General features: G+C 55.5%; 3 protein-coding genes across 5 annotated transcripts in view; all 3 read left to right on the top strand.

Moving 5' to 3' along the window:
• The window catches only part of MTMR8 (myotubularin related protein 8), a 25,822-nt gene extending 7,656 nt beyond the window's left edge, over positions 1-18,166 (top strand). For 2 of the 3 annotated variants that reach the window (XM_054214427.1, XM_054214429.1), the window contains 9 exons: positions 134-268; positions 2,195-2,327; positions 3,644-3,753; positions 4,866-4,991; positions 6,673-6,722; positions 8,795-8,995; positions 9,415-9,543; positions 10,462-10,588; positions 12,436-18,165. In XM_054214427.1, the coding sequence (XP_054070402.1) occupies positions 134-268; positions 2,195-2,327; positions 3,644-3,753; positions 4,866-4,991; positions 6,673-6,722; positions 8,795-8,995; positions 9,415-9,543; positions 10,462-10,588; positions 12,436-12,720 (1,296 nt within the window). In that variant the 3' untranslated portion in view covers positions 12,721-18,165. Of the gene's footprint in view, positions 1-133; positions 269-2,194; positions 2,328-3,643; positions 3,754-4,865; positions 4,992-6,672; positions 6,723-8,794; positions 8,996-9,414; positions 9,544-10,461; positions 10,589-12,435 lie in introns of all 3 variants that reach the window. The other variant, XM_054214428.1, reaches the window with a different exon arrangement.
• A 5,878-nt stretch (positions 18,167-24,044) lies between these two features.
• ASB12 (ankyrin repeat and SOCS box containing 12) lies at positions 24,045-28,889 on the top strand. The gene is made up of 3 exons (XM_054214557.1): positions 24,045-24,219; positions 26,159-27,005; positions 27,966-28,889. Exons 2-3 carry the CDS (start codon positions 26,216-26,218, stop codon positions 28,097-28,099), a joined length of 924 nt encoding a protein of 307 aa, XP_054070532.1. The 5' UTR covers positions 24,045-24,219; positions 26,159-26,215; the 3' UTR covers positions 28,100-28,889.
• A 2,182-nt stretch (positions 28,890-31,071) lies between these two features.
• LOC128915244 (APC membrane recruitment protein 1-like) lies at positions 31,072-40,067 on the top strand. Its single transcript, XM_054215346.1, has 3 exons — positions 31,072-31,190; positions 32,882-36,295; positions 39,247-40,067. Exons 2-3 carry the CDS (start codon positions 32,955-32,957, stop codon positions 39,566-39,568), a joined length of 3,663 nt encoding a protein of 1,220 aa, XP_054071321.1. The 5' UTR covers positions 31,072-31,190; positions 32,882-32,954; the 3' UTR covers positions 39,569-40,067.
• Positions 40,068-68,626: the final 28,559 nt, after the last annotated feature.

Below are 68,626 nucleotides of genomic sequence, written 5' to 3'. Positions count from 1 at the left end.
TCCACTTAAGCAGCAGTTTTTCAGTGAAACAGAGAATAGGGCACTTAAAACCAACAGATCAGTGTTCTTTGAGGCAGTGCAATAGAAATGATCTGAAAGCAGAAAAATGTGAGTGAGGTGTTTTGTGTTGCAGGCTGCCATATGTCGTTGTAGCCAGCCCCTCTCCGGGTTCAGCGCGCGCTGTCTGGAGGATGAACAAATGCTGCAGGCGATCAGAGAAGCCAACCCTGGGAGCCCCTTCATGTATGTTGTAGACACAAGGCCAAAGGTACCTTCATGGGGTTTGTAGCTACTTTTAAAGCTTGCATCTGAATTAGTAGTGCTGTTTCCAGTTCATTCTTTCACAACTCTGCTAATGCTTTCTTATGCTGCGTTAGGTTAAACTGTGTCAGTCCTGAATCGGGGATTCAGTATCAGGCTCCTGCTTCGGTACCTTAATGTGACAAAGGCTTGTGCATAATAAAACTGCAGTGTTAAGTGCTGTTAAGAATGCTTGCACTCCTGGAGTATTCTGGGTTGAGGTTGGTGTTAAGGACGACCTGAAGCAACTGGCAGTCTTGAAGCTGGCTGAGACAGTGAGGCATTTTCCTGCAGAGAGCCAGGTCCTTAATATGTTGAGATGGAGAGAAGCCTTAGGATTCAGTTCCACGAGGCTGAAGTGCTTTTCTCAGCAGACCTGGGAAGAAGTGGGACTGTGTGGAGTCTGATAACAATTAAGAAAAGCAATCCCTCCATTTTTTTGCCTTTGTAAAAATAACACAAGTGATCTCATGATGTGCAGCTTGGAGTTCAATACAGTTCAGCTCTTCTAGTCCATAGCCACTGTTTGGGACTAGAGCTTTGCTGAGGTGTTAATGTAAGAGAAATATTGAAGAAACATTCGCAAAATGAGAACTCTAATGACTGTTGTCTAGAGGAACTGAATTTAGAAATCAAGTCAAATGATTGTCTTGTAAGCATATGGATTGGGAGTGTCAGTATAAGCAAATTAGAACACAGGAATCAGTTATTTAAACTAAGATTTAAAAGTGCTCTGATTATTTTAAAATTGAGCTTTCTGAGAACCTGCTTCACTGTTCACATATTGCAGTTATTTTATAGAAACTGCAGATTTGATTAAACTGTGGCAAGGACAAGAAGGGAAACAGTCTTCTTGAGAACAGGGAATGTTTCACCTGTTGTTCCAAGATGTATTTTGGCTTTTTCTAGTATGACATTTCCTAGAGATAACCTATTCTGTAATGATATGCATGTTTATAGCAATCACTGCATGTTCTTTTGGTGCAGACAGTTTCCAGTATCATAGATGTTCCACTGAAACCTGTCATTGATGGCAATTTTGTTCTGAAGTATTTGTTGAAAAAGGGAGAATTTATAATTGGTCACACTTCTCTTTCTAACACAACATGTCTTACTCTGAAAGACAGAACTGAAGCACTAGGCTTATTTAATTGTTCTAAAGATGTATATAGCATATTTGACTCTTCCTTCTCTCCTCTCCATGGAGGCAAATTGCTCCTCTTCCCAAATTATGATGTGGGGGGTTGATGTGCTCCTTTGTCACCGCTAAAGATTTCCTGGTAGCTCTTGATCTGTTTTGGGTAACTGTTAGAGCAACTGGCTTCTTTTCTACTTCTTTTCTGCAGTTCCGGATGGTTGCTGTATTCTTTCTGCTCAACTTTAATATTTCTATGTTTCCCTCAGGTGGCTTTATTTCATCTGTGCATGTATGTCTGTGAAAAGCTTTGGAATTCTCTTACTATTTCTATACCACCATGTATGTATGTTACTCGTAAAAATGGCTTTCCTAGTTTTACTTTCATATCCTTCTGCCTGAATCTTTTTATGTGGCCTCACAGCTAAGGCAGACTCAATGTGTCTTTACCTGTTTTGATGGCAGCAGTATTCTGAAATTGGGCACGGTTTTTATACTGCCTACCCTAAGAAATTCGTAATGAGTCTCTGCATATGACTAATGGACTGGAGACAATGGTATAATTATTAGTGAAACAGCTGGAAGTAATGTCTGGGAGGTGGGGAAGTACATCTGAGTAACAACTTTGTTCAGTATATTTTCTGGGAGATTTAAAAAAAAAAAAACAAGGACTTGCAAAACAGTAATTTATTTCTGCATATTGTTTGTTGTAATTTTCTCTCTTTTCCATTCTATTCCTATTCCCTTGAATTTTGACAGTTAAATGCCATGGCCAACCGAGCTGCTGGGAAGGGTTATGAGAATGAAGATAATTATGATAACATACGCTTTAAATTTATTGGCATAGAAAACATCCATGTGATGCGGAGCAGCTTGCAGAAACTCCTGGAAGGTAGGTATGGTCCGTGCAAGTGGCCAGCCTTCGTTACCATTGGCTACTTTAGGACAGAACCTGTTGCTGAATATATAAACCCTACGTGTACAAGTGCATGTGGACTTGGGTGTTACGGTGCAAGCAGATGAGCAAAGTCAAGATCTTACTTTGTTTGCTGTATTGAAGTGGCCGAAAGTATTAGTGTTGTTAAATTGCTTTCCTGCTAGACATTGTATTTATTACTGTGCTTAGTTTTGTAATGGTTCAAAAATAGCAACTAATATCTTAGGGGAAAAATGCGAAGCAATGCAGAAGAAATACTTACTGAGCCATTGGAGATCAAGAGGTGAATCAGGCACATATTTTCCTTAATGCACTTGTGGAGAATTTCTATTAAAGGTGAAGGCCTAGCTTGGATCAAACAGGATCCTCTGCTAGCTGGTTTCCAGCACTGTTGCCATTCTTGTGCTGACAAAGAATGCAGAACGGGGCAGAGTAGATGAGCTGCAAATCATCTTGCTTGGTCCCTGTGGTTAGTTTTCTACAATGTAATACAAGTGCTGTCATTCAAAATATGAGTTTAATATTTTAGTAGCCAGCCTAATGGTCATCTTTCTTCTAAATAGTTGAATAATTGATGCTACCAGTTGCTTGGCCAGAGAGCACTACAGGGCCTGTGCTGACCTTAGAGAAAAATGAGGCTATTCGCACAACCAAGAGATTGTCCTGATCACAAGTATAAGTCCTCAATTGCCTGTTCCTGGGCAGATTTATTTTGCGGTGGAAGAGGAGGCACAATAAATACTTGTTTACTCCCATATTTTTCTTCAACAGTGATAAAATCTCTCTTGCTGGTGCTTACAGACTATTAAACTATATTACTATCAGTATTTCTATGCTGGGTTTCAATATAGCATCTGAGTTGCCTGCAAGGTTAGACGTGTTATTTCTCTCTCTAAATTAGAACTCTCCTTTCTGCACATCTTCGTGATGGGTGACTGCATGTCAGTGGCTGTTAGATGTGTGCGATAGTGATTTATAGTTCAGTAACAGATAACTGAACACTGTCTTTGTTGGAAGAAACTCAACTGAACAAATGAGTTACTCTTTTAAAAAAAAAAAAAGGAGGTTTTCAGATCCTCAAGTTCTCTCATAACTAAAAATTTCTGGTTTGTGTCCTTTAGACAGGATATTGCTGCCGACACTTAAGAAGTGTGGCAATACTAGCTTTTAGGATCTACCATGCTCTCTTGTTGGGAAGAGGTGATGAGAAGGTGGGGAAAAAGAAATGTTGTTAATGGCATGTCAGCTAATTCCTTTGTTTGTGTTCTTAGTGTGTGAAATGAAGTCCCCCTCAATGAGCGATTTCCTCACGGGGCTGGAGAACTCAGGTTGGTTACGGCACATTAAGGCTGTGATGGATGCAGGTGTCTTTCTTGCCAAGGTAAAAATTGTACCCCAACCTGCAGATGAACTAAAAAAATACGTACTTGTCTGTTGGGGACTGCTCCGAGGCTGCGAAGTTGTCTCTGGAGAGAGGTGGGAAAACATTGCTATTCAGGTTGGCCTCAGCACTCAAAAACAAGTCTGCAGTTGGAGAACATGAAGTGGGTTACCCAGCTGGCTCTCTCCTAGACGCTTCCTGGGCCTAAATGAAATGCTGTAGGGGTTGAGACATTGTCCTGTTCGTTGTATTGTAACAAGCAGTTATCCCGGCTTTATTAGAACTCGTTTGAAACAAAATCACAGAATGTGAATAAATGACCTTTATAAATGCCTCTGTATAATGCGTATTTAGAAGTGCAAACAACTTGTAACCTTGCACTTATTAGTTATTGATCTGCTCTGCTTTAAATGTGGGATTGTTTAGGCCGGTTTATTTTCTACAGGTTCTATATGATGTGGGGACTGTTAATTTTGATTATTGAACATAGACTGTGTTTCTGCAGAGCTTGTGGCTTTGCAGGTGAGGCAAAACGCGAGAAATCACTAAGGCACATGGCTCTTCAGTAATGGTGAAGGGCATGCAGACAAGAGTAGTGGCCTTCTGTAAACGTTGGTTTTTCTCTCTTAAAATTTTCTCATGTAACAAGCAAGAAGCTACTTTGTGTTTCTCTTCTGCCACCAGTACAAAGGGAAGAAGGTGTCCATATGGGAGGAAGTTGGGATGAGCTCTCCTAGTTTTTCTTGAGAATTTCCTAGTCTCCGTGTGTCCAATTATTATTCTTTACTCATCCACCAAATTTTTCCTCAGAAGAAGGGACTGAGAATCTTTGGCCTTTCAGAAGACTGAGCGTTTTGAGATCAGGGGATCTTTGTCTCTTGGTAGCCTGCGTTGCTGACAAGGCACGCTACAGTAGTTTATTCTAGTTGGGGTTTCCTATGGGTTGATGGCTGTGTGCCCAGAAATGGTGCATTTGCATGGTCCTGATGAGAAATGACAAATTTTCCCCTTGGGTTTTAAGCCAGTCAGGTAAATGCAGATGAAGGGATAGCATTTAATTACAGTAACCAACCTAGAAAGCTGCTAAACCGTTCTGTCTGTCTCCTTTACAGGCTGTGAAAGATGAAAAAGCTAGCGTGTTAGTCCACTGCTCTGATGGGTGGGATCGCACAGCTCAGGTCTGCTCCCTGGCTAGCCTCCTCTTAGATCCATTTTATAGGACTTTTAAAGGCTTCATGGTAAGAACCCAAATGTTGAAATTTCAAAAATAAGTGCTTCCTGGATTTGAAATGTAAACAGGCCCTAATTAAATGTTTTAGGCCACTTCCTGGAACAAACAGTGGGTGACCTATATAAAAGCAGCTTTGATTCTATAAACAAGCTTTAATTGCTCTGAATGGCATGGGCACAAAACGGCAGGGGTTGATTTACAATTCCCAAATCTTTGTTTCCTCGAATGTCCACATAAGAGCTGCTAATGAGACATTTCAGCAAGCGATGAGTGAGCAAAGGATGCAACTCTGGCAGCAATCCACAAAAAAGTGGTGAAGAAGCTTGTCATTTAAGACTGTTATAGTGAATGGTCTCTTACCTGCTAGGATTTAAAACTGGATGAACTCGTTGTACACAGGACAGCATATAACCTGTATGTCACATAAAATCTGTGCATCATTTAAGGCCCTTTTAAAGCCATTATACATGAATTTGGCCGTTTGCTTCTACTGCAGGCTTTTTCTTATTTGAAGCCATCACTGCATAAATATAGTGCAATTTGTGATGTTATTTTTTCATTCCTCTCCTTTTCTTAAATACCTGGAAAACAGGCTGCTGCTCTTTCTCAGAAGAGTTCCTCAAGAAACCCTGAAATCAGAACAGCGCACACTTTTGTCTCCTCCAGTGTGTTGCACCGCAAAGGCTATTTTCTTGCATACTGTGCTATTTTTATTATTATTATTTTTGTTTCTGGATTATACTGCAATCTTTTAACAGTTAAAATTACATCAGAGTGTGAAACATCTGCTTGGGGTTTGGTTGTGCTCTGGACAATTCTACGTGAACTAAGGAATGTGATTCTGATTAGGAACGGGAGTGGTAACTAAAACAGACAAATCCTTGTCTGTCCTCTCAGCAAATGGTTTATATGCACAATTCCTATGACAGTGGTTATTCCTAAACGAATGCAACAGAATTGTAAAGAATGGACAAATTTGAAAAGCAATATAACTTAACTTTTGAAACACCACTGTTGTGAATTTCTGCCTTCTGTTGGTTCTTTTAAGTCTCTGGATGATGATATCAGGAATTGATCTTTAAATATGATCCAGCAAGGCAAGTAATGGATTCAGCATCAGTCATTTGGTTCCTTGTGAGACATGTTTTTAAGGAAAATACTTCCTCCTTGTTATTTTCTTATATATAGCGCAGGCATTCTATTTAAAAGAGAAAGAGCCATATAGTTCTTCTGATTTCATTCTGAGCTCCTCAATACACAGCTGTACTTTTATATTCCCATTTCTGTGTTAAACATACGTTGAATTCCAGTTGATGATTTATTTTGCTGAATATCACGTTACTCTCTTCCGAATTAAACACTACATAGTGTAATATTAAGCTGTTAATTCTTTTACCTCTGTGTGTTTATATTTTATGATTTTAACAACGTAGAAATTCCCTCAAAATAGTACTAGACTTGCTTGAAATAACTTCTGATTCCAACAGTGACGTTGGACTGATAACTGTGGATAACTGTAATCCATAAATCACTACTAGTATTTTCATTGACTTCTGTGGATATACTCATAACGGTAGTATCAGCAGGTAGCATTGGTTTTAAGCTTTTTAGAGTTTAACATCAAAGGCTTCATTTTGCTTTTTCTAAACAAAGTCATGCTCTCTTTTTAACCTGTTTTGAAACTGCAGGTTCTAATAGAAAAGGAGTGGATTGCAATGGGCCACAAGTTCTCACACAGGTAAGAGGAGCATGTTGCCTTGGGTGTAGTGACTGGGTGAAGGCTTGGCCGTGACACTAATATAGTGCTTTCAGGTTCATGTACTCCTATTAAAAATTTAAATGAATGTACAAGACAGAGGGTAGAAAATTTAGAAAATACTGGAGTTGGTGACATAAAGCCAGTATCTGTTTGGGTTGTTATTTCATCAGTGCTTTTTCTATATTACTCTACAAAGTCATACGGTCTTCAATGAATCTTCTGAATTCTGAGTGTTTTCCTACCTGTAGAATCACATTGATATATTATGAGGAGTGCTAATGTTCTTGGCAAGATTTGTTAACTCTTCTGCAGTCATCTCCTGGAAGAAAATCTAGCTAATGTTTTTCAGGACTTCTACCAAGTTCAAAGCATAAACTTTAGCCCAACAGAGTGCTAAAACCCAATTTGACCTTCATTCTCTAGGCAGATTAAAAATGCTGTAATTCCTGTAATCAATAGCCTGCATCTAGTAGGGATTTTACCTTGAATTACTACTTGCTATAGTTATGTTACAGAAATTAGAAACTGAGATGGTCCGAAAGAATACAAGGAGGGAAGGGACCAGTCCGTTCAGTGATACTAGCTTGTTAAAAATTGAGGCTTTGTTCTTGATGTGAAACTGATTCCTGTTTTTAATAATAAAACAAATCTGTTTCCTTAAAGCATGTATATTCCTTAAAGCTTTCCTTTTCAGTAAAGGAAAATAAGCATATGCACACCCTTAAACTGGTATATAAGAAGAAGCGGTCGAAGATAAACTGCAGTTTGGTCATTATTGGCTAAAGAAATGTTCTGGGGTCATTGTTTCCACTTCTTTCGGGACTCTTTTTACTTTTCTTGCTTTAAGACCAAAAGTAAATACTTCTGTTCTATTAAAGGATTGTTCCAAATATGAGAACTTGGCAATGGATACAAAAAGTACTTGAGACGGGAATTTCAGCATTGACCAACAATATGAACTTTTATTCCAGTAGACAAAATCATTCCTCTCATAGTGGTGGCAGATGCCTTACAGTTCTGAGGGAAGTCAGTCCTCCTCCATGATGCTGCGTAGGGTCTTGGGGTTAGAGTCGCGGAACCAGGAACTGGGATTTGATCAGCTAGATCTGTCATAAGAAATTTTACTTTATTTTTCCACTGAATTTTGGGGATGTCTTGTTCCTTTCTGGGAAATTCCAAGTTTTATCCCTTCCTAGAAAAGGAGGATTCTGCCCCTAGTTTTTTCTCATAAGAAAGAACAGTCATTACAGTACAATAGAGTGGCTGCTTTCCAAAAATGCTGTCATTCCTTTTCTGGTTGCTTTTTCTTTTGTGCTGAGTTGCAATGAACACTAATAGATCCCTGGCTAGATTATTGCAGAGCCAGTAGGGTTTTTCTGAACTTCATCTAAAGCTGTACAAATTTTTTTTTGATTGTTGTTTTGAGGTTTTGTTTGTTTGAGGTTTCTTCTTTACTAATTGTCTACTAGGATTTCATTCTTGGTGTCCATGTGGACAAGTTGTTCCTACTGTTGCTGCTGGTTGTGGCTATGCCTGCACCATAAAATACTCTCACATCCATGGAACATCAGAGGACACTTTCTCTTCCCCCTTACTGTTCCTGGCAGACAGACAGAATCCCACTAATGTCAACCTTTTTCCCCCAGTTAAGGGCTAGCATCGATTTCTTATATTTGAGCAGTAGGTGGGTTTTGGACACTGTTGCCTTTTTCCCCTTGTGCTAACATCATAGCATAGGCTCAAAGATTCCTATTTCACAAATGCTTGTTGTGATGCTTCCAAGTTTGTTATGTTGGCTCTTCCGTTGCCAATTTTACTTTAGAGAAAGGGACATCACACAATTCTCGTCACTCCTACCAGGTACCAGTGGAGAACAAGTAATGCTGAGGGTGGCACGCCTTAACATACAGTTGCTGTAAGATAAACTATGTGGGGGTTTTTTCTGACTCATTCTACTTGTGAAGAAAACTGCCCAGTTGTTTAATGGTGAGGGGATTCTTTTTCTGTTGGGTGACACAGGATTTAACCCTGTTTCGTTTGCATCTCTCTAGGTGTGGCCATTTGTGTGGTGACCCCAAAGAAGTATCCCCTGTCTTCACTCAGTTCGTTGAATGCGTCTGGCAGCTCATGCAGCAGTTCCCGTGCGCCTTTGAGTTTAATGAGCGTTTCCTTCTTGAAATCCATGACCATGTCTACTCCTGCCAGTTTGGGAACTTCCTTGGGACCTGTCATAAGGAGCGTGAGGATCTCAAGTGAGTTGGCCGTTTATAGAGCCAACAGTCTAGTAGTCACCTTAAATGTCAGAAAAAGGGGAAATTGTATTTGCTTGCGGTTTTAATGTAGTTGTAGATTGGTTAAGGGTAACATTGTCTTGATAGATGCTTAAGTTCTACAGTGTGAAAAAGAATTCTACACTAATTATATCCCCGAAGACAGATAATTTAATTTGGACCACAGTACTAACTTGCAGATACCCCCTTTTGGACTGGATAGTGTCCATTTTAAATGATTATATATTCCTCAGTGATGTATCTTGTGTTTATGAAATTAATCAGATAGCATGCAAAAATAATGCTTAGCTCCCTCAGTCTAATTCTACTGAGAAGAGCTAGTGTTATTAACCCACTTGATTCTTTTTTTTTAGTGATTAGATGTTATTTGTAATTAACAGAATCTTTGAGAAGACCCATTCTCTGTGGCCTTTCCTCTTACAGAAGAAGCAGGAATTGAGAAATCCTTTGTACAGGGGATTTACAGCTTACAAAGAGCTTCAACCAAACACACTACCTTTCAGTTTCCAGTAAGTTGTTTATTTAAGAAGGGGAAGACAGGGGAACACTTCTTTCATTGCAATGTAGGCTGGTAATTCAGGTTTAATAAATTTTCACTGATTAGTGTGGTTTGCTTTACCTTTCCCCTTCATCCATAAACTGAGAGTGGTAGTGCAAAGGTAATTGCTAAATTAGTGCAGGTGCTGTAATTAAAAATAATATTTTTTTTTTCTTTGGTGTTGAGAAAGAGGGTGGGGAAAGGCAAGGAAAAGAAGAACTCCAGATGTGTAGACAGACCCCACACACACCCTGCTTGCTCTGTCAAATTTATGTGATGTGGTGGGCAATTGTTAAAGAAGTTCCTCCTCTCCTCCTTTTTAATAGGGAAGTCTTTAAAACAGGAATTTCAGTGGCCAGTCACACCCAGAATTATGCAGTCAGGGTGGTTTTCACAAGAAGGGATTTCTTGTTGCCATGTCTATTCGCTTGCCCAGGGTGTTAGAGCTGAAGTGGTTAGTTCTGCTTTGTTTCTGGCTCGCTCCTGTTCCCTGCTGAGACAGGGAGGAATGCAAATGTATTTCTAAGAGCGGTGTGTGGTTACTGGCGGGCAAAGTGTTTTAATAAAAGTAGGGAGGTAGGGCAAACTGAGGACTTGAAGGTGAACTGACCAATCCTTCAGTGAATCCGCTACAGAAAAAAGTGTGTTTTCATTTTATGCTAATACCTACTGCCAGTGCATGTGGATCATAAGGCACAAGTAATTAAATTCTCAGAAGCTTTTCTGAGCTTTATGAGAATTTGCCCATTGATACTGAATTTTATAATCCAAGGCAGTGGCAGTTTTTAAAAATCCATTACTAATCTCAGTTTGAAAACTTTTTCTTAAGCAGCATCTAGTTTGTTGTACAATCGACCGCCTAATTCTCTCTTCTTGCCCTGTTCTTGAGGTTTTGGTGTGGGATGTATAATCGCTTTGACAAAGGAATGCATCCAAAACAGTGTGTTTTGGATCATCTGCTAAGCTGCGTGAGCCAAAAGATGAAACTGGAGGACAGCGCATCTGAACTGGAAAATGTGAGTCCTGAATCTTAATAATATTTAAAATCACATGATGGTTTTAGCACATATAACTGGGATTGAACATTGGCACTGAACAATTGCTTCAACATGTTGGGCAGAGCTGGGCAAAATGAAAGGTTAAATGACATTGCTGTAATAAATAGGTTTGATTACCCAAAATTCTCATCTGCGAGGTAAAAGCTGTGTTGAGTCAAGTTCTGTTGCAGGCTTGTGATTCTCTAAATGAAGCAGGTGTTAAGAGAACATCTGGGTCTCAACTCCACTTGCAGCAAACTTCAAAGGAGAGGGAGAGAAGAAAAGAACGGGGAACGGGTCTGGTCCATCCCCCCATCCCCCACCTCACCCCCCAAATAATATGAATATAAAAAAAATTCTTGTTTTCAACTTGTCCCCATGTTTTTCTTTTCCACCTTCTCATTCACAAGACACGTTGGAAAAACTGATGATCAACCAGGTATTAAAACAGTTTGGTTACTTAAGTTGGCTTTCATGTAATGGCCAAAATGTAACTGGATCGTGTAGTCTGAATTATCCTCTAAAAGCAGCTACTTTGGATTTGAAATGCTTTGCTAAAACAGGACGAGGAATCTTGCACGTTTACTATTTGTGTTCTGTGGTTTTGGAGGGCAGAGATCTTGTGTCCAGAATAACCAATTTCTCTTCTTCAACCCAGAATAATAAAGTAAACAGCCACGCTCTTCACGGTTTGGTCAGTTCTGATCAGATTCCCCGGAGAGCTCTATTTATATGAAGGTGTAGATATTTATCTCGGCAGTGCAAGATGCAGGGCTGGGGGGGAGATAGATAGTCATGTTGACTTTTGAAGTGCTGTAGTCTTGTGTTTCCATATGTACTGGGTCTGGCTGGGATGGAGGTGATTTTCCCTCAGCAGCCCTCATGGTGCTGCGTATGGGTAACCAGAAAGGTGTTGATCACACCCCGGTGCTTTGGCTGCTGCTGAGCAGTGCTCCGCAGCATCAGGGCTGTCTCTCCAGCATTCCCCCCCTCGCCCCCAAAGGCCAGTGGGCTGGGGGTGGGCAGGATCTTGGGAGGTGACACAGCCAGGGCAGCTGACCCAAACTGACCAAAGGAATATTCCGTATCATATGATGTCTGCTCAGCAATACATGCTAAGAGAAAGGAAGTGTGTGTGGGGATTTGTTATTACAACGTTTGTCTTCTGGAGCAACCACTACGTGTACTGAGGCCCCGCTAGCCGGGAAGTGGCTGGACATCTCCTGTTGATCAGAAGTAGAGAATAAATCTTTTATTTTTCCTTTGCTTCCATGCACAGCCTTTGCATGTGCTTTATTAAACTGTCTTTATCTTGGCCCACAAGGATTTCTTTCCATCTTATTTTCTCTCCTCTGTCCTGCTGAATAGGGGAGTGATAGAGTAGCTCAATGGGCATCTGGTGTCCAGCCAGGCTCATCCCACCACAATCCTGTGCAGCTGCCTGAAAGAAGCATAGCTTTATTTGTGCTCAAGGTTCTGCTTGCAATACCCTTTCTGTGTGTATTAAATAAAACCAAAACACAAACGTAAAAACCCCTAAAAATACAGTAGTGGGAGAGTCATCTAAAAATATACCAGTGAGAAGATCTGTTGGTGTCCTTTGCTAGGTTAATGTGAATGCTGAAAACTTTAGTTTTATTTATTAATAATGGTGTTTGTATCAAACCCGTAAAGATCTATACCCATGTACTTTAATGCTGGATTACAGAGCTGAAAAAGAGGCCCTGACACAGGACTATTATGTTGGTGGTTGGTTTTGTAAATCTCTGTCGTCTGGGAATAATAGCTTTCATTAATTTTTTTTTAATGTCTCTTTATTTGTGTAGAAACTTCCTTTCCTTGATGGTCCTTTGCCGAGTGAAACTTGCTCCTTATCTAAAGTAGGACATGCTGTTTCAAAAACACCGATGCTCAACACTCCTCAGGATTACGAAGGGGATCCACCTCCTGTGTTGAGCAACGGCGCCTCAGCAGGGGATATGGATGTTCTGTCAGATGTGGACCAAAGGAACAAAGAGAACCTGTTTCATCACCAGGACCTCTGTGATCACAGTGACACCATTGACATGTTAGACTCTGAAGCCAAGGATGGAAAGCCTCAGCACCACTGATCAGCCCGGAGAACTGTGTTCCGTGACCCCGGTGATGTGGTGGTGAGGCGTCAGGGAGCTGTGTCCCCGCGAGGGTGCAGACCCCGGAACCATTTCCAGCTAAGTGTGAGTACGTGTGTTTGCAGGGAGCTGTGCTCGCTGTACAGAAGGCAGTCTGCGTTTGGTTTGGTTCCATCGTTTTGCAGCTGCAGTGATGAAGATGTGTACAGAGCTGCCCAGAAGGCTACCCTGAGTCAGTGTAAACCTTATTTTTCAGTGGAAACACGATGTGTGGTCAAGGTTTATGACTGCCAGCCAGTACTGGTATTTCAAGCTGAAAGAAATCTTGGCCAATTAACGTGGGGCTTAGGACTTGTGCAGTGTTTATAACTGGAGTAGGACAGATGCAGTCCATTTATTCGCAGTGCTGGTGCAAGGTCATCTTAAAATGATTAAAAAAAATCTCAGTTCATCTTAAAATGACAAAAAAAAATAATCTTTTTTTAGCTGTGAATGAATCTCTGCATGAACCCTCACCTTGTGGCAGAACTGATTAATTTGTTTCTTATGCATATTTGTTAAAAAAAACCACCCCCCTGTGCCTTTTTATGGAGACCATTTTAATGTCTAGCCACGCAACTTACTATTTTTATTATTGTAGTGTATGTAAGGTGTAGTTCTTGGTCTTCTTTGTAGTCAGTATTTTTTAAAGAAGGTTTTTTATCTGCTGATGGCTTCTCCAGGTTCTTTGCCGATCCCCTGAGTTTAGTAGCTTCTTTCTAAGCCAACCTTTCAAAGAGTAAGCTTTTATGGACCACACTTACTGACTGTGAGAGTGCAGCAAGCCACAAAGATGGCCTGTAACACATGAATTTTTGACAGAGGGAGGATTAGAAATGAGAAAAGAAAATTGATATGGAGTTTTTCTCTCTTGTTTTATGATCTTGGTTAAATTGAAACAAGAGAGTAACTGTTCTAAGCTGGAATCGATGTGGTTTCCTCACATCCATCGATGAGGCAGTAATTAAAGATGACGTGTGTTCTATTATTGAAATGGGGCCTAAAACAATTGCTTCATGTCACGTGCTGAGTGATGATAGTCAATGCTATCTTGGATGTTAAAATTACATGAACCTTGGAGGCGTTTTGTCTGTACTGTCAAGACATGGGGAGATGAACGGTATTTGTTGTGGCAATGAACTTCGTAATTTTGTGAAGCTGGTGACAAAATGTACATTGGGATGTGACCCCTTATTGGAACAAGAAGGGGACATCTTGGCTCGTGGCTGTGGCTCCAACTTGGACTTGCTCCAGTGCTTGTTACCACTACTTAGTTTCTTTAAACTACAGTAATCTCAGCTGGAGATCCTAGTTTAAAGTTGCAGCTTTAAAATGGAGACACGTACTCATTTATACAGAAGCCTTGTGAAGAAACAAGTGCTTGTCTCCCCAGGGAAATGGATGGCCCAGGCAAGCTGTTCCACAGTCCTTGTTCTTCTGGACAAGCTTCTATAAATGTGCTTAATTGCACAGAGAGTCCCTTTGTGCCACTTAATTCAAGATGCTTTTCTGCTTTCTTTTGGATCCTATTGTTTAAGTTAGATGCTGCCATTAGGTCTTAAAATCAGTTTTTCTCTTTTATGAAATTTCAAAATAAACTGAAAATATTTCCTAAGTTAGCCCTCCCAATCTACAGTGAAAAGTAGAAACATTCCATTACAGCATTGTAAAATGCAGTAGCCGTTGTTCATATGCTTGTAACCTATGGTGAAATGACTAGGTTAGTTTCAGTGTTCAAGATCAAAGTAGAAAAGGGGGGGGAAAAACCCACCCAAATAAACTCCCTTGAGTGTCTCACTTTAGGTAATAAAATACACATTTTATTAAGCATATCAAAAGACCCAAGGAAAAAGGGCAATACCTGAGAACACAGAGTTTCTTCAACGCGAAGAGAAACTTTTTTAACATTGCAGGATTTTTAATCTTAAAGCAAGTAATATTTAAGTAGTTTAAAAAAAAAAAAGTTGTTTTCAAGGTAGGAGTGAGAGCACTACAGTGTGCAATTAAGAACTAAGTCCATAAAATACTGAACCAGATATGCTTAGGCAGAAGATGTTTGAAATTTGTTGTGTGGGTACCTATCAGAAGTAGTGCATCATGCAACAGCTGTGTAGTTTATTTTGAAGGACGCACGTTTCTGAATGCATCTCTTCTTAATCTCAAGATGAGTATCCGCTGTTGAGCCTCTCTGCTCCTAAAAAGAGATCTGCTAAGTTACTCGTATTAACTTAGATAATCTACCAGCTTTTTAAGTTTGCCATGTCCATGTATTCCTCAAGCAAAGAGATTGTACCCTACGTCTTAATCCAGCTGCTCTGGATAGCCAGGGTTTGGAATCTGCTGTAGCTTTCCCTGGAGGGTGCCGGGGAGAGGACTTCCCTTTGCCTCTCTGTAGTGTAGAAGCTCAATTTCACACGTGCACTTTGCAGTTTGGGGCCTGTTTCATGTGGACGGATAGATCAACCCCGGCTTTTCTTTCTAGGTGGTAGAAGAATCTAGTGGATAGTATGCACGGCTTCTTAAATAGAGAGATCTGACATGGTGAATGAGACCAAGACAGGCGCTTTCTACGACCAGTTATTCCAGATGTCATCAGTTCTTTTAATGTGTTCTCTAGTGAAAATTAGAGATACAGAATTGTAGAGAATTTTGACTGACTACTGAAGGATTTAGACATGCCATTGGTTATCACTGTATAAAAACATTTTGCAGAGGTTTCTATAAATGTTTACACATTGCCTTGTCTTTTGAATTACCATAGATTACCTTAAAAAAAAAAAGTACCATAATCTTTGCTTATCCCTAAAACGTGACCCTGACATCTCCGCAAATCCTTTTGACTACAATATTACTACAGGTGCATATAACCATGAAAAGATTACTTCATACACTGAAAGTATTAGTAGGCTTGTGGTAATCTTGCTGCTTGTGACTTCAGTAACAAAACAATGGATGAGTTTATACTCTGAAAGGCAAAACCTAGCAAAAAAATAAAATTAACGGTCTGTCTTTTTAAACCTCTTGGATTTAACGTATACAGAGTTGGTCAAAGTCTACAACATATTAAAAATCATTCATGCTGGTGCTGTAAATTTACAGAGCTGGAAAAGATTCCAGGGTTTCCTGGCTTTCCATGAGATTATTTGTGTGAAAAGCGAGTAGCCAGAAGCTTTTTCATTTTGATGGGAACTCTTGTGTGTGTTAAGACCAAAAATTAAAATCTGTTCAAAGCTCTGCAGCATGTGCTCAGGTCTCTGCTCGGGCCGGAGTGGCTTCCCAGCGCCTGGCAGAAAGCCAGGTTTCCCACGTTCCGGAGTGCCTCGCTGACAGCAGTGAGGGACTTAGTTTGTGTTCCCTAAAAGTGTTACAGGAAATCTAAAAGCTGTTACGTAGCTTTTTATGTAGGAAGTCTTCTAGCTAGGTGAAAAGTTGCTATGACTTGTTTATTCCTAGTGGAGCATCCATGCATTGTGATGTCACGAATACTGTTTTCTATTTGGAGCTGTTAAGAGAACAATGCAACTCGCTGCTTTCTGTTTGGATCCCTCTGACCGGGTGAACTGGGAGGGAGGAGGGATCCTGTGTTGCTGCGGGTGGGCTCTGTTTGTGTAAAACTCTTCCTTTCCTGGAGCATCTCTTGCTTTGCCAAGATGCTCCGAGGTGTCGTGGTTTCGTGGCTGCGCATAGCGTGTCTCTTGCTGCAAACAGGCGTAGCTCTGCAGTGGGCAAGTGCCTGTGTATTCAGTGTTAAAGCTATTCCCTTTCAAGTAAAGAGGGACTCGTGTAGCTTTATTTCTCACTTGAAATGTCTTAATGTGAACTTCACAATGCTGGATTCTTAAATTGTATTTTGTTTTGCAGTTTTCACCTGTGGTAGAGAAAATCCAATTGGTGCTGTTTGCTTTACAGAAAAAGAAATAATTGGTTTGTCCGTAGATGTTGTGGTCTCAGTTGGCCCCCTTTCATGGGAGAGAAAAAGCAGTTTATTAAAGCCTATAGGTATAATATACTTCTAGCTGCATATTCTGTTCCCGCTCTTAGCGAATGCCTTTCATTTAAGTGCTTGGAAGAAAAATCCACCTGCTATGTGGGTGCTGACATAAAGCCTCCCTGGCTAGGGTGGAGAAGACTGGCTGGTAAGCTGTTTGCTTCAGTGGTCTTCTCATGCCCTGGGGAGGGAGCCTTGCTGGGAGCTAAAGGGGTGCCGAGCTTCCCGGGATCAGACCTTGTCGGGTTACAGCTGGGAATCTCCATGTTGAAGTGCCCCGTGTCTGTTGTTTCCATTGGGTTTGGAGCTCAGAAAGCCCTTCCCTTGCATCTAGCAAAGCTGGAGCACCTGCAGGGGAAGCATTTAAAAGGGCTCTTGTGCCAGACAGTGCTGCAGTTCCCTTTCTGGGAAAACTGGTCTTTGGGTAGCATCGGTGCCTGACGGTTGCTCCCCCAAAGGGATCGCTTCTTGGCACTGTTTGGTAATGAATCTGACCAGGAGAATTCAACATGCGTCTGCTGTTTTGCTCTTCTCCCCTTCCCCACCACCCTGCCTTGAGTGCTGGGGTCGCTTGTTGTACGGACCTAACAGAGTTATTCCTTGTTTACACACCTTCCGTCCCTCTTGCACATAGAGGCACTTCCCGTGCCTCGGGGCAGCGTGGGGGGAACAATCTGTTCTGAATGTAGTAGTTTTTGTTTTAATTAGTACACAGCACCTCACTAATTAGATGAGGCACGTCCTGAACCTGGTGATGTTAAAGTCCATGTTTTCATAAGCACCGAGAGCAGCCAGGTTGGTGCCGACTGCAGTGGGTGTCATTTGTTGGGGAGAGTGTTTTGCTGCGCAGCGCTGCGTCCCTTTGGCGTCTCTGAACTACAAAAGCAATGCAGAACGAGGGTAGGTTAAACTGGTTGACCTATATCTCTTATCGTGTATCTCTGTATATGCGTCTGTATTTAATGTAGCAGCGTACTACTGGAATAACTTGTCGCACTGGATGTAGTCACACGTAACTGAGCACACACGTGTACGTCTGTCGTCCACAGACTGCTCTTTGTAGGAACGTACCTGGAATTGTGTGTAGTACTCAGCTGAAAATCGTAAATGTTTTTGCTGTTTCTGTAAGTCAGTCACTGTTTCTGTCAGTGTAACTGTTGAAGGACAGTTGTATAAAATTGTGGATGATGAAACCCCTTGTTCTTGAATGTGCTGTGATGGCTGTATTCGCGTAACTCATTGTAGGTAATGCACTGCTTAGAAAAAATTGTACCCTGTTTAGAGGAGCGCTGTGTCTTTTCTCTATGTGTATTTGTTCCAGGAAGTTTCACTTGTATTACAGTTTATTTTTATTCCCTACAAAAATAAATACCTTGCCTTTTTAAATTAAGTGACTGGTCTGGCTGTTGGTTAATGAAACTCAAAGCAGCACTTCACACTTTGAAATGTGAAACCAATTACAGACTCTTAAGCAGTGAGTTTGTCTTAAGCTGAGTGTGATTCCACTTCCCCTTCTCGTGGAACAGAAACCAGGTGACCTCACTGTGGGGGGGGGACTGCAGAGTGCAGCACTGCTTTGGCCTTTTTGTAAAAAAAAAAAAAAAAAAAAAAAAAAAAAAAAAACTAATGAAGCTGTGTTAAATCTTGGTATCTTCTGTACATTTGGTTACTCTGATTTTTTTTTTAACATTATATATTAAAACTAAATACCCTTTCATTATTTTCTTCCTCCTGGAAAGCTGTCTATACCTCGCCATGGATTTGAGGGATATTATTTAAAAATGCTCTTTTATCCAGCTCTTCTTAATCATAATTTCAGTAGCGAGTCAAGGTGGGGGGGTGCTTGAGCGCAGACACAAGGGAGGTGGGAGAAGGCTCAAGGGAGGGGGAGATTCCAGGTGCAAAACTCACCTTGTGTTTATAACCAAGATTGGAATTGGGGCTTTAATAACTTACAGCTGTGCAGGAACAGTCAAATCCTGCAATTAAATCTAGTTCTGCAAAGTAGAGAGAAATTAGGTGATAGGCATTAATTTGACACTTATGAAGCTTTACAAAGTGCTCCAGGGTGCTGTTTGGGTTGCTAAATTCATGTAAATGGTTTAAATCTCTGCCTGGCAAAGCAATGTAGGCGGTTTTAGTAATTAATTTTAAAATCAGCTTTGGGAGGTTTTTAATACTCCGTGTGGGAGGTGGGGGAACGGGGTGCCAGGGATGTGACTGTCAGGTCAGCAAGAGGGACCGAGGAAGTGTTTCTCTGGGGCCAGTTCAGCGTGGGACCATTCAGCCTTTAATCCTAAACACCAACAGCCCTGAACTGCCCATCGTCAGTCAGGGGGGGTGAGACCAAACGCAAGGAATAATAGACCAAAACCTCTTACCCAGCCCCTGGTGAATATTTTCCACTGCCTTGTGCATCCTTAAAATAGGTATTTCTTTTCCATGCGTTAAGGCAAAAAATATACCTGACGCTTGGGTATGCTCAGTCCCCAGATGTTTCAAAGCCTTTTTTTTTTCCTCCTTGCTAATTTTAAATGTTCTCAATATTGGCAGTGAAATCCTTCATTTACCTAAATTAGACTCGCCTTGCGTTTAATTGGATTATTAGCATGAACGCTGACTAGAATTGAAAAAGCTGGAATGTGCATTTGGGGACCACTTGCCGTCTGTTCGACGGCATCTTTGCTGAGGATGATTTAAAACTTCCCTGTTGCAGCTGCCTTTGGCTTCGAGGGGGCAGGTTCCATTTCAAGTCGCCGTAGGAGGATTGCTAAAGCCTTGGCTTTTTAACAGCTTCCGGGAAATACCTTATGCCGAGTAAAAGTAGCGATCGATAAACTTAATTGGAGGTACGTGCTGAAAAATGACTGTTTGAAGGTCAAGTCTGCTGTTCTACGTTCAGGTAGAAAAAGCAGTTAGTTGAGCTGCGTTATTCTTGAGGCTCAGTCGCGTGCGCTAAGAAGATCTTAAAATGTTGATTCATTTCCATTCCGCATCGCTGCATTCTTTGTTGCAGTAGAGCAATAATACTTAATTTTATTATTTTTTTGGTAGTAATATAACTTCGTACTCAAGTTTTATGTTCGGTTACGCAGCAGTTAAAGATGCCCCTGATGATTTGCTAGAGAGACCTTGGTGCTAAGGCTTCGTGTGTGTACGTAAAATGGGGAAACTCCCCCAATATTGCAGGCAGACTACAAATGCTTGGGTTGATGACTTCTTTTAAAAGAAAAAAAAAAAAACAACCCCCAAACCAAAAACCCAGCCCAGACCAGAAGCACAAAGAGCACTTTTTTAATCTGTTTACGCAGGCGAGGGCGTGGGATGCTCTCGTCGCGCTCACGGCGCAGGAGCAGGAGGGGGATGCCCTCGGTCCTTGGCTGGGGCTGCGCGGATGAGCCGGCGCGTGGGGCTCCTGCGGGTCCTCCGAAGTTCAAATCCCGAAATAAAGTGATGTTTTCCTCCTGAATAACGTTTCTTTAGCGATAGGCAGAATGTGCGTTAATTGTAATTTCCCTCGCGTGCGATCAGCTTCTGCAGTCAAGTGTTGTCCTGTAACTTGTATTTTTGTGCACTGGAGGGGAGCAGAGGGGCCGGGGCGGCGGGCGGGGGGGGGACACAGACGCCAGCAGCCTTAGGAGCAGTGTCCCTTCTGTAGGTGAGAGCAGAGCCCTGCTCCCCGTGGCCCTGCTGCATCCGTTTTGGGGAAAGAATACTACTTACGGAATGTGATCCCCCCCCGCCCTCCACAGAGAACAGATCGCGGAGCCTGCTGAAGCTGTGGGAGAGGAGCAAGAAACCAGTGCGAGTAGGAACCAATAAAATAAAAATATATACCTAAAACCCCCCAAAACCCCCACCTATGTGTGTGCGGAACGAGCAGGGGCTGCTCTTGGCCTGTCGCTTGGCAGGCGAACGCAGCGGGAGCCAGACGGACGCACCCGCCTCAGGCCGAGCCTGACTCAACGCTCCGAAACGTGAGTCTGCTGGAAGTGTCGGGGGTTTTGTACAGCAGCCACGGGCAGCCCCCGCCCCGGTGAGGCACCCAACGGCACCGAAGCAACACAGGCTTCTACGGATCCCACCTGACCAAGGGGAAACCGGGGAGAGGATAAAGATACGGGCGGTCCATTTGCCGCTTTAAGGAAATCTGGTCCCATTCTTGTGTCTTGCCCTATCCGTGTCCCTTCATACAGCAGTTCAGAACTTGATCCTTTTCCTTTTTTTTTTTTTTTTTTAATTGAGTTTCGTTGTGGATGACCAGTAATGTTTTGAAAGCGATGATTGTTGTTGCGCGGTGATCCAGTGTGTAAGTGTGGCTTCAGAAAGCATTTGGGGTAAACCTGGCAATTCACACGGAGCAGAAATTGTTTCCGAAGGCGGTTGTTGCAGCCTTCCCTGCTGTTGGAGAATCCTCTGCGAGCAGATCCTTCTCCCGTGCTGGCTCTTACTGCCTGTTGTTGGGAATAATAATAAAAAAACCTTCACTTACTGAATATATGGTTTGTGATCTCAGGGCGAAGATGCTTTTGGGGATGACGTGACTCGGAGCCGATTGTTGGAGTTTTACTTCCTCCTCAAAGCTTTGGAATGAAAACCAGCACGTTTTAGTATGGTAAAATAAAAGCAGAGAAGACCCCTTTGTTCTCCCAGGCGTAGCTCGTGTTGCCAGCCCTGGAGCACGTTTCGAAGAGCAAACGGGCAGATTTATGTGAGTGATCAGTGTCACACAGATAACTCGTGTAACGAAGAGCCGGCACGTGCTGACTTTGCTTCTGTATTTCAGGTCCTTAACGAAGACCTCGCAGCAGTTCACAGCTGCTGGCTCCAGCGCATCCTCCCAGCCAAAAGCAAAGGGAGGTGGTGGAAGCAGGGAGCCGACTTGCAACGCTGCCGAACTCCTGGGGCTCCGACGCTGCCGAAATTCCTCTAGAAATTGCAGCTCATGAAGAAGAAACAATTGCTGGATCCCTCATTCGGCTCTAACTACGTATTTTGTGTGTTAACGCACCCGTCGAACTGTGAGGTGCCCAAGAAGGGCCCTGGGAGCTGCTGCTGGGTGGGTGCGTGCGGTGAGGGCAAGGGATGGTCCGCAGGCGTCCGTGCGCTCTCATGGGGAATATCCGAATCCCGGCGCTGCCGGAGCCAGCTCGGCGCTGGGCGGTGAGGAGCGGCGGAAGAGGCCGGTGTCAGCGCCGGAGAGCTGCCAGCAGACGTTTTGATCGGCTCGGAGGGAAACTCCCAAGTTCAGAGGCTTTTTGCTGGGTTTTGGCAGTGATTTATAGTTCAGAGGCAGGACTCTAGAAGTAGCCCCACGCAATAACTGCGTCTCCGACCTTGAGGACTGTTAGTAAATCCGCAATCTCTTCAAAATGATTTATTTGGTACTGCTTAGCGCTAAACTTTTAAATCAGAATGCTTAGCGGTGTTAAATGAGAAGCTCATTACCTCCTTTCAGCTGCATTAATAACTGTAATCTCTTTAATGGAAGCAACTTTGTCGGACAGGATTTACCTTCCCCCAAAAACCTTCTTGATTGGCATTAAATGTACTTCTGCCCTTCAGTTCTTCCCAGGTTAATGGCGAGCTGATGAAGGAGTGGCTTTGCCGGCAGCGGGTGTCGGGTCGGCCGGCGGCTCGGGGACAGCCCGCTGGGGACAAGGTGAAGGCTGCCCCCGACTCCTCAGCCTTCCCCGGGGTTGGAAGCCTCGGGAAGTTTATCCAAAACGGGTCAGGCTTGTCGGCCTCCTCTCCCTGGGCTCCCGGCTGGGGTTTGTCTCCATCTGACAGTTCAGCGCCTCGGGCAGGACGCCGTGTACCTTGTCTCTCCGGCTCTTAAGGGAGCACAAGGAGCGTGCTGTTTGTCTTCTCCCAGCTGAGGGTGGGATTTATCAGCGAGTACCTTGTATTTTTTTCTTCGTTAGTATTCAGTTTGATCTCTGTTCCTTACCAAAGAGCTGCTCTTGTATCTAAGATTTCTTTTCTTGGTTAACAACTAAAGAGCAGCAGCAGCAACAACAAAAGAATATGCAGTTTATCATTAAATTTTCCATTCAAGGATTTTCCTTTCATCTCGAAGTTCCCTTACAGTTTCCTACGTCTCGTATTTCTAACATGTATTCATTTTGTTGTCTTTATCCCCTTTTTTTCACATTACAATACACTGGCTTTTTAATTGCTGCTTTTATTTCTGCGTGCCGTTGCAGGGGTTTCCAGCCAGCCTTGGCTTTTCCAACTGCAGCGTCCCCGTTGTGGTTGCAGCTTCTTGATGCTTAATAAACCCTGAACTCCCCGCTTTTGCTCCGATGTTTATCGCATTTCTCCTACTCGACAATTCCATTCCTAGGGTTGACTCTGGGGAAATGGACCTTTTTGAAGTGACAATCTGGTTTTGAGTGAATTTGGAGAGAGCGAGACTACGAGGAAGCCAAAAGTCTAAAACCTATCAATATTGAACATTTTCCTGCTCTCGGCTTTTCCCAGTGCGGCCACAAACCGAGTGCGGTGGTGACGGCGGGGACGTCGTACACGTTTTGCAGGCCCCCCTGATTTTACTTCTTGCGGCAGCGGAGATTTTTCTGCTGGATAATTTGGTTGCCCTCTCGTTATCTGGGGCCGCTGATAACGCTGCCTCGAACTCTCAGACCGTTCCTGCTCCACCGCCAGAAAGTTTGGAAAAGGTTTAAGGGGAACTGGATAAAATACGATTACACTTACCAGCTGACAGCTCTTGATAAGAGCCCAAACGCTGCTCCCCGCTTGGTTTGTTTGCCCCGGTAAAGTTTTCTGCCGTGCGATGTGCCGCTTAATCTTACGAAGCCGAAGAAGTGGTTTGTTCTGGGGGGGGAAGGAGCAGCTCGGGCGAGAAATCAGGACCCTCTTCAGTGCCTTTTGTCCTTCCTGTGTTCAATAAACAATCCCGGGTGCTGCGAAGGGTCGTTTGTGTTGCTCAGCAAGTGGGAAAGGCGGTGGGGAGAGGGGTCGAGAGGGAATCCATTCGGGTGACTGGCAGCAACCGGGATAACGTAGGGGTAGAGGCCGGTGCTGCGGCAGGGAACGCGCTGCCCTGGCAGGGGACACGAATCGCCTGGTGGCCTGCAAATTCTGCAAGGAAAGGGTAAAACAAACGCTTTTTGGCTGCTCGGATGGGTCAAGCAGCCTCCGGCACCTGTCCCAGCCGCCCCCCCGCCTCGCTGCCCCTCTCTATATTTACCCAGGGGGAACTCTCCAAGAATGGAAGTGGTAAGATAAAACCCCTCAGGGGCTAAAATTAGCCCCAGCGCCCCGGCCCTTCTCCCCGCGGTGGCATTTCAGCTGTGAGCTTGACAGCCTGCGTCGTTCCGGCCGCGCAGAGCGGACGGCCATCCCCGGCATGGCAAGACCCTCGCTCTTTCTCTCCTTTTTTTGGGTTTAAACCGAGGAAGAACTCGCCATGGGACCGCCCTGGCTGTGAGCATCCCCTGCCTCCCAAGGTAAGGCGGCAGCAGAATGGTGCCCAGGCAGCGCTGGGCCATTGGAGGTAACTGGGCAACCAGCGGTAGAAGCGTCAGTGTGTTCTGTCACCTCTAGCTCCCCTCACGACCTCTTTTTTGGGGGGTGTCTGCAGATGCAGATCTAGACGATCCTGTTGAAGATGTCCCTGCTCATTGCAGGGGGGTTGGAAGGAGATGACCTTTAAAGGCCCCCTCCGACCCGAACTATTCTGTGATTCTATAATTGTCTGGTTCTATGCACAGCTTCCTCCAGCTCCAGAGGTGACAGCGCTGGTTTGGGCTCTTCTGGCTGAGGAACATCAGTGAGCTCCCCGTGTGAGTGCTTACGCTGCCAAAGTAGCCTTTGGAGATGCTTATTTATGCGTTCAGAAATGTTACAGCTGGTCTTTCACTTTTCCAGACCATTTCCCTTGGGAATATAACCGGGGCCTTCTTTTTGAATCCAATCTGCGATAACCCCCCCGCCCCGTTAGCCACGGAGGTGTGGGGTTGCCAAAGCTCCAGAGCTCGTTACCAGTGTGTCTAATGAATAACAGCAACGGTAGAGTTTCACGTATTTCTATACAAATTCTCTGGGTCAGCGGAACAGGTGGAAGCGCGGCAGAGCTCAGCCCTCGCTCGCTGCCATCAGACTTGCCCTACTTAACCGAGACGCGGCGGTGGCCTCGCGCGGGGGGTTCCTCCGCGCTTGCACGAGACGGATGTGGGACGAGCCTCCCGTGGCTGCCCCGTTACTCTCGGGCTCGTTTGCAGAAAGAGGGTAATTGCTCCGTGCAGCTCCTTGCCTCCTCCAAGGGAGGATCGCAGGAACCGCTGGGGCAGACCCAGCTCTGCCGCTGCCGCCTTTCCCCGAGGAAATCCGAGATGCGACGGGGCGAGAAATTCCTCTGCCCTTCCCCGTCGGGCCATCGCATTCCTCGCCCCGCTGCCTTTTGGCCAAGGCGAGGCCAGATCCTGCACCGAGCACCCCCAAACCTGTCGGGGCTCAGTCCCGGCTCCGGTGTGACCAGCTCAGCATCTCCTCGCCTTCCTCCCACCACCCCGTGCCCCCCGCTAGAAAAACCCCAGCTCCTTCTTGCAGCCGCGCTCCTCGGGCTCGAGCGGGCAGGAGAGAGGAGAGGGTTTGCTGAATTCCAGCGCCGACGTTGTTTTGGGAAGGGCGATGCTCAAAGTCCTTCATCAAACCAGCCACCTTCCCATTCACTTCGTCTCCTGTTTTGAAACCCAATCCCTTTAAAAAGCGGCGGGGTGTAAAAGCCCCGCCATGCTGCCAGCTCCTAAATTAAAACTCCTCTGAGTTTTCCGTGGGCCCCAAAATACTTGGAAGAGCAGGTGCTGGTGAGGCTTCCCCCAGAAGCCTTGGCTGGTCCGAAGCAGAGTGGATTCCTGCTATTTCCTGATGTGCTCTTCACTCAGCAGCTCCTGCAACGAACAGCTGGATGGGGTGACTTCCGCGGGTTTTGGGAAAATGGGTGGCATCATCCAGCAGTGGGATGTGGAGTCCCTCTGAGAGCCCATGGCCACCCCGGACCCTTCCCAAGCTCAAGGGGTGGGTATCCCCTGAGTAGTCCCACCCTGGGTGAGCCATACAGCCTTAAAGAATTTAAAAATATAAAGTAAAAGCCTGTGAGCTCCCCCGTGCAGCGTTTGAACTCCAACACCATTTTCAATTATCTCAGCACGTTCTTGATCACCACACTTTAAGGGAAGATGGCCCATGGGCTGGTGGATTTCCTCACCCACGGCGTCAGGGTGATAGGCATGTCAGCAGCATCATAACCTAATATTTGCCTTTTTTTTTGAGAATCTTTTTTACATTGCATATATCTAAAAAAAAAATAATAATAATAAAAAGATGGTGTGGGTGTCATGGGGCTGGTTCTAACCCAGTGGTGGTGATGTTTTTGTTGTCCCGTAGATCTTTGACTTTGCCTTTTACGATGAAAAAGGTACACGGGAGAGAGACAAAAAAAAAATGAGCCTAATGGATATCACTAAAATGTTCTCCATGCTCCAGCCCAGAGAAGATGAAGAAGACAACGGAGAAAGCGAGGAGCTGAACCGAGCAATATCCGAGGACAATTACCAAACCCTCGATAACCTCTTGTCCCAAGACAGGTACAAGAGGTTCATCAACCGCAGGAGCGGCTGGGGGGTACCCAGCACCCCCCTGCGCCTGGCCGCCACCTGGGGCCGCGTCAGGAGCCTGAAGGTCCTCTTGGCCCACGGGGCGGAGGTGGACAGCCTGGACGTGAAGGCTCAAACCCCGCTCTTCATGGCGGTCAGCAACGGCCACCGGGAGTGCGTGAAGGTCCTTCTGGACGCGGGGGCCAGCCCCGTCGGCAGCATCTACAACAACTGCTCACCGCTGCTCATCGCCGCCAGGGATGGCAACATGGACATCCTGCGGCAGCTCCTGGACCACGGGGCAGAAACCAACGTTCAAGCCAGGCTGCCCGAGTGGGCTGCCAACTCGGTGGCTTGTTCCGGTCCCCTCTACCTTGCCGCCGTGTACGGGCATCTGGAGTGCTTCAAGACGCTGTTGCTTTACGGGGCCGACCCCAACTATAACTGCACGGAGGAGAGGATCATTGCCCAGATCAAGGAGCCCAAGACTCTGCTGGAAACCTGCCTGAGGCACGGCTGCCGGAGCGACTTCGTCAAGCTGCTCATTGACTTTGGAGCCAACGTCTACTTGCCCAACCTCACGGTGGGCGAGACGCAACCCCGCAGTGAGGGCCTGGAGCTGCTGCTGCAGGCGAGAGGTAATTTGTGTGTTTGGCCCCAGGGCTGGAAACGAGCACTAATTGTCCTCGTTTGGGTGCAAGTTGCTTCAGATTCCCCTTCCCTTTACCTCTGCTTCCCCACAGCCTTACCCAGGCTGTCCTACAGGCTTCGACTCCCTCCGCAGCGTCACTGCAGCGCGTGGGTCTCTCTAGTCTTAAACTCTCCGATGTTACCGCTATTTCACTCTGAACTCTGAATCCTCCCTCTCCCCCAATGATTGCTGTGTTCAGGGCAAAAAAAACAAGTCTCCAACACCAAACACATCAAGAGAAGGACATCACGAGGTTATGGAGAATAGGTCCACCACCAGTAATAAAATCTGATGGCTTGGATACACGTTACCACAGGAAACTCCTAAAACAAATTGCTGGGATTTGGGGGAGAGGTCACGGGAGGGCTTGTTTCTCATAAATATCCACCAAACATCCCCAGTTTCCAGCGCTGGCTGCAGCTGGAGGAAGGCCACCTTGGTTTGGGTCTGGGGTGTGACTCGACGCAGCCACCACGTGCATTTATGTGGGTGTCTCCCTTTTGGACTCACCAACAGCGTCTGCGTCTCATGGATATTTCCAGACGCTTGCTAAAGAAGCTGCTCTCAGTGAGGGCCCTCAGTGCTGGTCTGGAGCACACGGGGATTTCCGCAGCCCGGTTTTTCCACTTAATGTAAATCTGTTGGGTTAAAGGCTGCTTTTTGCCGTTCCTCTCCTTTCTGCTGCTCAACTTTGGCTCTCCCGTACTGCCTACATCCAGAAAAACTGCACTTGTTTCCGTATGACGGTGGAAGAGTTCATCTCCATACACCCAGCTCCCGTGAAACCCTAGTGAAGACATTGAGTTCTGGTCTATCGTTGTCCCTTCGCGTAGGATAACGCCCGGGTTGGAGGCGGTTGTGTGTCTTGAAGGTGACCATCTCATTTTTCCTCCCTCTCCTTCCACAGCTCATCCCAAATCCTTGATGTCTCAGTCCCGGCTGGTGATGAGACGCCTCCTGAAGCAGGCTGGTCGCCCGCACGCCCTCGGCGAGCTGGAGATCCCGACCGTCCTGGTGAACTACCTCCAACACCAACCGTGACCATCCGCCACCAGAGATACCTGCCCCGAGCACGTGCCCAGCGCCCAAATTAAAACAGCTCTGACACTTGCGCGCTGTGAAACCACCGTCGATTTGTGGTCACAAAGTCATTTTTGCTTACGAGGCGTCTCCAAAAAGCGGTGCCCATGCGGAAAGATGGGAAGGGAGAAAACAGAGGAGACCTCGGCTCCAGCTCTGCATCAGGGCGATAGTATAACAGGATCGGATGTAGCTGGGTTTGGCTTTAAGCCCTTCTAACTGAAGGATTTTACACTTTTAATTGATGCCGGTTGGAAAAGGGGCTGGGAAAAGGCGCGGAAGCCAAGGAGCAAGGGCTGCTTTTGCCTCCTCCCCTCTGGACGCGCAGGAAGGATGGAGGCACCACCTGGCTTCGTGCCCACGGGCTTCCCCACAGCGTGGCCTCGGCTGCCTCTAAACCCGCTTTCCTGGAGCCCTTTCCAAGTGCTTCCTCCCTTCGGCAGCCTGGCGAGGGCTCCGGAACACCTGGCCGTGCATGCCCAGCCTGTGGCCACCGAGTCACCATCCCCGGGCCACTCCTGGTCCCCGGGACAAGGGGGTGCAAAGCCCGGCAGGGGCTGGGATGTGTATCCAGAGGTCAGAGTCCCCAGACTCTCATTTCCTCGCCCCAGCTCTGCCTTTAACCATCATCTTCCTCACCTCAGAAGTGGTTCATGTTATGGCCGAGGGGCCTCTTGTGGTTGGGCAGGGTCTTTTTTTTTATTTAATTAAAAATGTTGCTACCATTCTTATTAAACTATTTTGACCCTTTTGGTGAAATACCCTTTTATCGGATGAGCCCGACGGTGCAGCTGGAACAGTTTTGAAGGGATGGACGGAAACGCTGCAGCCGGGGAGCTTCAGGCTGAGCCTGGAGCGGGCCATCCTGCCCTCAGCGGGTCCCTCCATCTCTCCTGACCAGTGACGGGGACAACTGGTGGCGGCTGGAGGAGCCTTGCTGGCTCTTCCCACAGCCAGGAGCCGAGGGACACTGGTGCACGGCTGCCGGCGATGCTCTGGACCACTTTTGGGACGCAGCAGAACGTGTCCCCTGCGGTTCAGTCCATCCCACCCCAATCACGTCTCAAACGCAAGCACTGTCAGGGCAGAGGCTTGTGGCCTTCAGGAGCTCCGAGGGTTGCTCTCTGCAAAACACGGGTGCCTTTCTTGCCTTGTTTATAGGCTTCTTTCAAATGTTGTGGCATCTATTAATCAGTATCTATTAATTAGGCTGTGGGGCATCTCCCGAGGGGAGCATTAGGGCTTCGAATCAGCCTGGACAATGTGCTGGGAATTGCTCTGTGGGGAATGCCGGTGCCATGGCTGAGAAATGGGGCTGGTGGATCGAATGGGTCTCGCTCCTCCCCAGCCCGCCCGGAGCAGCCTCTTCTCGGGGGGGGGAGGCGATTAACGCTGGGAGGAGCCAGGGCAGCAGGAGGGTGGGTGCCCTTGACCTCCACGGCAGCGATGCTGGAGCTGGGGCATGCTGGTTTAGGTGGGGCGTGCTGGTTTATGTGGGGCGTGCTGGTTTAGCTGTGTCAGGGCACTAAACCCCTGCTAGAAACCTGATGATTTCAATCTGAAATGCTCCAATGTGCCGGGAAGCTTGATTTTTGGGGGACTTGGTAAAGTGACAACAAATGCAGACCATATGTAGTCAGCCAGAGCAGCACAAGGTCTTCCTCCAAAGGGCCCAGGGTTGGCTCGTGCCTGGTTTCTGCCGGAATGTCCCCAAAATAACCTGTCCGACCTGGAGCCCCCCGGCTCGGTGGGGCTGGGGGCACCCTGCCTAGGGAGGATTGAAAAAATCTCATTTTGGGAGGAATGACCCTAAACAAGTGACTCTGCCCAGCTGCTCCTCCCTTCTTTCCCTTGTTTGTTAAGGCGTTTCCTTGAATTTCTGCCCCACGGGGGCTCCATTCGCATCGGGGGATGCTCCACCCACGAGGGGCATGGCAGGCTCTGCCAGTGGCAGGGACAGGAGCGATGCTCGGCTCCACGGACACACGTTTCCTTAAGCCCCTGAAAATCGCCGGCTCGGCTGGCCCAGTGGAGCGTGGACCCAACCCGTGACGCGGCCAGCGAGCCATGCTGGCACTCGTATTTCTAATTGGTGTGGCAGATTGTTAAAAACCCAGCATGCTGTGACCTGTTGGCCTCCATGTGTCCTCAGGTGCCACCAAACAGCACAACAAAGGCAGGACGTGCAGGACCCTGCATTAACACGCAGCGCTGAAGCCTGGGCTTGGTGCCCCTCATGAGGTTCAACAAGGAGAAGTGCTGAAGTTCTGGGGTCCCCCGAAGAAGGGAGACACAGACATGCCAGAGGGAGCCCATGGAGGTGATGAAGGGTGTGGAGCACCTCTCTGGGAGCCAAGGCTGAGGCAGCTGGGCTGGTGCGGCCCGGAGCCGAGAAGGCTGAGGATGATGTCATCAGTGACGATGGGGGCAGAGGATGGAGCCAAGCTCTGCCCCATGGTGCCCAGCGGCAACGGGTACAGCCTCCACCACGGGAGGTCACTCTGGTGGTGACCGAGCCCCGGCTGTCCCGGGAAGGGGTGGAACCTCCGTCCCTGGAGATACTCAACCAGCCTGGACACGGCTCTGGGCCACGGGCCCGAGGTGGCCCTGCTGGACCAGGGCTTGGACCAGGTGGCCTCCAGCGGCCCCTTCCCGCCGCAGCCCGGCGGTGGCCGAGGGGGGCTCCCCCGGGGGGGGCGCGTGTCGGCCCTGTCACACCCGCGTGTGCCCCGGGGGACTCCGGGGTCGCCAAAACTGGGCGGGGGGAGGGGGGGGGGTCGGGGGCACGCGCCCTGCCGCGCCTCCCCGGCGTCACGCAGCCGCCGGTCCCGCGTCACACCCCCGCCTGACGTCACACCCTCCGCGCCAACCGTCACCGCCGAGGCCCCGCCGAGGCCACGCCCCCTCCGCACCAGACCCCGCCCCCTCCGCCACGAGGCCCCGCCCCCCGGCGCCGGCCGGACCCGCTGCCCCGGCGGCCACTCGCCCCGGGCTGCGCTGGCCCGGGCGGGCCGGGCCGGGCCGCTCCCCCTGTCCCCGCCCCGCGCAGCCGGTGAGTGCGGGGGAGCGGGGCCGGGGGGCGGCGGGGGAGGCCGCCCCGGGCGCGGGCTGCGGCGGGGCCGCCCTCCGCCATGGCCGGCGCCGCGTCCCGCGGCTGGGGGAGCCCGGCGGGGGGGCGGCGGGAGGGACGGGCTGCGCTGGCCAACGCCGGCCCCGGCCGCGGCCCCGCGGGGGGCGGCCCCTTCGCGGGGGCTCCGCTCCCCCGGCACCGTCCCGCCCGGCCCGGCCCCGTCCCCGTCCCCGGCGGATCGGAACGTGCCCTCGGCGCCGGGGCCGGGCGGGGGAGCGGCGGCCCTGCCTCGTCGTGCCGCGTTTTCTTTGTAAAAACCCTCGTTCCTCATTCGCTGCCCTCGGTGGGTTTATTCTGGAGCGTCGCTGAGGACCGTGTGGTCGCAGCAGCGGCTGTTGGCGGCGGGCGGAGTCACGGGGGGGTTCGACCTTAGAGACCCCCCGGTCGCGGTGCGGCCCTGGGCAGGGACCCCCCGCCGGGCCCGGTCGGCCCGAGCCCCGTCCCACCTGGCCGGGCGCGGCGCCGGGGCCGGGGCGGAGCCGCAGCGAGATCGTTGTCCCGTGGGGTTCCTGCCGTCGCGTCTCTGTCCCAGCCCCGTGTCTCGGGGGTCCGTGGACGCCGGGGGCGGGACGGGCTGTCCCCGGCCGGTGTCGCCGGGTGTCTGCCCGGCGGCCCCCGAGGACCCGGCGGGCTCCCGAGGGCCGGGGGCGAGCGGGGCTGCGGGGGGTGTGGGGCGGCCGGGGCCGTGCGGGGGGTCCCCGTCGGGGATGGGGCAGCGCTGAGGCTGGGGGAGAAACGCAATCCCCGCCGGCGGGGCCGGGGCCGGCTGCGGGAGCCGGAGGCCATCGCTGGGTGGGTTTGTCATTGCGGGTCTCTGGGTGAAGGCTGCGGAAACCTTCCCCGGCCCCTCGGCAGCGAGAGCCAGGCCTCGGGCACCGCAGCTCGGCAGCGCCGTGCGGGGTTTATTGCAGTTACTTTCTCCAGCCTCTGCCAAAGGAACGTGATTATTCCAGTTCTCCTGTCCCCGACATCAGTCCAGGGTCACATGTCAAACCGCCGCCCGGCTTCTGGGATAATCTGATCAGGGCGGTTCACAGGGATGGCTTTAATGCCCAGGACAGATGATTTTGCAAACAACTGAAATCTCCTAAAAACAAATATAAAAACTCTAGTAAACGGCTTTCTCCCTGGACACGTGCTCAGTGCACGGGCTGCGTCCTGGCTTGGCTCCCCGTCCAAAGGCTCCCTGTATGTCGGCGCTGGGTCTGGGGGGCTGCAGTGGGGTTCGGGGGGTGCCGGTCCCTCTCCCCGCCGCAGCAGCCGGGGTTTCCCCGCCCGAAGGCGGCTGGTCACCGAACCCCATCGCCCCGGGGGCAAACGGCCGGGAAGCCAAAGGGGCTGGAGCGAGGTGTTTCGGGGCCGGACCTGCCTGTCCCCAGGATGCTGCCGAACAGAGACAGGAGCTTTTGCTGCGCTCGGGAACGGGTCGGTTGAAGCATCACGACGTTCTCATGCCCGGCTGTCAGGAGCGGAGGGAGCCGAGCGGCTGCCGGAGGCTTTTGCAGCTCCAGTTCCAGCTGGGGACAAAGCTCTTGGCTTCGTGACGCCTCCGCCTCGGGCTCTGCGCCCTCCGCTGCCGTCTCCTCACCTCTCTGCCCTTTTCTTTGCTTTAGATCACCTGCCAAGATGCTTCGGTCTCCGCGGCCAGAGGAGGACTGTGCTCCCAAAGGCGTTGTTTCCAGCTAGATGCAGCCGAACGGCCTGGCCGCCATGGAGAGGGGCTGCCCGGAGGAGCCCGCCCGCAGCGGGTGGCCGTCGGTGGCCTGCGGGCAGCGGGAGGGAAGCGAGCGTCGGCGGGAGGAGACCGGGGACCGGCTGCCCGAGCGGGGCGATGCCTCTGTGGGGGCTGCAGAGCCACCGCAGGCTCAGCCGCCTCCCGGCAAGCTGAAGAAAACGGCTTTCAAACTGTTTGGGGGGAAGAGGAGCATCTGCACGCTGCCCAGTTTGTTTGGCGGCAGGAGCAAAGGGCAGGGGAAAGCGGGCTCTAAGAAGGGCCTCAGTAAATGCCGGACCCACGAGGGGCTCAGCGGAGCTGCCGGCGAGAAGGGCGGCGAGGCGCCAGCGGAGAGCCCTTGGGAGGGGAGCGGGGACTCGCGTCCCGGCCCTTTGCCCAGCTCCCAAAGCGCTCCCTCGGCTGTCGACGCCGGCGCCAGGTTGGATGTCGGCCGTCGGGACAGCTGTGAAGCCGGGGGCGCGGAGGGCTGCGAGAAAAAGCCCAGCGGAGAGAAGTCGTCCTTGCCGCGAGCCAAAAAAGGGCTGAGAGGGTTTTTGAACAGCATCCGTCGCCACCGGAAGAGCAAGGCTGCCGAGTGTGAGCCGGCGGAGCTGCGCGAGTGGAGCGGGGATGCGGAGGAGGCCGGCAAAGCCGCTGGTGCGGGAGCGGAGAGCCGAGGGGCCGCAGAGGGAAGGGGACCGGGCCCTGTCCCTGCTGCCGCAGCCAGCCCGGGGGGCACGGGGGGGGACGGCTCGGCCGGCCCTGCTGCCGGCTGCGGGGAGGCTGCCCAGCCTGGCTGTCCCGCGGCCGGAGACGGCAGCTCTGAGGGTGACGCGGTGGTGATGCCGGGGAAGAGGGACGTTCTGGACACGAAATCGGAGGCGGAGGCTGATGCCGGCGCAGAGTTTGACCCTGGCAACCTGCTGCTGGGCTTTCACCCGGACTTGGTGGACACCGACCCTCCCTGCCTGCACTCTGGGGACCTGCTGAGCCTCATCCTGGGAGACGTCACCTCCCTGAAGAGCTTCGACTCGCTGACGGGGTGCGGAGACGACATCGCGGAGCCGGACATGGCCGAGAGCAGCATCTCTGTGGAGCGCAGCAGAGACGCCGCGAAGCGGAGCTCCTGCCTGGTGACCTACCAGGGCGGTGGGGAGGAGATGGCCGTGCCGGAGGAGGCGGAGGAGTTCCTGCACCAGATCTGGAGCAGCCACGCGTCTGGGGATGGGAGCTACGGAGCCCAGGTGTCGAGCAGCAGTTTGGAGACACAGGCGTCGCGCGAGGCGGATGCGCCCCCGTACCTGGGGGACGCGATGGATGGCGTTGACCTCCTGACGCCGCAGAGCGACCAGCAGGAGTCTGCCCCCAATAGCGACGAGGGTTATTACGACTCCACCACGCCGGGGCCGGAGGACGAAGGCGGAGACGGGCTCGGTGAGATGAAGAAGGAGCGTCTTCCCAGAGACAGTTACAGCGGCGATGCACTGTACGAGTTTGACGCGCTGACGAGTCCCTCGCACGGGGAGGAATCCCTGTTTGAGAGCAAAGTCTCTCGGCCGGGGATCTTCAGCTACTTCTTGGACTTCTGCCTGCCTGGGGAGAGGAGCCTGATCCAGATGCTGGATGAGAAAAGGGGGCTGATGGAGACGGAGGAAGAGCGGCTGGCGGCCATTCAGAAAGAGCTGCTGTACTGGGAGCTGCAGAGGGAGCCGGCCTGGAAAGGCCGTGATGTTCCCAGCACGGAGAAGTGTCCGCGGGACAAGCAGTGCGTGGAATGTCAAACCAGAGCAGGTGGCTCGATTGGCAAGAACCAGAGCGGCCTTGGTAGCGAGCCGGTGGCCTCGCTCGCCCCAAACAGGGGTGTGAGTAGTGGGGTGTCGGTGTCCAGAGTCGAAAACCCAGAGTGGAGGGATTTTCCCGGGACTCTGTGTCCAGAAAACTGCTCCAGCAGCCAAAAAGGCCACGGAAGTTGCCTTATTGAGGTCACGAAGAACAAGGCGGGGTTCGATTTGGAGCCGGACTGTGGGTTGTTTGGGGGCTCCGTCCCTGTGCAAGCGGGGCTGTTCCCCGGGTACCGGCTGCCGGAGGCAGAGCGTGGCGGCGGAGCAGAGACCGGCACCGGCGAGCCCCGGGTGGGCAGCGAGCGCGAGCCCGAGCATGCCGTGAGCTTCTCGCAGGCGCTGGTGGAGTTTGCCAGCAGCGGGACGCTCTTCTCCAGCCTCTCGGAAAGCCTGGGGAGCTCCGGCTCCGGCTCGTCCTTCCCCCAGACCCTGCCTGCCCTGCCCACCATGGTCACCTTCGACATCGTGGACGTGGAGCAGGAAGGGGAAGGGGAGTGCGAGCGGCACCCCGAGATGAATGCCGGCGAGGACATTGCCGAGGCCTTTGAGGACGGCTACGGGCGGAAAGAGTCGCTGGCGGAATGCGAGGAGGGAATGTCCCCGGGGCACCCGCCGGGCTCCTTCCCGAGCTGCGACTGGGGCGTTGCCAGCCTGCCCCGCCACCTGCGCCTCCACGGGCTGAGCCCCGCCATGCCGGCCCCGCTCTCCGTCGGCCGCAGGAGCCGCTCGCTGGACACGGAGAGCCTGGAGCTGGAGCTCGCCCACGCGCAGGCGGCCGAGAGCGGCCCCCGGCCGGGCCGGCCGCGGGCGCAGCGGGAGGGCGGCAGGAGGGACTCGGGCGGAGCGAGGAGAAGCCGGAGCCAGGAGGAGGAGGAGGAGGGCGAGCTGGCGGCGCCCGACGGCGGGTTGAGCTGGCCGGGCTGGCGGCACCTCCAGCACGACGCCGAGGCGGCTGCCGGGGCCCTGGAGCGCTGGGGACTGGCTCCGGCCGCCGCCGTGGAGAGGGCCTGGGAGCCGTCGGAGCAGCCGGGCGCCGCGTGTCCCGTCCCGTCCCTGTCCCGCAGCGTGGCCGGAGAGACTGCGGGCAGGCGGCCCCCGGAGCCGGAGCCGGGCCGGCGCCCGCTCAGGCCCTGCCATTTACCTCTGCAGAGCGAGGCCCGGCGGCCGCGGGAGGTGGCCGGTCCCTGCCGGCCCCGCGGAGAAGCCGCCGCCAAGAAGCTGCCGCCCTTGTTCCCCCCGGGAGGAGCCGAGCCCCAGGTGCCCCCCGGCTTTCGTTTCGCCTGCTCCCCGGAGAAGGGCGCCCCGTGCAAACCCGTTGGTGTCGCCCAGGGCATCCCGCAGCGTCCCGAGGGCAGCGCCCGCGCCGGAGAGAGCCCGGAGCGCTGCGGGGAGCCCCTGAAGGGCAGGGCCAGCCCCGGCCACGCGCTGCCCGCCGGCTGCGGCAGCACGGCCGGGAGCGTCACCGAGGGCCAGTAGGTGCTCCGGGGAGGGGGTGAGGAGGGCTGCGGGGTGCGGGGAGGGGACAATTAGCGCTAACGAGCAGTTTGTGAGGGACCTGAATGTAGAGCTGGGCTGAGGAGGCTCCTCTCCCGCAGCCCCGGGCCCTGCTCTCGCCGCTGCGGATGCTGGGGCGCGTTCGGAGCCGCCTCTGGGATTGGGGCGTTGACGCGAGGCACGTTCTGGTTTTCCAGCGGCAGCCGCCGGGCTCTGGAACGCCGAGCGCAGGAACAGCCCCCGACACCTCACGCTGCTGCGGGGGGAAACGCTGGGAACGGACCCATCGCCAGCGCGGCGGGTTTGGGGTTTCTGCAGGCTGGGAGCCGGGGGGTCCGGGGGACAGTGCTGGGGGAAATGGGGGTTTAATTCCTCCTCTCGGTGCAATGTTGCGGTTCAGACTCTCTTGAATGTCGCCCATCTCGGGCTCGGCTTGGGGAGGCTGGGAGGGAGGACGCCGGTTATTGGCAGAGCGAGGACGGGAGACGAGGCAGCTGAAGGGGGAACTTTGCCGTAACTTTTCTATTTATTCTTTTTTTCCCTTGCCCCAGAAGAAAAGCAGGAGCTTTTGTGTGCGTGCCGGTAACGTTTTCCAGGTCTCGTTTTAATTTGCTCAAAGGTACCGCGCTCGGAGAGATGTGCTGTCGGTGGTGTCCCTTTTGAGAGCAAAGTGTCGGTCCCGTCCGTGTCGTGGTCTGGCCTCCCGGTGCGTAATTCCCAGGTGGAACCTTTCCCGTGCTTTGTCCCACGCTCCAATCCTCTCCCGGGCCACGGGCACACGGACGAGGTCTTGGACAGAAGCTCAGTTCCCATCGTGCCCGTAGCTGCAAAGTTGCAGATGCCGTTACTTTCTTCACAAGGAAGTTTTGTGGGTTGTTTTTAGTTGTTTTTGTTTTTTTAAATTATTTTAGAGTAGTTTTCTTTGCATAAACTCATACGAGGAAAGTATTCTGTTAATTGGAATACAGGATGTAACGCAGCCTAAATTAGGCTTCACGACTTCTTCCTCCCGACTGGAGGGCACAAAAAGCTGGAGGTCGCTGCAGGTTGTGGGTTTGTTTTTCCTCTTTGAAGGCCGTGGAGGAGGGACAGGAGCGGAGGAGACGGGCTTTGTCTGAGGAGGTCGTACGAGCTCCTGGAAACATCGATCTCGGGCCGCTGGTCCCCGGGGCGTCTCCCCGTCCTCCGTGGTGTCAAACTCGCTGGTCTCGAAAGCAAACCTCCCTGTCCGGGACCGACAAAGCTTCATCCTCCTGCTGTCCGAGCTCCGTGTTCTGATTTTCATTCAGTTACCGGTGATGGTTTTGTTTCCCCTCGGCCCCGAGTTGCCCCTTTTCTGCTTTTCTTTGCAGCAGAGTTTGTAGCGTGAAACAGGAATCGTCCCGCGCTGGCAATGTCCATCTGTGACGGAGCCGGGAGAGGCAAAGCCAGGCTTCGATGCCCAAGGCTGGACTGATTGATGTGTTTTTCCCTTTCCTGACCAGAGTGCTGAGGCTCGAGTGGACCCGTCTGTGTGTCCGTGGGCTTAAACCTTAATTTTTCGGGATTTTCCCCCCAGTCCTGCTGCAGGGAGTTACCGCAGGGACCCGCCGGGCCACGTTTTTCCCTCCCGTCTTCTTCTGCCCCCGGAGAGGATTTTGTGGGACAAACCCGGCTCCTGATGCCACATCCGCATCCCGCCGAGATGGAGGGGAGAAGGCGGTCGGCCAGCGAAGGGTCCCCTCGGCCCCGAGGTTGTGAGCGCAGCCTCTCCTCGTCAGCATCTGCTAACGAATCCTGCCTAATTGGAGCAGTCCCCCCCTCGCCGGGCGTGAGGGGAGGGTCAGGTCTCGGCACCGCACGTCTCAGCGCCACTCACAAAACCAAACGCACGGCAAACGCTGCTGGCGGCGCTGGGGATGTTGTCCCGCAGCCGGGCGGTCGCTGCGTGGCCCGGGCAGCGGCCCCGCGCCAGCCTTTAGTCACTCTGTTCTTTTCGCCTGGCACCGAAGGCACGGGGCGGGTTGGGGGGGTTTGCGGAGCGTCGTGTTGGGACGTGGGGCCGCCTTTGCCAAAGTCTCGGGGAGGAGCGAAAGCGTCTGGGTGCTCACGTGAATGTTGCGTTGCAAAGGCGCGTCTCTAGGAATAATTCCTTTGGTTGTCGGTCCGTGAGGGAAAGGCTTAGTGAGAAGAGCTTCTGGCCTCAGGAGGGTGACAGCAATACAGCCAGGACTTGATAATCTGACTTTATACCAAAGGTTTCTCCTCTTAATTTGACGCGGCCGAAATGAAGCCCGTATCTCTTGATTCCAAATGAGCTTTCGAGAAGCAGTTTCGGAGCTGATTTGCTGGATTCTTGGCGTATCCTGCCCCATTAACCCAAAGAAATAAGGATTTGCGATGCGCGAGCCCAGCCTGTAGATTGTCCCTGCCCTCGAGAGGTGGGGGGTCGCCGCCTGACAGGCGGCTCTTCCTGAAATGCCCGTCCGCCCCGGGATGGACAGGGAGAGATCTGCTCCGGGTCTGGAGCAGCCCTTAGTGAAACCCTGCCGAACCCGAGGGGCTCCACTTTGAGAGTGGCGAGGGCGGCTGTCTCTGAGAAAGGGCTTCCGAACCAGAAATGAGTCCTAAAAGTCAGGAAGAGCAGCTTGTCTCGCCACGGTAGTAGGGAAAACCTCCCCTCGAGGAACTCGCCTGGAAACGTCCCTTCCAGGGAAGGTCTTGCCTCAAAGCGCTGAATTCTGGCTGTTAAATTGCGCTGAAAGCGCCGCCGACGGGGTCAGTCTAGCGAGTAATTCTGTGTTGCCTTCTGGGGACTGCGGGGTTTTTTGTTTGTTTTTTATACACCTAAGAAAATGGTCGATTTTCTCTATTTTTGTATGGTTTTGCCTTTTATATTCACGGGGAACTTTTGTGGACTGTTCTTTTACTCGTGTGTGTTGTCTTTTAGAGCGGTGCAGTTTTCCCTTCCGATGGAGAAAAGGCAACTCTTGAGCTGCTGCCGCTGCCCGGGCACCGCGAGGGACCCGCTGCGCTCCTCGCGCCCTCCTCTCACCACTGCCCCCCTTGTCCCCAGGACCCCCTCCTCGTCCCTAGGGCCACCCACTTGTCCCCGGGGCCACCCCCTCGTCGCCAGGGCCAGCTCCGGCCCCAGCAGCCGCCCGTCACCAGCCCCGGCTCTGGGCACTCACCGTGAGACGTCCTTGTTTCCGTGGCGCTGTGTCACCCGCGGCAGCTGTGATTCCTGTCTCGGAGCTTTGCTTTTCATCTGAATTTGTGGGCGTTGGTGATTTCTCCCTGAAAGGATTGCTGACCCTCTTCTAAACGAGAAAATCCGCAGATTCCGGTTGGGGCTTTCCCTTCTGCGTGCTTAACCGGTTTGATCCAAAACTGGGGCTTTTCCTAAATCCCAGCAGGAGCTGCTGTTGGATGGTGGGTAGGGGTGCCCTTGACACCGGTGACAAACTTTGTGTCCCCTCGGTGCTCCCTGTCGGAGCCGGGAGCTCGGCTCTCGCCCTTGGGCAGGCGGCATCACCCTCAGCGGGGCTGAGGATCGCTCTTGGCGTAATCCTGGGGTCCGCAGGGGATTTCCGAGGATTTCTGGGGCTTTCCGGCGCTTTCCACCTCCTCCGTCTCCTGCTCTGCTGCCGGCTGGACGGGAGCCGGGGGAGCCCCAGCCCTGCGCCCCCTCCCCTCGCCAGCACCAGGAGAGCATCATGCTGGGATAACACCGCCTTGAATGTTGGGATGGGGAAGGCAGGGCGAGGTTCTGGGCAGCCAGAACCCGGCGCTGGTTCCTGCGGCTCTTCTTGCTCTTGTTTCTCGTTCGGTTGCCTGAATGTGCTGCTTTGGTTGCCCGACTCCGGAGGCGTTTGCCCCTGCGGAGTTTGCCACCCTGCGCGGGCCGTAAGGGCTGAAATAACGTCTCCGCGGACGGATGGCCGCGGTGAGGGATTGAGCGGGCAAGAACAGTGTCAAACAGTGACGTGCAAAAAGGAAATTAAATGCTGAAAAGGTAAAAGATGACAGCCAAAAGCAGATCTTCTCCCCTTCCTTCCCCCCGCCAGTGCCGGCAGAGCTGGGAATTGCCGCTGAGGCGTCCGGCTCTGCATCCATTTCTGTGTCTTTTCGTTAAAGAGCTCTTCACCTAAGGGTGCTTTCTTAAATTTCCCTCAAGTGGGTTTGTCCCCGATGCCGGCACGGGTTCGGGCCGGGCCGGTCGCTGGGCGAACATTCCTGGGGCGCTGGGCCCCGCGCCGCCTTCCACATCCCCTCTGCCCCTGGGCTTTGCGGCTCCCTCCTCTCCAGCCGGGGCTGCCGGCGCTTCCCGCCCGCATGGAGCCGTCCTGGGAGCTACGCTTGGCTGAGGGGATACATTAAAATCTAGAAAAACCTCTCAGTTCTCCAGAAAGAGAATAATTAGCCCTTGTCCCAGGCGGCCCCGTGCTTCCCCTCTGCCGTCCCAGCTGACCAACTTGTCTGAATTTTGGTTTTTTTTTCTTTCTGTTTCTGCTCTCACTGCTCCTAGTCCTTCAACTTTTTGATGTATTGATTGTGTTTTCAAATGAATGTTCCTTTCACTGAATTGTACTGAATAAAGTTCAGATTTTTAGAGAACACGGCATTTCTCTTGGGGTTTGCTTTTTTCCTGCTTACGTTGTGCTTGATTTAATCTTTTCCCTCCCCTCCTTGTCTCTTGATTATTTGCAAGGGAAGTGGCTTTTCCAGCGGGAGGAGGCGGCAGAGGAGATGCTGGAGGAGCCCGGCAGCCGCTGCTCCGTAGCGCGCTCCTGGGCCAAACCCCGGCCGTGAATGAACCCCCCAACGGCCACCGTTTCGGGCCCCAGCCCCAGGGTCGACTCGTCCCTCTTGGTTCCTCGTCCTCTGCTGTCGCTGGCCCCGAGCGGTGGCCGGGGCTGGGGGGTGCGGGGAGCAGCGCTGTCCCGGCTCTGAGCTGAGGGAGCGTGGCCGGGGGGGTCCGTCCCCGCCAGGTGCCAGCGCCCGCAGGTGCCCGTCCCCCGGCAGCGCCGGGCTGGGGACCCCTCACCCCGTCCTCCCTCCCGCTGCTGCGCTGCAGGGCCGGGAGCGGGGCTGGGGGTGAGCAAGGTGATGCCCCCCCGTCCCTGTCACCGCCGTTCATGGCCCAAAAAAAAAAGGGGAAAAATACAAGAAAGAACGAGATGAAGGGTTTTTATTAATAAAATAGTAATAAATCAGGTTTTGAAGAACACGTGTTGGGGTCTGGCTGGCCGGGCGCTGGGTCGGCTCCGGGGGGGCCTCGGTGCCAGGGAGAGGGGGCCGTTGGCCCAGTCTGCCTTGTGCTGCGCCGGCTTTGGCTCCGTCGGCTTTGGCTCTTCCGGCTCGTGCGACGCTGGCCTGGGCTTCCCGAGCTGGTGCGGCGCTGGCCAGGGCTGGCCGGGGCTGGGCTCTGGGGGCGAGGGGCAGGGGTTGGCCCCGCTTCTGCCCCCGGGGCAGCTCCGCCAGCCCAGCACGGGGCAGGCAGAGGGGGACAGGGGGAGCGGGGGTTGGGGGAGCCGGGAGGGACCTGGGTGGGGAAAACCTGGGGACCGCGTGGTCGCCCTGCGCGCCCCGCTGTCCCCCTCGCTCCCACGGGATCCTGCCCCCAAGCCGGCCCCAGCCGTACCCTCCGTGCCCCTGAGCGCAGGCAGCGGCTCCTCCAGCCGGCCCCGGGAGATGCGGCGGTCCTTGGCCAGCAGATCCACCACGTTGCACTGGGAAGGAGAGAGCGGGGCTGGCTGAGCCACCAGCTCTGCATCCCCACGCAATGCCCCCGCAGCCAGCTCTCCCTGGGGAAACTGAGGCACGGACACCCCCCCAGCGACACTCAGCATCACCCTCCCAGCCTCAGTCCCCGCGCCGTACCCCACCTTGGTCATCCCTACCTTGCTGGGGAGCAGGAGGTGCTGGAGGTGCGGGGGGGGCCGGAGGCACTGGCGGCGCTGCAGCGGGGTGGTGACGGTGTGCCGGCCCCCGCAGCTCCGCGGCACGGTCGGGTACCTGGGCTCGGCCGGCGGCTCCCTGTGGGACAGGGCAGAGGGATGCTCAGTGCCTGGCACCGTGGCACCCTGTACTTCAGCCTGCTAGGCCAGGAGGGGGGCCAGCGGCTGCTCCCCAATGGGTACGTCCCCCACAAGTGCCATCCGATTGCCACGGCCGTGGCAGATCCCTGCACTCCGTGCAAAGGATATCAGGAGGCAGGAGCTGGGCTGTCTCCGCTGCGGTGCTTCATTTTTACAACTGGTCTCCCAGGAGCCCCCACCCCCTCCAGCCCAAGGTCAGGCTGAGAGCAGACACAACTCATCACACGCTGCTTCAGCGCCCTTGAGACAGAGACCTGGGCCAGACGGGGCAGTGAGGGGGGGGTCAGTAAAGCCCCAGAGAGGCAGGGCAAACACAGCTGACCCTCCGCGGCACATCTCTGCTCCCCTTCCATGCTCAGGCCCCCCAGGACCCTTCTGCCCCCACCCTGGGAATAGCTCTCTGTCGACGGGGCAGCGCCACCCTGCACCCCAGGGGCTGGGGATCTGTCCCCTTGTCCCCTACCTTTTGCCATCCTGCTGTTCCTGTTCTGATTTGAGGACGGTCAGGGGCTGTCCGGTGGGGCGGGGGGGCATCGGCGGGGAGGATGGGATGGTCACGATGCACCTGGGGAGGGCAGGAGCCGCGCATCGGTGGCGGGCTCAAAAGAGCTGCCCAGGTTTGGGACGGCGCCCCAAAACCCACGGGCTTGTACCACACGGCACCCCCCCGCCCGCTGCCCCCCAGGGAGGGCTCCCTGTGGCCCCGCTGCCGGGCAGGGCTGCGAGGGGGCTGGGCAGGGTCAGACCCCCCCAGGCAGACAGCCGGACCCCTGTGCCCGGCACAGCGGGGCACCGCCAGCACCCATCGCCCCCCCGTTCCCCCAGGGTGCCGGGCGCTACTCACGGGCCAGGCACCCGCACGTCGAGGGGCCGGTCGCAGGACAGGCAGTGGAAATGGGCCAGCAGCAGCCTGGAGGGGGGAGAAAAGGGCTGGGGCAGCTCCTGGGGGGGAGGCGGCTCTGCCCGCACGCAGGCAGGCAGCTGGCAGGCAGCAGCGAGGTGTCCCCGGAGCCGCCACTGTCCCCATCGCACTCACTTCCTAATCCCAGCCGCGTCGTCATCCTCCGCCTGCGCTGCCTTCTCCTGGAGCTGCTTCAGGATGCTCTCCCAGTGCCCCTCCAGCTGCTGCCGGAAAGGCCCCAGCTCCAGGCGGTCCAGCTGTGGATGGGGGACACCCTCAGCGCCCGGCCCGGCGAGGGACATGGTGTTCCCCGGGGGTCACGGCGGGAGGGGGGACCCTCGGAGGGATGCTGCCTTCGGCTGCCCAGCCCCAAAGGCGCCACTTGTGCGCGGCGGGGACGAGCCAGCCCTCACCTTGGCGGCCAGCTCTTCACTGAGCTGCTGCTGGAGCTGCTCCTGGCCCGTCACCCGGCTCAGCATCTCCTGGAACATCTCCTTCAGCCGCTCCATCCGCGCGTCAAACTCGGCGTGGTTGACTTTGCCGGCCAGGGCGCTTTTGTCTGCTTTCTAGCGGGAGGGAGAGGAGGAGAGCGGTGGGGAAAGGCTGGAGGTCCGATGGGCAGGGACAGCCCCTGGCGGGAGAAGTGGCTGCGGGGCCCCGCTCGCCCCACCACCCCCGTGGGCTCGGTCCCACCAGCCGAAGGGGCCCGTGGGGACACAGAGGGACGCGGCGAGGGACCCGCGGCCCGTCTGGAAATCCTCCCTCCCCCCAGCAGGTTCTGCCACCGAGCACCCAAGGGCCAAGGGGCGCTTGTCACCCTGCCCCGCACCCCCTTGGCTGGCGCTGGGTCCCCTCGAAGCCGTACCACGTCGATTCCCAACTCCAGGTCCTCCTTGTCTGCTTTCTGCTTCACCAGCCTCTCCAGGGACTGGAACAGAGCCTTTTCCAACAGAGAGAGCACCCCGTGATGCCACGGCAGGCTCCGCGCTGCCTCCCAGCCAGCCCAGCGCCCCCCGCCTCCCCCCGACCCTCACACCTCCAGGAAGGGCGTTTGGAGCCCCTGCAGGGCTGCCAGCCGGCGGGCAGGGGGACGGACCCCCGGTGGTCCCCAGCCGGGGCTCTGCTGGAGGCTCTGACCCCGCGGGGCTTTCTGCCACCTGCCTTGGTGTCCTTCTGCTTCTGGTGACTCTCGTCCCGCATGTTCCCCACGATGGAGCTGAGCTTTTCGTGGTCCCCTTGCACCTGCACCATGGTGGCCTGGAGGCGTTTCAGCAGCTCCTCGTCCTGCTGCAGGGGGGAGACGACACCGTGCTGCCGTGGGGGGGGCTGGCTGCCCCGTGGGGACAGAGCCAGGTTCCTCGGCCGGTGGCCACGGGCTATGGGTGCCAGCAGGACACTTGCACCGAGGTCCAATTCCCTTCCACTGGCTTGTACGAGCCAGTCTGGGGGGCAGCGAGGGGCTCCCCCACGTTACAGCGAAGCCCAACCAGCCGGGGGGGCGCAGCAGCCCCCTCCCAAGCCCCCCACGCCGGCATCTCCCTACCTGGCTCCTCCTCGGCAGGTGCCTGGCCACCTTGTACGCCGCCAGCCGGGACAGCAAGGCGTCCACCGCCTCCTGCAGCTTCTCGTAGCGCTGGAGGAGCTGCCCCACCTGCGCCCTGGTGTCCCCGCTGCAGGCAGGGCACGCGGCCGCCTCCTGCCCCACGCTCTCCAGCGCCCTCAGCTTCTCCTGCTGCAGGAAGGGGAGGAGGAGGAACGGCCTCTGAGCTGGGATGGAGGCGGCCAACGAGCCCTGGTGCCGTGGAGTCTCCATGGCCCCCGCCAGCCAGGGGAGGTGGCCGGGAAGCCCATCAGGACCCCCCCACCGAGCCGGCGGGTGCTGGGAGCGCTCCCCCCACACCTCACCTGTGCCTGCAGCTGCTTGTCCATCTCCGCCCCCAGCTTCTTCAGCGTGGCCTTGCTTATCTCCTGATGCTCTGCCAGTTCCTTCAGCTCCCTCTTCATCTGTTCCAGGCCCAGATCCTTCAGCTCCTGCTTCATCTGCTCCAGACCCAGAACCTTCAGCTCCTGCTTCATCTGCTCCAAACCCAGATCCTTCAGCTCCTGCCTCATCTGCTCCAAACCCAGATCCTTCAGCTCCCTCTTCATCTGCTCCAAACCCAGATCCTTCAGCTCCTGCTTCATCTGCTCCAGTCTCAGCTCCATCACCTCTGGGAGCTCCTTCTTGATCTCCTGCAGCGTGGACCTGCCCAGCGAGACGGGGACGCGGGCAGGCTTAGCCTCCACGGGGCTGCTCGGGGGGTGTCTCTGGCCCCCCAGACTGGGATGCTCCCAGCCCCCCTGGGTCCCTTGCGGCCCCACACAGTAGGAAACCCTCTCCCGTCCTTTTACCCTGGCTGCAGGGTGCTGCGCTCGCTGCCATCCACGTCCAAGTCATCTCCAGACACCCCAAGCTTCCCAAAGGCATCTTCCAGCTGCCTGACCTGGGAATGGTGGTTGTGGCAGAGTCAGGGCACGGGCCCCCGTGTCATCCCAGCACAGGGGCCCTTCGGTTGCCCCCTCCCTGCCCAACCCCCCCCGGCATCCCCGCAGCCCCCTCGCGTGCTGCCACCGACTCACCTTCCCCGTCTCGTCCTGCATGTCGCTGGCCTGGCCCTGCAGGGAGGAGACCCGGCCCCGGAGGGTGACGCTGCTCTCATCTAGAGGGATGCTGCTGGGGCCCCAGGACCCCCGGGACATGGACGGATCTCGCAAAGGGGACACGCCGGCGGGTCCTGGCTGTGCCCCTGGGGTCTGGGTCTTGATGCCAGCAGCTCCTGGCTGTGTTCCCGGGGCCGTGGTGCTGGCATCAGACCTCCTCCTCCTCTCATCGGCGGGAGCGTCTGTCCCCTTCTTGGTGGTCGCTGCTGATTCTTGGCTCCCCGCTCGCATCCCCAGAGAGCCAGGCTGTGTCCCCGGAGTCCCCTCGCTGCTCCTGGGCACAGCCTGTCCCCCGGCTCCCTCCGGCCCCAGTGCTGAGCTCGCCCTGCGCTGAACGTCCACGTGCGACAGGGTGGGCTTGGTGCGGGGAGAGTGGCCGCCACTGCTCTCCTGGGACGAGGAGGCAAAGGGGAGCAGGTTGAGGGGCAGCCACGCAGCGGTGAGGACAGACCCCAGGGCCCCCCGCCCTGTCCCCACACCTCCCAGGGATGCGGGGACGCAGCTGCCTCCTGCCCCCGTGCAGGATGCAGGGGAGCTCGCGGCCGTACCTCGTCCGTGTCCATCCACCTCTGGTTGCGGGGGCCCGGCAGCCGGCCGGCAGCTTCCTGGAGTTTGTCCTGGAGCTGGGCGAGGAGAGGGACACCCGTTGGGATGCGGGAGCGGGATTTCAAAGGAGCACGCGCAAACTGACTTGGGCACAAGACAGAGGGACGCCGGGCTGTGCCTGGGGCTGGGGCAGTATGGCCCGGGGCAGAGCTTTCTCTCCCCTCCTTCCCAGCTCCCACGTCCCGGTATGGATGGCTGGTGGCTTCCAAAGTGCCCCAGCATCCCTTTGGTTGATGCCGCAGTTCCCTCTACCCCCAGCCTGACCTGCCGGCAGCGCTGCCCGGTTCTGCCCTCCCCGGGCAGTGCTGGGGGGCAGAGGCTGGGGGGCTGTGGGGGCAGTGGGATGGGGTCCCCGCTCCCCACTTTGGGACACCCCTCCCACTCTTCCCTCCTGGTGCCCTTCCCCATGGGTGAATGGGTGACACCGGTGGCTGATGGCGGCGGGGCAGGGGCTGGGATGGCGACAGCGAGAGGGGCCGAGAGGGGGCGAGGGCCCAGTTGCCTCCCGGGGCCACCGGCAGCAGCTCACCAAGCCGAGCGCCTCCTGCATCGCCTGGATGTCCTCTCCCATGCGCGTCTGCGCCGCCTTCATGCCGCCGATCTCCTCGAGGGCCTGGGAGCGGGGGGTGGTGGCGGTTGAGCCCCAGAGGAGGGTCCCTGGGGAGCAGGACCTCACCCCCGCTGTGGTCTTTCCTTGAACCCAAGCTTATTTCTTCCCACTGCAGATGCTCGGGCAACGCCACGCATGAGGGATGAGGCCCCTCTCCAGTGGCACCAGTGCTGGCTTTAGCCCTTGGGCGAGCCCAGGGGATTTGTGGTGGGAGATGAGGCCCACGAGGGGCTGATGGAGCCTCTCAGCTGCCCCAGGAGCGCATGCGGTACCGGCCGTAGGTCAGGAACGGGAAGGGAGGGCTGGAGAGGGTGGTGGGGCTGGGCTGGAGGTCCAGCCTCCTGGAGGGGCTGCCGAGCCTCCAGCCAGCGGAGCCAAGGGCACCGGGGGCTGTGTGGGACCCCCCCATAACTCGCCGATGGCAGCCTGGGCTGGACACAGAGCAAGCGGAGCAGCGTTTCAGCCCCAGCTCTTCCTCCCCAACTCTCCATGCCTTTCCCGCGCTGAAGCCCCACGTGCCGCCGTGAGCTGGCGCTTAAACCAGACCTTGGTCCAAGGGCTGCGCAGAGCCCGGAGGAGGGGGCGTCTGGCGGGGGAGCACCCAGGGGAGCGGCAAGAGCCTCTACCTTGGAGATGCCGCTCTCGTTCTCTTTGACCTTCTCCTTCATCTGCCCCACGTCGGTGGCCACGGAGGCGAGCTGGGGGCCGCTCGCGGTGCCCGACACCGAGTCCTTCCCGGGCAGCTGCTCCCGCGGCTCCGGGGGCTGCTGCCCCACGGCCTGGGCCCTGTCCCCGTCCTGCTCCAGGCCGGCGGCCGCCTGGGCAGCCCGGTCCCCCTCCAGCAGGGACAGGCGGCCCAGCATGGCCTGCAGCAGGCTGCGCAGCGCCGTGAAGTTGACAGACCCGACCTCGGGCGTCCCGATGGCCGCGTCCAGCAGCTGCGACAGCTCGGGCTCAGCCATGGCCGCTGCCCAGCCCGAAGCCCCGGAGGGAGCGGAGGGGGACGGGGGCCTTTCTGCCTTGCGGGGGGGACCGGGACCGGGACCGGGACGGGTGGGACTGGGGTGGGCAGTCGGCAGCCTTCCTCCTGCTCCTCCTCCTCCTCCTCGTATTCTCCTGATCCTCCTTCTCCTCGTCTCCTCTCCTCCTCCTCCTCTCCTCGCCTCAGCGCGGTGCCACCGGCAACGGGTGACAGGGTGACAGGGACAAAGCGGCGTCCCCCGTTGCCAGGCGACGCCCCGCCCGCCGCCGGTCCCCGGGATGCGTTACCCAAGTTACCCCCAGGGACGGCAGAGGCCGAGGGGCCCGGCCGCCTTCCCCCCCTTCCCGCAGGCCCCGCAGCCGCTTCGCGCTCCCGGTTCGCAGCTCTCGGAGCGGCTTCTGCCGCAGCCCGTCTTGTTCCCGCCGCTCCATCTCCCCGCTCCCTCTTGGAGCTGAATCCTCCCAGCCCGGGAAAATAAAATACCCACACGGAGCAGGTGGAGGCGGTTTTGTTTTAATGCCTGAACACGGACCTCTCGTAACTGTAAAAAGAGCGAGGCGCCTGGCGCTTCCCTGCTTGCCCACTCGCATTCCTTCTGGGAATTGCCCTGGAGTGCCCGGGCGAGGGAGGGGGGTGTCAGTGCTACGGGGGAGTGGGGGTGTCGGACTTGGAGGGTTATCAGGGAAAAGCAGTTTTGCCCATTCCCAGCCTCCCCATCCCTGTGCGATTCCCAACATCCCCATCCGACTCCGGAGGCATTTGCCCCTGCGAAAAAGCAGGAGCTTTTGTGTGCGTGCCGGTAACGTTTTCCAGGTCTCGTTTTAATTTGCTCAAAGGTACCGCGCTCGGAGAGATGTGCTGTCGGTGGTGTCCCTTTTGAGAGCAAAGTGTCGGTCCCGTCCGTGTCGTGGTCTGGCCTCCCGGTGCGTAATTCCCAGGTGGAACCTTTCCCGTGCTTTGTCCCACGCTCCAATCCTCTCCCGGGCCACGGGCACACGGACGAGGTCTTGGACAGAAGCTCAGTTCCCATCGTGCCCGTAGCTGCAAAGTTGCAGATGCCGTTACTTTCTTCACAAGGAAGTTTTGTGGGTTGTTTTTAGTTGTTTTTGTTTTTTTAAATTATTTTAGAGTAGTTTTCTTTGCATAAACTCATACGAGGAAAGTATTCTGTTAATTGGAATACAGGATGTAACGCAGCCTAAATTAGGCTTCACGACTTCTTCCTCCCGACTGGAGGGCACAAAAAGCTGGAGGTCGCTGCAGGTTGTGGGTTTGTTTTTCCTCTTTGAAGGCCGTGGAGGAGGGACAGGAGCGGAGGAGACGGGCTTTGTCTGAGGAGGTCGTACGAGCTCCTGGAAACATCGATCTCGGGCCGCTGGTCCCCGGGGCGTCTCCCCGTCCTCCGTGGTGTCAAACTCGCTGGTCTCGAAAGCAAACCTCCCTGTCCGGGACCGACAAAGCTTCATCCTCCTCCTGTCCGAGCTCCGTGTTCTGATTTTCATTCAGTTACCGGTGATGGTTTTGTTTCCCCTCGGCCCCGAGTTGCCCCTTTTCTGCTTTTCTTTGCAGCAGAGTTTGTAGCGTGAAACAGGAATCGTCCCGCGCTGGCAATGTCCATCTGTGACGGAGCCGGGAGAGGCAAAGCCAGGCTTCGATGCCCAAGGCTGGACTGATTGATGTGTTTTTCCCTTTCCTGACCAGAGTGCTGAGGCTCGAGTGGACCCGTCTGTGTGTCCGTGGGCTTAAACCTTAATTTTTCGGGATTTTCCCCCCAGTCCTGCTGCAGGGAGTTACCGCAGGGACCCGCCGGGCCACGTTTTTCCCTCCCGTCTTCTTCTGCCCCCGGAGAGGATTTTGTGGGACAAACCCGGCTCCTGATGCCACATCCGCATCCCGCCGAGATGGAGGGGAGAAGGCGGTCGGCCAGCGAAGGGTCCCCTCGGCCCCGAGGTTGTGAGCGCAGCCTCTCCTCGTCAGCATCTGCTAACGAATCCTGCCTAATTGGAGCAGTCCCCCCCCCCCTTGCCGGGCGTGAGGGGAGGGTCAGGTCTCGGCACCGCACGTCTCAGCGCCACTCACAAAACCAAACGCACGGCAAACGCTGCTGGCGGCGCTGGGGATGTTGTCCCGCAGCCGGGCGGTCGCTGCGTGGCCCGGGCAGCGGCCCCGCGCCAGCCTTTAGTCACTCTGTTCTTTTCGCCTGGCACCGAAGGCACGGGGCGGGTTGGGGGGGTTTGCGGAGCGTCGTGTTGGGACGTGGGGCCGCCTTTGCCAAAGTCTCGGGGAGGAGCGAAAGCGTCTGGGTGCTCACGTGAATGTTGCGTTGCAAAGGCGCGTCTCTAGGAATAATTCCTTTGGTTGTCGGTCCGTGAGGGAAAGGCTTAGTGAGAAGAGCTTCTGGCCTCAGGAGGGTGACAGCAATACAGCCAGGACTTGATAATCTGACTTTATACCAAAGGTTTCTCCTCTTAATTTGACGCGGCCGAAATGAAGCCCGTATCTCTTGATTCCAAATGAGCTTTCGAGAAGCAGTTTTGTAGGTAGTTAGGGTCTGGCGGCCGGAAGATATCGCGCTGTACGGAAAGATAGAGCCCCTCCCCCAATGGCGGTTAGTTGATGATGTAAGCAGATGGAAGTGACGTTGTAAACTCGAGCTATATAAGGCTGTGCCACGTGCTAATAAACGCCATTTGCCGTCCACCACATTGGTGTCTGCGAGTCGATGGACCGAGCGGCCTGTGATCGGTCGCCGCGCCGTTCCTGAACCAGGTCGCCACGCCTACCCCAGGCAACAAGTGGTGCCGAAACCCGGGAATCGTCACCTGGATTCGGGTGAACGGCGGCCGGAGCGGCTGGACCAGCCCGGCGGGGGAGGTCAGGGGAGGACGCTCCCAGACCAGGACCAACAAGGAGGATGGAAGCCCTTGTGAAGGTCGTATCCCAAGTATATAAACAGTGGGGGATTGATTGTAAGCTCAAAGATTTTACCCTTGCAGTTGCGAGGCTTTTACAAATTGGGGTCGTCGACCAGCCGGTGGATATTCTCCACCCAGAAGTGTGGGATAAATGTACTAAAGCGTTAGCTGAGGAGACGATGTCTTCGGGTTGGGGGAAAAATCTTAAGTCATGGGGAAAAGTCGTACAGGCTTTGCAGAAGGCCATACAGGAGCAGGATACCTGGAGGGCGGCAAGGGACTGTTTGTTGGTTACCCCGAAATTGGGAGTCGGGGCAGCCACACAGACTCCGCGCCCCCAGGACGACGGTAATCCTGCTGAGCCCACGGACTCGCGGGAGGGCGGTACGCCCCCCCAATCCCCGAACCCCGTCCCGCTCGCGGAGGGACAAAACCAAACAAAATCCTTCTGGGGCAAATTAGCCGAGGAGGCCAGGGGTGCCGCAGGGAAATCAGAGTCTGAGGACCCCTGGGCGAGACCACCCCCCCGTGCGCCCCAAGACGGCCCCGGCCGAAGAAGGGAAAGGCGGGGCGAAGATGCCCCCGGCGGGAACAGGGAGGAAGCGCCAAAACCTACAGGTGCTCACAGACAAAGGAAGGGGGAGAAGGAGAAAGAGGCGAGCGGCGGGGGCGATCAGGGGCAGGAGGGGAGCGCGAGCGAGGGGCGGAAAGCCCATCAGAGCGGGCATCTGCGCAAATGCCCTCACAGGGCAAACACCCCGCCGGGCAGAAGGCGGGGCGAGCGAAGGGGGAGGGAATGGCCCGCCCGCAGGGTCAGTGGGCGGGGCCAGAGCCCAACCAGAAGGCACTGGAACCCGGAAGTGAGCAGTCAGTCGGGTTCCGACTGCGGGTCAGACACGACGTGGAGCGAGTGGCGCGCAATCGATTCAAGTTCGGAGGAGGAGGAAATAGGGGTAGACAGAGTCAAAAGCCACAATACCCCAGTTCGCAATGAAGAGAAAACGCGAGGGGGAAAAATTCCCCTCACGGATTGGAGAAAAATAAAGATCGCATGCGCCGATTGGGCCCCATCGGCCACGCTGGCGTTCCCGGTCCGGGTGGCGGACGGGGGACAAAGGGTCCACTCGCCAATAAATCCTAAGGATATACAAGCGATTGTTAAAGCAATCGCAGACGAAGGGCTTAATTCTGCCATGGTTTCCACCCTCATAGACGGAGTTTTCGGGGGAGACGACATGCTCCCGTTCGATATAAAACAAGCTTGTAGATTGATCTTTGACGGAGCAGGGATGATTGTTTTTAAACAAGAATGGGAGGACAACTGTACGAAGCAACTAGCCCAAATAACCGGAGCGGACCACCCGCTACACGGCTCCAGCCTGCAGCGGCTAATGGGTACAGACCCTACAATGGTTACCCCCCAGGCGCAAGCTCAAGGCATGCGGGCCCGTGAAGTTATGACAACCACTCGTGCGGCCAGAGAAGCTATTCGTGTAGCCTCTAGAATTGTCGCCAAGCCATCGCCATGGTCCACAATAAAACAAAATGAAAGTGAGAGCTTTTCGCAATTCGTAGACCGCCTTCAGGCAGCGGTCGACTCCTCGACCCTGCCCGCGGAAGCGAAAGGCCCAGTCGTTGCAGACTGCTTACGTCAGCAGTGTAATTCGAAAACCAAAGACATTTTACGGTCTCTACCACCGGGGTCAACTATCGCAGACATGATTAAGCATGTCGTGAATGAAGAGCATTTAGCCCCGATTCAAGTGGCTGTTCGCACCGCAGTAACTGATCTGATGGCATGTTTTAAATGTGGCCAAGCGGGCCACGTTGTGGCAAACTGCCCTCGGTTGGGGGACCCGCCAACAGCGCTCCCCCCACACCAGAATCGCTCTAGAGGGCCGTGTTGGTCTTGTGGAAAGAAAGGACATTTCGCTAAGGAATGCAGAACTAAAATTCAGGGAAACGGGATGGGGAGAGGGCACCTGGGCCGCACACAGCCTTCTCCCACACAGCTCCCGCGGCCCAGTCATACCAACCTTGGGTGGGGCGAGGCGCTTTCGAACCCGTTGCCCCCTCGAGAAGCGACCAGCTTTATGGCCCAACCGATAGTCCAACTGAGTCAGCCCTTATCTCAGGGACAGCAAGGACCACCCCTTGGGGGCGAGACCTTGGGGTGGCCCTGGCAATAAAGTGTGACAACCCACCGGTGGTGTGGGGGATCTGTTCTCTCTATAATATCCCCAATGGCACCACCGTTAAGGTCCCCTTTTTGATTGACACCGGAGCAGATGTTACAGTTCTTCCCGAGTCGAGCTGGCCCCCATGTTGGAAATTGGAAGACGCCCCCATGGTGGGCGGAGTTGGGGGATTAACCCAAGCTCGGAAGAGTGCCCAATTAATAGCAATTACGCTTCACACTGAAAAGGGACCGGAGAAAACCATCAACCTTTTCCCATATGTCATGCCAGGAGTCCCACCACTATTGGGAAGGGACGCTCTAGCCCTATTAAATGCCAGGGTGACAAATTTACCTTAAGGGCCACTGCCGTACACCCATTTCCACCAATTAGACTGACGTGGAAATCGTCCGATCCAGTGTGGGTCGAGCAGTGGCCCCTGTCGAAGCCTCGAATGGATGCTCTTCTCGAGCTAGTCGATCGCGAGCTACAACGAGGTCACATAGAGCCTTCTACTAGCCCATGGAACACCCCAGTTTTTGTAATACCCAAGCGGAATGGTGAGGGGTTTCGCCTCCTCCATGACCTACGTGAAGTAAACAAAAGAATCCAACCAATGGGCCCTGTCCAAACGCTGCTGCCCATGAACTCTATGATACCGGAAGGGCAACCTTGCGCTGTCCTCGATATCAAAGACTCTTTCTTTTCAATACCTCTGCATGAGGAGGATAAGGAACGGTTTGCCTTTTCTGTCATGTTTCCAAATAGCCAACGCCCCAACCTACGCTTCCAGTGGAAAGTGCTGCCACAAGGAATGATTAACTCACCTACTATCTGTCAAATCACAGTGGATCAGGCGTTGGCACCGGTCCGACGCAGCGACCCGACTGCGACTATCATTCAATATATGGATGATATTTTGATCGCCGCGCCATCAGGGAGCCAGGTGGACCAGCTGGTGCTAATGGTTTCAGAGACTCTCAAAACAAGCGGGTTTGAGATTGCGAGCGCAAAAATTAAAAAAGGACCATGTGTTAGTTTTTTGGGAGTGGGGATCACAAGCTCCTACGTGACCCCCCCCCAAATGAAAATCCGTCGAAACATCAAAGCGCTTCATGACATACAACAGCTAGTAGGGTCCTTGCAATGGCTCCGCAATATCGTCCTGATCCCTCCAGAAACCATGGCCCCCCTATACGATCTTTTAAAAGGACAACACCCGTGGGAACCAAAAACTCTAACACCGGAAGCACTGACTTCTCTTGACTTTATTGAGCGTCAGGTATCGTCAAGCTCACTCGCCAGATGGAACCCGGCTGTACCACTCGATCTGTACGTGCATTTCACGGAAGGGGGGGGAGTAGGGGCACTGGCCCAGGGCCCCCCCGAAAAAGCTCAACCAATACAATGGGTAGTCCTGGGAAAACCGTCACGTGCATTCTCCCCAGGAGTCGAGTGCCTTGGTAACCTCATCATGAAAGGCAGAAAACTCGCCCTAAGACATCTAGGCATTGAACCTGCCAGAATATACCTACCCTTCCGCAAACGGCTCCCAACGCAATCAGTGGCAATGTCAGAGTATCTAGCTATAGCCCTCATCGGATTTGGTGGGGAAGTCCAGTATGCCACAAGGCCCCCTTGGACTCAAATGCTGGCAATTGTCGATATAGACCTTCCACAGAAGGTCATGGACCGGCCCCAGTCGGGACCAACGGTCTTCACAGACGCATCCTCAGCGACCACAACCGCGGCAGCAGTATGGCAATCGGGAGGAGAATGGCACTGCATTAAAATGACCGATTGTGCGCTTTCAGTCCAACAGCTGGAAGCGGCAGCCGTAGTACTAGCGTGCGGGCTGTTTCCAACGGAACATCTCAATATAGTAACTGATTCAATGTTCGTGGCCAAGCTTTGCTTAGCCATGTCAGGGCCCGGTGTGTCAACATCTACAGTAGCTCTAATGCTAGAAGAAGCGCTTTTTTCCCGAAAAGGTACCATATCGGTCATCCACATCAACAGCCACACCCCAGTTAAAGGGTTTTTCCAAACCGGTAACGACAAAGCAGATGCCGCTGCTAAAGGATTATGGACACTAAGAGATGCCCGCCAACTACACGAATCTCTCCACATTGGAGCTAAAGCGCTAGCAAAGAGATGTGGGATTTCAGCCACTGATGCGAAACACATAGTAGCTACGTGTCCCCACTGCCAAAAAGTACCACTGTGGTCCAGTGGAATTAACCCCAGAGGTCTCAAAGCCTCCGAGGTGTGGCAGACGGATTTTACGCTCTGTCAGTTGCTGAAACCTCGGGCGTGGCTAGCGGTAACCGTAGACACATACAGCGGGGTGATCGTAGCTACACAACACCTTAAGACCGACTCCAAAGCAACCATCCAACATTGGCTGACAGCCATGGCGTGGCTCGGCGTCCCTAATCAAATCAAAACAGACAATGGGCCGAACTTTGTATCTAAGTCAGTCCGAGCATTCGCTCTGAAATGGGGTATTACTCTATTACGTGGCATCCCGTATAATAGCACAGGACAAGCCATAGTAGAACGAGCGAACCAAACTCTGAAATCTAAATTGGAGGTACTAGCAAAACCAGAAGGTTTTACCAACACTGTTCCCTCAGGAGACCAGGCGCGCTTGCTAGCGACTGCGTTATTGGCACTAAACCAGTTTCCCAGAGGAGAGGAGATGAACAGTCCCGCCCAAAAACATTGGGCCACTCGAGCACTAGAAGAAGGCCCGTCGGTCATAGTTAGAAATGAGCTGGGAGACTGGGAACAAGGGTGGAAGTTAGTCCTGACAGGCCGAGGGTATGCTGCGGTCAGAAAAGACAGCAGAATTAAATGGTGTCCGCTTAAGTCTATTAAACCGGACCTTCAGAATAAGACTAACGTAATTAATGAAAACTGTGAGTTTCTGTTTACAGGACCGGATCATCGGACACCCCCGTAACCCGTATACCCCAGTGGCAAAAGAAGTTGACAAGCCAGCAGGCGCCCTGTCCAAGCCTGGGAGCCCCGCATTGGCAGAAACCAAGCGACGACTGCGATGCCTTTGTGTGATTTTGATTTTAGACCTTGTCACCATAGGACAGGTACAATCAGGTCACCTTCACCACCAGCCATTTAAATGGTCCTTCCTTCGACTAGAGGACCACCAAGTTATCGCAACCCAAATAACATCAGGTGTGCCCAGTTTTAATGCCTCTCTGTGCCAGCTTGTCCCGAGAGACCGATGTTGGGAATGCCTAGGATTTTATATATGTCCTAGCTCGAATCCTGGGAAGGGGTATTGTAACTACCCTAATCAATACTATTGTAGCCGTTGGGGATGTGAGACCATAGCCCCTGCTTGGATACCAGGTAGCGGTAGAGACAGATACCTAAAGGTCCAGTGGGGTCCATATGGGTGCATTCCACCACAGGCATGGCAAGGACGTGGAAATTGCCAATACCTCTTCTTAAATGTTACTGAGCCCCAAGAGGATAGTTGGTTACTTGGGAGAATTTGGGGAATAAGGTACGCAGAACCAGGAACAGACGAGGGTGGCTTAATCCTCATAAAAAAGGAGGTTGTCCCGAACGATCCACTGCCGGTAGGCCCCAACCAAGCATTTGTTGATGAAGTAGTTCTGACCACCCCCAGTCAAGATTACGTGACTAAAAAGACCAACAACCAGGAAACATCAACAGGTAAATATACTACCACACCGGTAGCGCCCCTCTGGAAAATGATGCAAGCTAGCTACCGAGTATTGAACAAAACTAACCCTAACCTTACGGAACATTGTTGGTTGTGTTACGGACTAAAGCCACCTTTTTATGAGGCTGTAGGGGTAAGGGACATACCTATACAGGTAAATGGTACAAATCCGGCCCAGTGCATATGGGACACAGAAAAGCAAGGCATTACATTGACACAGGTGGTGGGAAGTGGCGTGTGTGTAGGCAAAGTCCCAAAGCACAAAGAACACCTATGTATTAATAAGACACAACTTAAGACCCCAGCAAAGTGGTTAATACCGGCCCAAAATGCCAAGTGGGTTTGTTCTACTATTGGAGTTACACCTTGTCTGTCACTGGAAAAGTTTAATGAATCCTCAGAGTATTGTGTCCAGGTATCTATAGTCCCTAAGATCTTTTACCATTCTGACGACTTTGTCTACGACTCGCACATCACCCCGGAACATCATCTGTCAAAACGGGAACCCTTTACAGCAATAACGGTAGCTACTCTAATGCTCATAGGAGGTGCGGGACTAGGTACAGGAGTAGCATCCTTGGTGCAACAGAGTAAAGAGTTTAATGCCTTGAGGGTGGCAGTAGACGAGGACTTGGCTAGAATTCAACAATCAATAACTGCATTAGAACAATCGATTAGATCATTATCTGAAGTCGTGTTACAAAATCGAAGAGGATTAGACCTGATGTTTTTACAACAAGGGGGGGGGTGCGCTGCGCTGAAAGAAGAGTGCTGTCTGTATGCGGACCACACCGGAATAGCGAGAGACACTATGGCCAAATTACGAGAGGGATTAGAAAAACGGAAAAAGGAACGAGAGGCACAACAAAACTGGTTCGAATCATGGTTTAACCATTCACCATGGTTAACCACCCTGCTATCTACCTTGATAGGACCGATCGCAATGATCATGATAGCACTAATCTTTGGACCCTGTATACTAAATAGGCTCGTGTCGTTTGTCAAAAGCCGGCTAGAGAAGGTTAACATTCTGTTAGTTGAACGCCGACAACTGCTTTAAGAATGTGTTTACATTGTGTTACTGCCAATTAATGTGTTTACATTGTGTTACTGCCAATTATCCCCGGTTACCTCAAGTTACACCCCGTTATTACCAGTTACCCCCTAAGTTCCACCTGTTCACTGTGCCTTATGTTTTTCATTCGAGTTTTCTATTTTAGCTGGTTTGGTTATCCATAGGGAGGGGGGAAATGTAGGTAGTTAGGGTCTGGCGGCCGGAAGATATCGCGCTGTACGGAAAGATAGAGCCCCTCCCCAAATGGCGGTTAGTTGATGATGTAAGCAGACGGAAGTGACGTTGTAAACTCGAGCTATATAAGGCTGTGCCACGTGCTAATAAACGCCATTTGCCGTCCACCACATTGGTGTCTGCGAGTCGATGGACCGAGCGGCCTGTGATCGGTCGCCGCGCCGTTCCTGAACCAGGTCGCCACGCCTACCCCAGGCAGCACAGTTTCGGAGCTGATTTGCTGGATTCTTGGCGTATCCTGCCCCATTAACCCAAAGAAATAAGGATTTGCGATGCGCGAGCCCAGCCTGTAGATTGTCCCTGCCCTCGAGAGGTGGGGGGTCGCCGCCTGACAGGCGGCTCTTCCTGAAATGCCCGTCCGCCCCGGGATGGACAGGGAGAGATCTGCTCCGGGTCTGGAGCAGCCCTTAGTGAAACCCTGCCGAACCCGAGGGGCTCCACTTTGAGAGTGGCGAGGGCGGCTGTCTCTGAGAAAGGGCTTCCGAACCAGAAATGAGTCCTAAAAGTCAGGAAGAGCAGCTTGTCTCGCCACGGTAGTAGGGAAAAACTCCCCTCGAGGAACTCGCCTGGAAACGTCCCTTCCAGGGAAGGTCTTGCCTCAAAGCGCTGAATTCTGGCTGTTAAATTGCGCTGAAAGCGCCGCCGACGGGGTCAGTCTAGCGAGTAATTCTGTGTTGCCTTCTGGGGACTGCGGGGTTTTTTGTTTGTTTTTTATACACCTAAGAAAATGGTCGATTTTCTCTATTTTTGTATGGTTTTGCCTTTTATATTCACGGGGAACTTTTGTGGACTCTTCTTTTACTCGTGTGTGTTGTCTTTTAGAGCGGTGCAGTTTTCCCTTCCGATGGAGAAAAGGCAACTCTTGAGCTGCTGCCGCTGCCCGGGCACCGCGAGGGACCCGCTGCGCTCCTCGCGCCCTCCTCTCACCACTGCCCCCCTTGTCCCCAGGACCCCCTCCTCGTCCCTAGGGCCACCCACTTGTCCCCGGGGCCACCCCCTCGTCGCCAGGGCCAGCTCCGGCCCCAGCAGCCGCCCGTCACCAGCCCCGGCTCTGGGCACTCACCGTGAGACGTCCTTGTTTCCGTGGCGCTGTGTCACCCGCGGCAGCTGTGATTCCTGTCTCGGAGCTTTGCTTTTCATCTGAATTTGTGGGCGTTGGTGATTTCTCCCTGAAAGGATTGCTGACCCTCTTCTAAACGAGAAAATCCGCAGATTCCGGTTGGGGCTTTCCCTTCTGCGTGCTTAACCGGTTTGATCCAAAACTGGGGCTTTTCCTAAATCCCAGCAGGAGCTGCTGTTGGATGGTGGGTAGGGGTGCCCTTGACACCGGTGACAAACTTTGTGTCCCCTCGGTGCTCCCTGTCGGAGCCGGGAGCTCGGCTCTCGCCCTTGGGCAGGCGGCATCACCCTCAGCGGGGCTGAGGATCGCTCTTGGCGTAATCCTGGGGTCCGCAGGGGATTTCCGAGGATTTCTGGGGCTTTCCGGCGCTTTCCACCTCCTCCGTCTCCTGCTCTGCTGCCGGCTGGATGGGAGCCGGGGGAGCCCCAGCCCTGCGCCCCCTCCCCTCGCCAGCACCAGGAGAGCATCATGCTGGGATAACACCGCCTTGAATGTTGGGATGGGGAAGGCAGGGCGAGGTTCTGGGCAGCCAGGACCCGGCGCTGGTTCCTGCGGCTCTTCTTGCTCTTGTTTCTCATTCGGTTGCCTGAATGTGCTGCTTTGGTTGCCCGACTCCGGAGGCGTTTGCCCCTGCGGAGTTTGCCACCCTGCGCGGGCCGTAAGGGCTGAAATGACGTCTCCGCGGACGGACGGCCGCGGTGAGGGATTGAGCGGGCAAGAACAGTGTCAAACAGTGACGTGCAAAAAGGAAATTAAATGCTGAAAAGGTAAAAGATGACAGCCAAAAGCAGATCTTCTCCCCTTCCTTCCCCCCGCCAGTGCCGGCAGAGCTGGGAATTGCCGCTGAGGCGTCCGGCTCTGCATCCATTTCTGTGTCTTTTCGTTAAAGAGCTCTTCACCTAAGGGTGCTTTCTTAAATTTCCCTCAAGTGGGTTTGTCCCCGATGCCGGCACGGGTTCGGGCCGGGCCGGTCGCTGGGCGAACATTCCTGGGGCGCTGGGCCCCGCGCCGCCTTCCACATCCCCTCTGCCCCTGGGCTTTGCGGCTCCCTCCTCTCCAGCCGGGGCTGCCGGCGCTTCCCGCCCGCATGGAGCCGTCCTGGGAGCTACGCTTGGCTGAGGGGATACATTAAAATCTAGAAAAACCTCTCAGTTCTCCAGAAAGAGAATAATTAGCCCTTGTCCCAGGCGGCCCCGTGCTTCCCCTCTGCCGTCCCAGCTGACCAACTTGTCTGAATTTTGGTTTTTTTTCTTTCTGTTTCTGCTCTCACTGCTACTAGTCCTTCAACTTTTTGATGTATTGATTGTGTTTTCAAATGAATGTTCCTTTCACTGAATTGTACTGAATAAAGTTCAGATTTTTAGAGAACACGGCATTTCTCTTGGGGTTTGCTTTTTTCCTGCTTACGTTGTGCTTGATTTAATCTTTTCCCTCCCCTCCTTGTCTCTTGATTATTTGCAAGGGAAGTGGCTTTTCCAGCGGGAGGAGGCGGCAGAGGAGATGCTGGAGGAGCCCGGCAGCCGCTGCTCCGTAGCGCGCTCCTGGGCCAAACCCCGGCCGTGAATGAACCCCCCAACGGCCACCGTTTCGGGCCCCAGCCCCAGGGTCGACTTGTCCCTCTTGGTTCCTCGTCCTCTGCTGTCGCTGGCCCCGAGCGGTGGCCGGGGCTGGGGGGTGCGGGGAGCAGCGCTGTCCCGGCTCTGAGCTGAGGGAGCGTGGCCGGGGGGGTCCGTCCCCGCCAGGTGCCAGCGCCCGCAGGTGCCCGTCCCCCGGCAGCGCCGGGCTGGGGACCCCTCACCCCGTCCTCCCTCCCGCTGCTGCGCTGCAGGGCCGGGAGCGGGGCTGGGGGTGAGCAAGGTGATGCCCCCCCGTCCCTGTCACCGCCGTTCATGGCCCAAAAAAAAAAGGGGAAAAATACAAGAAAGAACGAGATGAAGGGTTTTTATTAATAAAATAGTAACAAATCAGGTTTTGAAGAACACGTGTTGGGGTCTGGCTGGCCGGGCGCTGGGTCGGCTCCGGGGGGGCCTCGGTGCCAGGGAGAGGGGGCCGTTGGCCCAGTCTGCCTTGTGCTGCGCCGGCTTTGGCTCCGTCGGCTTTGGCTCTTCCGGCTCGTGCGACGCTGGCCTGGGCTTCCCGAGCTGGTGCGGCGCTGGCCAGGGCTGGCCGGGGCTGGGCTCTGGGGGCGAGGGGCAGGGGTTGGCCCCGCTTCTGCCCCCGGGGCAGCTCCGCCAGCCCAGCACGGGGCAGGCAGAGGGGGACAGGGGGAGCGGGGGTTGGGGGAGCCGGGAGGGACCTGGGTGGGGAAAACCTGGGGACCGCGTGGTCGCCCTGCGCGCCCCGCTGTCCCCCTCGCTCCCACGGGATCCTGTCCCCAAGCCGGCCCCAGCCGTACCCTCCGTGCCCCTGAGCGCAGGCAGCGGCTCCTCCAGCCGGCCCCGGGAGATGCGGCGGTCCTTGGCCAGCAGATCCACCACGTTGCACTGGGAAGGAGAGAGCGGGGCTGGCTGAGCCACCAGCTCTGCATCCCCACGCAATGCCCCCGCAGCCAGCTCTCCCTGGGGAAACTGAGGCACGGACACCCCCCCAGCGACACTCAGCATCACCCTCCCAGCCTCAGTCCCCGCGCCGTACCCCACCTTGGTCATCCCTACCTTGCTGGGGAGCAGGAGGTGCTGGAGGTGCGGGGGGGGCCGGAGGCACTGGCGGCGCTGCAGCGGGGTGGTGACGGTGTGCCGGCCCCCGCAGCTCCGCGGCACGGTCGGGTACCTGGGCTCGGCCGGCGGCTCCCTGTGGGACAGGGCAGAGGGATGCTCAGTGCCTGGCACCGTGGCACCCTGTACTTCAGCCTGCTAGGCCAGGAGGGGGGCCAGCGGCTGCTCCCCAATGGGTACGTCCCCCACAAGTGCCATCCGATTGCCACGGCCGTGGCAGATCCCTGCACTCCGTGCAAAGGATATCAGGAGGCAGGAGCTGGGCTGTCTCCGCTGCGGTGCTTCATTTTTACAACTGGTCTCCCAGGAGCCCCCACCCCCTCCAGCCCAAGGTCAGGCTGAGAGCAGACACAACTCATCACACGCTGCTTCAGCGCCCTTGAGACAGAGACCTGGGCCAGACGGGGCAGTGAGGGGGGGGTCAGTAAAGCCCCAGAGAGGCAGGGCAAACACAGCTGACCCTCCGCGGCACATCTCTGCTCCCCTTCCATGCTCAGGCCCCCCAGGACCCTTCTGCCCCCACCCTGGGAATAGCTCTCTGTCGACGGGGCAGAGCCACCCTGCACCCCAGGGGCTGGGGATCTGTCCCCTTGTCCCCTACCTTTTGCCATCCTGCTGTTCCTGTTCTGATTTGAGGACGGTCAGGGGCTGTCCGGTGGGGCGGGGGGGCATCGGCGGGGAGGATGGGATGGTCACGATGCACCTGGGGAGGGCAGGAGCCGCGCATCGGTGGCGGGCTCAAAAGAGCTGCCCAGGTTTGGGACGGCGCCCCAAAACCCACGGGCTTGTACCACACGGCACCCCCCCGCCCGCTGCCCCCCAGGGAGGGCTCCCTGTGGCCCCGCTGCCGGGCAGGGCTGCGAGGGGGCTGGGCAGGGTCAGACCCCCCCAGGCAGACAGCCGGACCCCTGTGCCCGGCACAGCGGGGCACCGCCAGCACCCATCGCCCCCCCCGTTCCCCCAGGGTGCCGGGCGCTACTCACGGGCCAGGCACCCGCACGTCGAGGGGCCGGTCGCAGGACAGGCAGTGGAAATGGGCCAGCAGCAGCCTGGAGGGGGGAGAAAAGGGCTGGGGCAGCTCCTGGGGGGGAGGCGGCTCTGCCCGCACGCAGGCAGGCAGCTGGCAGGCAGCAGCGAGGTGTCCCCGGAGCCGCCACTGTCCCCATCGCACTCACTTCCTAATCCCAGCCGCGTCGTCATCCTCCGCCTGCGCTGCCTTCTCCTGGAGCTGCTTCAGGATGCTCTCCCAGTGCCCCTCCAGCTGCTGCCGGAAAGGCCCCAGCTCCAGGCGGTCCAGCTGTGGATGGGGGACACCCTCAGCGCCCGGCCCGGCGAGGGACATGGTGTTCCCCGGGGGTCACGGCGGGAGGGGGGACCCTCGGAGGGATGCTGCCTTCGGCTGCCCAGCCTCAAAGGCGCCACTTGTGCGCGGCGGGGACGAGCCAGCCCTCACCTTGGCGGCCAGCTCTTCACTGAGCTGCTGCTGGAGCTGCTCCTGGCCCGTCACCCGGCTCAGCATCTCCTGGAACATCTCCTTCAGCCGCTCCATCCGCGCGTCAAACTCGGCGTGGTTGACTTTGCCGGCCAGGGCGCTTTTGTCTGCTTTCTAGCGGGAGGGAGAGGAGGAGAGCGGTGGGGAAAGGCTGGAGGTCCGATGGGCAGGGACAGCCCCTGGCGGGAGAAGTGGCTGCGGGGCCCCGCTCGCCCCACCACCCCCGTGGGCTCGGTCCCACCAGCCGAAGGGGCCCGTGGGGACACAGAGGGACGCGGCGAGGGACCCGCGGCCCGTCTGGAAATCCTCCCTCCCCCCAGCAGGTTCTGCCACCGAGCACCCAAGGGCCAAGGGGCGCTTGTCACCCTGCCCCGCACCCCCTTGGCTGGCGCTGGGTCCCCTCGAAGCCGTACCACGTCGATTCCCAACTCCAGGTCCTCCTTGTCTGCTTTCTGCTTCACCAGCCTCTCCAGGGACTGGAACAGAGCCTTTTCCAACAGAGAGAGCACCCCGTGATGCCACGGCAGGCTCCGTGCTGCCTCCCAGCCAGCCCAGCGCCCCCCGCCTCCCCCCGACCCTCACACCTCCAGGAAGGGCGTTTGGAGCCCCTGCAGGGCTGCCAGCCGGCGGGCAGGGGGACGGACCCCCGGTGGTCCCCAGCCGGGGCTCTGCTGGAGGCTCTGACCCCGCGGGGCTTTCTGCCACCTGCCTTGGTGTCCTTCTGCTTCTGGTGACTCTCGTCCCGCATGTTCCCCACGATGGAGCTGAGCTTTTCGTGGTCCCCTTGCACCTGCACCATGGTGGCCTGGAGGCGTTTCAGCAGCTCCTCGTCCTGCTGCAGGGGGGAGACGACACCGTGCTGCCGTGGGGGGGGCTGGCTGCCCCGTGGGGACAGAGCCAGGTTCCTCGGCCGGTGGCCACGGGCTATGGGTGCCAGCAGGACACTTGCACCAAGGTCCAATTCCCTTCCGCTGGCTTGTACGAGCCAGTCTGGGGGGCAGCGAGGGGCTCCCCCACGTTACAGCGAAGCCCAACCAGCCGGGGGGGCGCAGCAGCCCCCTCCCAAGCCCCCCACGCCGGCATCTCCCTACCTGGCTCCTCCTCGGCAGGTGCCTGGCCACCTTGTACGCCGCCAGCCGGGACAGCAAGGCGTCCACCGCCTCCTGCAGCTTCTCGTAGCGCTGGAGGAGCTGCCCCACCTGCGCCCTGGTGTCCCCGCTGCAGGCAGGGCACGCGGCCACCTCCTGCCCCACGCTCTCCAGCGCCCTCAGCTTCTCCTGCTGCAGGAAGGGGAGGAGGAGGAACCGCCTCTGAGCTGGGATGGAGGCGGCCAACGAGCCCCGGTGCCGTGGAGTCTCCATGGCCCCCGCCAGCCAGGGGAGGTGGCCGGGAAGCCCATCAGGACCCCCCCACCGAGCCGGCGGGTGCTGGGAGCGCTCCCCCCACACCTCACCTGTGCCTGCAGCTGCTTGTCCATCTCCGCCCCCAGCTTCTTCAGCGTGGCCTTGCTTATCTCCTGATGCTCTGCCAGTTCCTTCAGCTCCCTCTTCATCTGTTCCAGGCCCAGATCCTTCAGCTCCTGCTTCATCTGCTCCAGACCCAGAACCTTCAGCTCCTGCTTCATCTGCTCCAAACCCAGATCCTTCAGCTCCTGCCTCATCTGCTCCAAACCCAGATCCTTCAGCTCCCTCTTCATCTGCTCCAAACCCAGATCCTTCAGCTCCTGCTTCATCTGCTCCAGTCTCAGCTCCATCACCTCCGGGAGCTCCTTCTTGATCTCCTGCAGCGTGGACCTGCCCAGCGAGACGGGGACGCGGGCAGGCTTAGCCTCCACGGGGCTGCTCGGGGGGTGTCTCTGGCCCCCCAGACTGGGATGCTCCCAGCCCCCCTGGGTCCCTTGCGGCCCCACACAGTAGGAAACCCTCTCCCGTCCTTTTACCCTGGCTGCAGGGTGCTGCGCTCGCTGCCATCCACGTCCAAGTCATCTCCAGACACCCCAAGCTTCCCAAAGGCATCTTCCAGCTGCCTGACCTGGGAATGGTGGTTGTGGCAGAGTCAGGGCACGGGCCCCCGTGTCATCCCAGCACAGGGGCCCTTCGGTTGCCCCCTCCCTGCCCAACCCCCCCCGGCATCCCCGCAGCCCCCTCGCGTGCTGCCACCGACTCACCTTCCCCGTCTCGTCCTGCATGTCGCTGGCCTGGCCCTGCAGGGAGGAGACCCGGCCCCGGAGGGTGACGCTGCTCTCATCTAGAGGGATGCTGCTGGGGCCCCAGGACCCCCGGGACATGGACGGATCTCGCAAAGGGGACACGCCGGCGGGTCCTGGCTGTGCCCCTGGGGTCTGGGTCTTGATGCCAGCAGCTCCTGGCTGCGTTCCCGGGGCCGTGGTGCTGGCATCAGACCTCCTCCTCCCCTCATCGGCGGGAGCGTCTGTCCCCTTCTTGGTGGTCGCTGCTGATTCTTGGCTCCCCGCTCGCATCCCCAGAGAGCCAGGCTGTGTCCCCGGAGTCCCCTCGCTGCTCCTGGGCACAGCCTGTCCCCCGGCTCCCTCCGGCCCCAGTGCTGAGCTCGCCCTGCGCTGAACGTCCACGTGCGACAGGGTGGGCTTGGTGCGGGGAGAGTGGCCGCCACTGCTCTCCTGGGACGAGGAGGCAAAGGGGAGCAGGTTGAGGGGCAGCCACGCAGCGGTGAGGACAGACCCCAGGGCCCCCCGCCCTGTCCCCACACCTCCCAGGGATGCGGGGACGCAGCTGCCTCCTGCCCCCGTGCAGGATGCAGGGGAGCTCGCGGCCGTACCTCGTCCGTGTCCATCCACCTCTGGTTGCGGGGGCCCGGCAGCCGGCCGGCAGCTTCCTGGAGTTTGTCCTGGAGCTGGGCGAGGAGAGGGACACCCGTTGGGATGCGGGAGCGGGATTTCAAAGGAGCACGCGCAAACTGACTTGGGCACAAGACAGAGGGACGCCGGGCTGTGCCTGGGGCTGGGGCAGTATGGCCCGGGGCAGAGCTTTCTCTCCCCTCCTTCCCAGCTCCCACGTCCCGGTATGGATGGCTGGTGGCTTCCAAAGTGCCCCAGCATCCCTTTGGTTGATGCCGCAGTTCCCTCTACCCCCAGCCTGACCTGCCGGCAGCGCTGCCCGGTTCTGCCCTCCCCGGGCAGTGCTGGGGGGCAGAGGCTGGGGGGCTGTGGGGGCAGTGGGATGGGGTCCCCGCTCCCCACTTTGGGACACCCCTCCCACTCTTCCCTCCTGGTGCCCTTCCCCATGGGTGAATGGGTGACACCGGTGGCTGATGGCGGCGGGGCAGGGGCTGGGATGGCGACAGCGAGAGGGGCCGAGAGGGGGCGAGGGCCCAGTTGCCTCCCGGGGCCACCGGCAGCAGCTCACCAAGCCGAGCGCCTCCTGCATCGCCTGGATGTCCTCTCCCATGCGCGTCTGCGCCGCCTTCATGCCGCCGATCTCCTCGAGGGCCTGGGAGCGGGGGGTGGTGGCGGTTGAGCCCCAGAGGAGGGTCCCTGGGGAGCAGGACCTCACCCCCGCTGTGGTCTTTCCTTGAACCCAAGCTTATTTCTTCCCACTGCAGATGCTCGGGCAACGCCACGCATGAGGGATGAGGCCCCTCTCCAGTGGCACCAGTGCTGGCTTTAGCCCTTGGGCGAGCCCAGGGGATTTGTGGTGGGAGATGAGGCCCACGAGGGGCTGATGGAGCCTCTCAGCTGCCCCAGGAGCGCATGCGGTACCGGCCGTAGGTCAGGAACGGGAAGGGAGGGCTGGAGAGGTTGGTGGGGCTGGGCTGGAGGTCCAGCCTCCTGGAGGGGCTGCCGAGCCTCCAGCCAGCGGAGCCAAGGGCACCGGGGGCTGTGTGGGACCCCCCCCATAACTCGCCGATGGCAGCCTGGGCTGGACACAGAGCAAGCGGAGCAGCGTTTCAGCCCCAGCTCTTCCTCCCCAACTCTCCATGCCTTTCCCGCGCTGAAGCCCCACGTGCCGCCGTGAGCTGGCGCTTAAACCAGACCTTGGTCCAAGGGCTGCGCAGAGCCCGGAGGAGGGGGCGTCTGGCGGGGGAGCACCCAGGGGAGCGGCAAGAGCCTCTACCTTGGAGATGCCGCTCTCGTTCTCTTTGACCTTCTCCTTCATCTGCCCCACGTCGGTGGCCACGGAGGCGAGCTGGGGGCCGCTCGCGGTGCCCGACACCGAGTCCTTCCCGGGCAGCTGCTCCCGCGGCTCCGGGGGCTGCTGCCCCACGGCCTGGGCCCTGTCCCCGTCCTGCTCCAGGCCGGCGGCCGCCTGGGCAGCCCGGTCCCCCTCCAGCAGGGACAGGCGGCCCAGCATGGCCTGCAGCAGGCTGCGCAGCGCCGTGAAGTTGACAGACCCGACCTCGGGCGTCCCGATGGCCGCGTCCAGCAGCTGCGACAGCTCGGGCTCAGCCATGGCCGCTGCCCAGCCCGAAGCCCCGGAGGGAGCGGAGGGGGACGGGGGCCTTTCTGCCTTGCGGGGGGGAACGGGACCGGGACCGGGACCGGGACCGGGACCGGGACCGGGACGGGTGGGACTGGGGTGGGCAGTCGGCAGCCTTCCTCCTGCTCCTCCTCCTCCTCCTCGTATTCTCCTGATCCTCCTTCTCCTCGTCTCCTCTCCTCCTCCTCCTCTCCTCGCCTCAGCGCGGTGCCACCGGCAACGGGTGACAGGGTGACAGGGACAAAGCGGCGTCCCCCGTTGCCAGGCGACGCCCCGCCCGCCGCCGGTCCCCGGGATGCGTTACCCAAGTTACCCCCAGGGACGGCAGAGGCCGAGGGGCCCGGCCGCCTTCCCCCCCTTCCCGCAGGCCCCGCAGCCGCTTCGCGCTCCCGGTTCGCAGCTCTCGGAGCGGCTTCTGCCGCAGCCCGTCTTGTTCCCGCCGCTCCATCTCCCCGCTCCCTCTTGGAGCTGAATCCTCCCAGCCCGGGAAAATAAAATACCCACACGGAGCAGGTGGAGGCGGTTTTGTTTTAA

This window comes from Rissa tridactyla, chromosome 9 (assembly GCF_028500815.1).
Source record: "Rissa tridactyla isolate bRisTri1 chromosome 9, bRisTri1.patW.cur.20221130, whole genome shotgun sequence".
NCBI classification, from domain to species: Eukaryota; Metazoa; Chordata; class Aves; order Charadriiformes; family Laridae; genus Rissa; species Rissa tridactyla.
This window is presented reverse-complemented; position numbering and strand designations above follow the sequence as displayed.

What these genes read in the sequence shown, in the direction of transcription:
- ASB12 (XM_054214557.1), top strand. Translation starts at nt 26,216, where the DNA reads ATGAGCCTAATGGATATCACTAAAATGTTCTCCATGCTCCAGCCCAGA. An exon ending in GCTGCTGCTGCAGGCGAGAG is followed by an intron (nt 27,006 to 27,965) that starts GTAATTTGTGTG and finishes CTCCTTCCACAG; the next exon opens with CTCATCCCAAATCCTTGATG.
- LOC128915244 (XM_054215346.1), top strand. Translation starts at nt 32,955, where the DNA reads ATGCAGCCGAACGGCCTGGCCGCCATGGAGAGGGGCTGCCCGGAGGAG. An exon ending in GGGAGCGTCACCGAGGGCCA is followed by an intron (nt 36,296 to 39,246) that starts GTAGGTGCTCCG and finishes GTTGTCTTTTAG; the next exon opens with AGCGGTGCAGTTTTCCCTTC.